The sequence below is a fragment of the Parasteatoda tepidariorum genome, chromosome 9 (genome assembly GCF_982258835.1).
Source record: "Parasteatoda tepidariorum strain Cologne lab strain chromosome 9, Ptep-v5.0, whole genome shotgun sequence".
Lineage (NCBI taxonomy): Eukaryota > Metazoa > Arthropoda > Arachnida > Araneae > Theridiidae > Parasteatoda > Parasteatoda tepidariorum.
This window is the reverse complement of record NC_141763.1, coordinates 86,815,120-86,876,067: the sequence shown is the minus strand read 5'-3', so window position 1 is coordinate 86,876,067 and position 60,948 is coordinate 86,815,120. Positions and strand designations below refer to the sequence as shown.

General features: G+C 30.4%; 4 protein-coding genes across 4 annotated transcripts; 1 reads left to right on the top strand and 3 right to left on the bottom strand.

The window, feature by feature from the left end:
• Positions 1 to 707: 707 nt before the first annotated feature.
• On the bottom strand, positions 708 to 2,671 carry LOC122272617 (uncharacterized). Its single transcript, XM_087151507.1, has 2 exons — positions 2,668 to 2,671; positions 708 to 1,096 (listed from the first exon to the last, which is right to left on the bottom strand). Exons 1-2 carry the CDS (start codon positions 2,669 to 2,671, stop codon positions 708 to 710), a joined length of 393 nt encoding a protein of 130 aa, XP_087007633.1.
• A 3,934-nt stretch (positions 2,672 to 6,605) lies between these two features.
• Positions 6,606 to 13,745, bottom strand: LOC147804301 (uncharacterized). The gene is made up of 2 exons (XM_087152291.1): positions 12,198 to 13,745; positions 6,606 to 6,952 (listed from the first exon to the last, which is right to left on the bottom strand). The coding sequence occupies exons 1-2, from the start codon at positions 12,431 to 12,433 to the stop codon at positions 6,880 to 6,882; spliced, it is 309 nt and encodes a 102-aa protein (XP_087008417.1). The 5' UTR covers positions 12,434 to 13,745; the 3' UTR covers positions 6,606 to 6,879.
• Positions 13,746 to 13,886: 141 nt separating this feature from the next.
• Positions 13,887 to 28,396, bottom strand: LOC147804300 (uncharacterized). The gene is made up of 4 exons (XM_087152288.1): positions 28,247 to 28,396; positions 16,457 to 16,580; positions 14,970 to 15,076; positions 13,887 to 14,116 (listed from the first exon to the last, which is right to left on the bottom strand). The coding sequence occupies exons 1-4, from the start codon at positions 28,292 to 28,294 to the stop codon at positions 14,078 to 14,080; spliced, it is 318 nt and encodes a 105-aa protein (XP_087008414.1). The 5' UTR covers positions 28,295 to 28,396; the 3' UTR covers positions 13,887 to 14,077.
• A 7,128-nt stretch (positions 28,397 to 35,524) lies between these two features.
• Positions 35,525 to 36,307, top strand: LOC147804299 (uncharacterized). The gene has a single exon (XM_087151506.1). It carries the CDS (start codon positions 35,525 to 35,527, stop codon positions 36,305 to 36,307), a length of 783 nt encoding a protein of 260 aa, XP_087007632.1.
• Positions 36,308 to 60,948: the final 24,641 nt, after the last annotated feature.

Genomic DNA, 60,948 nt, shown 5'->3' with positions numbered 1-60,948 from the left:
GCAATCAGTGTCTTTTAAAACAATGATATTGCTCTAGCTCAACTCTTGATGGTTAAAACTTGTCACAATTAAGCGATTTTCTCTGGTTCTCATCCCTGTTGAACACCAGTAACCTTCCACATTATCTATTGGTTTATATCGACTGTAATAACCTACTAGACCCAAAAATGCTCTAATCTCAGTTTTGATCTTAGGTACAGAGAATTCGGCAACTGCTCGTATATCAGACGGTTTTCTATAACCTTGTCCGACAATACGTCTTAGATAAAGAACATGATCTTGAGCAAAACGGCATTTTGAAGGTTTATTCGAAAGTTCTGCTACTTTAATACGCTGCAGTGCGCAATTCAGATGTTCTAATGATGATTCCAGGTTGTGGGAAATACTAACATGAATTAAACTAATATGAGTCATCGAATAATGAAATAAAACTAAATTGCCAAAATAAACTATTTATTAAAATCTATAAAATGAAAAAAGACCTAGCACATGCTGGAACTTCCAAAATAGCCGGGAAAAGAAACTATGCACTCTGAAACTCGCATAAAAGCTAAAGTAAGCATCCGATAAGAAATCGTTAATCCAACTGAAAGCAGGCAAAATGTTCTAGTTATCAAGAGTTTCAGAACGCATGCGTTAAAAATCAATCAATAACAAATACGAAAAGCTTTCTCATAACAAGATATTGTTAGATTTATATTGTTAGATTATTTTAATAAATTCCATCTAGATAGACTGTTGTCAGGAAGAGGTGTATAATCCCTCACTGGCACTGATGTTAAGGATTGTTCTGTTAGAAAATGCCCAGGAGTTAAAGGAGCTAAATCGTTGGACTCACTTGAAATTGGTGTAATGGTTCTTGAGTTCAAGCACGCTTCAATTCGCACTAGAAGCGTGTAAAACTCTTCATAAGAAAGTATGGTATGTCCCAGAATGCGGTGTAAATGGTATTTCATGGATTTGACACCTGCTTCCCAGATGGCACCCATGTGAGGCTTTGGCGGAGTGTTGAAATGCCAACTTATGTCATTGGTTAGATGAGGGGATATTTTATATGTAGTCCAGTTGCAGTCCTCTTTCAGTATTTTAGATGCACCTACAAAATTAGAACCACAGTCACTATATAGATCAGTACACTACCCTCGTCTACTGATGAATCGCTTTAGAGCAGCTATGAATGCCTCTAAAGTCATATCACCCACTAGCTCCAGGTGAATAGATCTTGCTACAAAGCACACGAATCTTAAGAAATCTAAGAAGTATGTCAGCAAGAGACGCAGAGTTTGAAAGTTTTCGACAATTGACGGTTTTATCTCGTTTTAACCGTCATGTGACAATACGCCGAAATAGGTTGGAGTTGAATTAATTGTGAAAACGTTGAATAGAATAGTGTGAACTGCGTCTTTTTGCATAATTCGAAAGGAAAATCAACATAGAAGGGAAAATCTATTTGAAAGAGGGAAAATTAAGCACTTCTTAAAAACATCTAATGAAAAAAACACCTTTAAGGACTTTTAAAAAACGAAAATTGAAAATAAGTACCTTTAAGAACTTTTTGAAAACGCTACTCAACCTGTCTATGAACGATACAATGAATAAAGTAAATATTCAATTAAGATAAAAGTTTCAGATAATACAATGCACTTATGTATTTATTCTTCCATCTTAGAAATCGTGATCTAATGTTTGTATGATAAAATTATATTTCTGAGTTGGTAACGACAGGAAACAAATCTCATTTTTTGCTTCCTTAGTCAAAACTAATTATTGATAAAATTGCATATAGATCAGATAGAAGAAAATAATTTTAATATTTTATTTCATAAAAATTCATTATACAAATTCATGAAGATATCAAACAGTCAAACTTGATTGTAACCTTCTGCAGACAAGGTAGCTTATGGTAATATGCTGTAATACGTCAACTCAACAGATTTAAAAGACGCTGGGAAAATTCTATACACATAAGAGTAAGTAAAGTTATTTTTACGATATTATATAAGGAATGTCTTATTTTGGAAGTATATACACTAATTCTTAATTTGCAAAATCGAATACGAACTAGCGGATAGAAATGATTTATTATAAAATTACTTGAAGCAATTTAGAAAGATTAAAAAATGAAAATCTGAATTAAATTATTATTTAATTAAATAGCCGTAGTACACAACGAAGAACTTACTTATATATTACTTACAAAAACTTACTTACATATTTTAATGGCGGAATTTTTTTTCTGTAGATGAATACTAGCGTGTTAGACAACAGCAAATTTACGCCAACTTATACTACAATCGTAAAGAATTTCCCCACGACATCCAAAGATAGCCTACATTGGCGTTTTCAGCAGCGAAAAGAATTCCCGTATGGTGCGAATGCTTATAAGGATGGAGAAACTTTTTCTATTATAAGTATTAAGATTTGTTTACACCCTAAAAATGTATATGAAAGCTCGATTTAGGGTTACTTTTAAAAAAAATCCGTCATACAATTTTCTGAGTTTCTCAACATCGGATTTAAAGAGATATTACATCAGTTCTTACAATGCAGTGTTTTAAAAAAATAAAATTACACAAATAAACCTGCCAGGGCAGTCTAGTCGGCAATATTTACTGACTTGTTTCGAGAAAAATTACAAATAATTAATACATTTCCTATAAAAACTACCCATTCTGCCAAAAGCTAAACTCATTATTACTTTAAAACTTTTGCCATTCAACCCTCAACGCAACAAAAATTAAAATTATTAAAAATTTGAATAGGTTTTCCTTTATTTTTTTAAACAATATATTTTCTTTCCGTCATAAGAAGTATGATGAAGTATTATACATGCTAAATAAAGTATTAATAGTACTTTCCCACACAAGCAATAAATTTGATATGAGAATGAAAGTAAGACATTTCATTTTATATGTTATCTAATTGAAGTTTTTCATGGTACCAAATGTATTTTATTCAAAGGCTTCTTTTTTTATATAATTTTTTAATATTAAATATGTAATCTGTGTAATTAATTCTTTAGTACCACTATGGATGATACAATAAACAAAGTGAACACTTAATTACCTGAGTTGGTAATGGCTGGAAATAAGTTTCCTTTTTTGGCATCCTTGGTTGAAAATAAATATTTATAAAGTTGCATATATACAGTTACAAAAAAAATAATTAGACTATTTTTTCATCTATGCATTTTATAAATTTATTAAGACATTACAAATTGCCAAATTTGACAGTAAGCTTTTGTATACAGGGTTGCTCATAATAAAATATGCTGTAATATTTCATTTCTAATGATTCAGAGGACGCTAGAAAGATAGCATTTCTAGATATTAAATATGATCGCTTCCTAGCAATTTCCAGATTGTAACCGTCTGTATATTAGGCTTGCTAATTTTAGTCTGCTACAATACTTCAACTCTAATGATACAAAGAGTGCTAGGAGGATAACTTTCCAAGAGATTTAACCTAATCACTTTCTAGCAATTTCCTGATTATAATCTTCTTCATACCGATTGGCTCAATGTAATCTGCTACTCCGAAGATTCAAAGGATGCTAGGAAAATAACCTTCCTAGACATTTAATCTGATCACTTCCGAGCAATTTCCTTTTTTGTTATATTATGTATGGGTCTGGCTCATTTAATGGACAATCACTTCATTTACAGACCACTTTATTGACACTACTTCATCAACAAACCATTTAATCGACTGGGTCATTTCCTCGACAGGCCTGCTTCGTCGACTGGCCATTTCTTAGTTTAAATTGTAACGCAGACAGGGCTCATTTCGTCAACAAGATCGTTTCATCGTCAAGGTCATTTCATTGACAGGGTCGTTTCGTCAACTGGGTTGTTTCGTCGACATTTTTATTTCGTCGGAAGGGTAATTTGGTGAACAGGTTTGATTCGTCGATAAGGTCATTTCTACAACAGAGTCTTTTCGCTGACAGTGTCGTTTCGTGGACAAGGTTGTTTTATCGGGGATTGAGTATCCAGGTAGAATATTTCTGTTATTTGATAATCAAAAATTCTCTACAAATTTTTTCAAGAGGAAAAAAACTGTATCACATTTACATTTGTAGTTGCAAGTCAAAATACTAAACTTTTAAGTAGAAAGGGGTTCTTGTTATGGAAGTGCCACTTCTTAATTTTTACTTTAGTTGCAATTTTATACTTATTAATCATCTTTAACAATGGAAGATATTATATTATGAATGGAAATGCTTATTACATATTTCAATATTAACATTTAAACTACTGTTTTTCTATTAACATATAATGAGAAAATAAGAACTAACTACTACATTAGGCTAAAATGTACGATAGGTGTAGGGAAACTGTGGAAACGTCTAGCAGGAATTTATTTTTATTACAATACTATTTTAACGTTTAGAGAGGTCTGGTAGGACACTATTCTCATACAAATATATTTTATTTACAAAATAGCATAAAATGGTGGTCACAATTTATTAAATAAACGAACTTTGTCTATTAAGACTGTTAGAGTTTTCTATGAACTATAAGTAACACAAATATATGGAACACTGTGCATCGTAGTTTGATTTTTTATTAAAAGCATGTTAATGAATAGTTTCAATATTTCGCTGATGCAATAATTCACTGTTTTTTTGCTGTTATTTTCTCCCTTCATTCACTTGCAAAAATTATTCACAGTTGCTACTGCAAATGATTTTGTGATGCTAATCTATAATAATGCGCTTTAAAAATTTAGCCACTAATTTTCGAAAAAAATACGTGTTAAATGTAACTAAAACATCAATCGTAAAAAAAAATTCGTTTCTGCTACGCGATGTGAAGTAAAAGAAATAGATAATTTTCAATTTTTAAAAAAAAACATCTTTAATGGCAACTACAACAAAATATAAGAATTTTGCTTCAGGCTTAATTTAAAAATTTCAAAACAAATACACTAAATTACAAAAACAAAAGTAGCAAAACGCCTGATCAAATGACATCTATGCTAACAAATCTATTGAAGAATTATTTTCTATTGTTTTGAAAAGTCTTTTTTAAAACAATAAGAAGAAATTAGGCCTTGTTAGTTAAAATATGTACTTATACCATTTCTTAAGTGATAAATTCTCAAACTATTTTTTTTCGGTCATAAGCAGCGATTTTAAAACGAAAATATCACATGATTTTATATGTACACGTAAAAATTTGACGTTACACTCAAAAATTTGACGTAAGTGAACAAAAACATTTACTCCATAAGAGAAAGCACGAAATTTGAGATATAAATATATAATCAGGACATAATAATTGAAATGGGGCATAAATAAATAAATGCTGATCAAATAATACGTGAATCTAGTAAGCTTTAAAAAAGAACAATGGTATATAGTAGTGTTTAAAATTAAAAAAATAAAATATTGTTAAAGTTTTATCAGAAGTAAATATTTTTAAAGATTCCATTGGAAATTTAATGTCAAGAACTGATGCAGTGTGGAATAAAGCAAGTGAATTACTAAACATAAATGCAAAGACACTGAACGTATACGTTAGACTCAATCGTTATGATATTTTGAAAGATCTGAAACGAAAGTGTGGAATCGAAGAAGTAAAGGAAATTAGCGATGTTTCGATTTCGACTTCGGATGATTCTGACTTCTTAGTTAGTGAGCCAATAAGACAGAATGCATTACCTCCTATGAATTTTCAAACAGATTTGGAAGAAGAAGAATGGGAAAAAATTGCCCCGACGAATGTATTGAGAAGAGAAAAAACTAGAATTCGAAATTATAGGGAATTACAACCAGGTTGGACAGACATAATTGCCCATAAAATCAATGAAATAGCCAAGCTGCCATGTGCGTTTAGTTTCAAACATGCTAAAATTTCCAACATTGAAAATTAAGGTTTGGTTGAAAATTGAAGGTGTCTGTAACGAGTACGGTTGCCAGCTTAAGGGTCATTGTTTGAATGAACCCAAACAAGATCGTGGAATTTCTATTCAAGTTTCAACGTCTAACACTAGAGGAATATTGCACATCCAGAAAAGACACTTAAGAGGTAACAGGCACTCAGAAGTTGGCGAAAGTCTCCTTCATAAAAATGCATCCACCTGGCGAATGGATGCTTCAAGAGGTATGCATTTTGGGGAACCTGTACCAAAGAACTTATACGCTTCGCGTAAAGAAGGGAAACTTCCTATTCTATCAATGCTAAATCGTAACGATCTTTCCCCCAACTTGGGTGCTGAAGGTGTACTGCAGGAAAGCTACCATCAAGAGTGATTGAAGAACGGGCTCAGATCAATTGACTTTAACCCTATGCACTCATATTTCCTCCGTTAACTATAATCGGATTCGATTTTGCTTTTAAATTTTTTTCAGTTCTCAAATTTAGCAGGATTATAATTTATTTTAAAGTAGTTTATATTTAACAAAAGTAATTTTTATTAAAAAATGAAAATTCATTAAAACTTTAAAAATTTGTGTAAAATTGATTTCCACTTGAAAAAAAAAACTTTTTCGATTTGTTAATTTTTCCATAGGTGTATATATATAAGAAATGTGCTATATATATAAAACATTTTAATTATACATACTTAGAGTTTTAAAAAAATAAACAAGACACTTGTTGCTGAATTTGTTTTATTTTTATTAAACTTATCTAAAAAAATTTCTTTTTGGCTATATATTTTAAGAATACACTTTGCAATAAAATAAAAATCACACAAATAAAATTGCATACATTTTATACAATAAATAAATATTTGAGCAAGTTTATGAAATAAAATAACATAAAATTAAAAAGATGCAATATTGGTTAATTGGAACTGCACTAGGAGCAAGTCTGCATTTTTTTTTATACATAATCTTCAATTTTAGAATGCCTTGAGCACAATCTACATCTGTTATGTAGTCAGTCTGTCAGTATCAACATTCTGTAACGATACAATTTTGCTTGCCTCTAACCATTTCTTGCACCTAATGTTATAAGAAAAAAATGCACTAAAATCACACAGTAAGATTAAAGTGCTAATATGACATAAGAATGCTGTCTAAAGGTCTGGTTTCTTAGGACAAGCGCCTTATCTGGGCGTCAGCGGGACGTCAACGTCCCGCTAACGCCAACAAAATACTGGTTTGTTAGCTCAAGGCCTGGTTTCTTAGAACTAGCGCCTTATCTGGGCGTCAGCGGAAAGTTGACGTAGAGCGGACGCCAAAAAAATACTTTTTTGTTAGCTCAGCATGAGCAGTCGGCCCAACGCAGACATTATCTCTAATTGCGCATGCGTTAATAACGTTAACAAATATTTATTTTGAATTTGTATTGATTTTGTTATTGTCGACCAGTGTTTTAGAGAACAAATAATGACTTTGTCCAAGAAAAAGCACATTATAGATGAGCTAAATGAAGAGTGCTATGTTTAATGAAGAAGCTATGTTTAATGTCAAAATCAAAATCTTGTCTGATTTCAATGTGCTGTTGGATGTTGTCCGCCATTGCTTCTGTGGCTAACGTCACGTTGTAATCCAACTGCAGTTGAGTTGGACGGCAGTGGTAGTTCAAGATGAGCGTTCGATGACGTATACTATCAAACTCACAAATGGACCAATCAGAGGTTAGCGCTGATTTCCAGCTGACGGCGTCCTGTCCTAAGAAACCAGGCCTTAATTCGACAACGGGACATAAAATGAATGGCATTAAAAAATTATATTTATTATTTTTCTTAAGTATTAATATTTTATTAAATAGTTTTAAAAAAGCAGGCAGTGTTTAAAGAAAATATTTAGAAAGGAAATTTAATAACAAAACACTTCATTGGGTGATTAAATAACAAAATCAATTAAATTTATGTTTTACTGGAAGTATCATCTTCATAGCATGCAGGGGCCCAGGGCACAAAAATATTTTAGACCTATAATGTGTCGTAATGTTTAAAAACAAACTAAAAAACTTGACACACAAAAAATAAATCATTTTTAAGATACAGTCCTTGGCCAAATTATTAGAAGCTCTATAAGATTCGATGTAAAATTATAATTATCAAGTGAGACTATAAAGCTTTATTGTTTTTACGTAGCTGAAACCGGTTTGCACTTGTTTACGTTAGCGTATCAATTAGTTAACATTGTAATGAAATTAAAAATAAATACAAATAAGAGGTATATGAGAAATCTCTTTAATAAAAACCCATTTGGACGTCTAATTTTATAACATTTCGTCGAATTTGTCAGCCTAATTTAACCAATTGATACACAATCGTAAATAAGTACAAACCGGTTTCAGTAGCGTAAATACAATAAAACTGTGTAGTATCACCTGAGTAATTAAGATTTTGCATAGAATCTTACAGTGCGTCTAATAATTTGCCAGGGACTCTGTAATGCAATAATTTTAACTTATTTTGGTTACCACAAAAGCTCAAATAAAGTACTTTTATACTATGAAAACTTAAAAAAAAATTGATACTCTAACCAGTTGTAATCCTCATATAATAAAATAAGAAAAATAGTTTTCGGTTGACTTTTTAAGTTTTCTTGGTGATAAACTACTCCAATTATTGGTGTTTGATAAGCAATCACCATTTGTAGAAAAAAAAATGCATACTCTATAAAAAAAAATATTAAAAATATACAAGGTACTGTTTTTAGTCTTAAATTCTTTTTAATGCAATTTTTCAAAACAGTACGATTCTCTAGGACCCCCTGAGAAAATGGGGTCCTCGGGCTTTGCCCTGTGTGCCTATTGTTTACGGGACATTTAGAGCTAACAGGTAAAAAAATATATATATAACCACTATTAACCACTCTATAAATATTATATGAATGAAAAGTAACACTTTTTACAATTAACACTAGTAGAGGCTGTTGGTTGCGTCAGCTCAGATTGCATGGAAAACTGGGGTAGAGGGATCGAGGATTGGAACGAAGATCGAAGGTAGGAGGACGAACCGAAATAGTTCCTGCGCGGATGAATACCGGCGGAGGAGCATCAACCGGCGGCCAAGTCAGGGAGTGAAAAGGCTGAAGTCCAGTATTTAAGCAGATGACAGTATGAAATACTTTAAAAGAACAGCCAACCCAAGCTACAAAACTGAAGCAAATAAATTAAAAAGAACCATCTCTGAAGAGTGCAAAAATTACAGAAATTCTTTATGGAATGATAAAGTCTCATCACTTAACAAGGACGATAATTCTATATGGAGAATGGCTAGAGCTCTAAAGAAAACCCCTCAAACTAACCTTCCCCTGAAAGATACAAACAACTTAGTCTACACTGACTCAGACAAGGCAGAGGTCTTTGCCAACACAATGTAAGAACAATTTAATTTAAATGACGAACCCTCTTGCCCAATGAATGATAATTATGTGGAGAACTCTTATAATAATATTATAACAAACTACCCTGATAATAATAATCCCCATTTTACGAATGATAACGAGATCATTAATATTATTAAAAAGTTAAAAAACCGAAAGGCCCCAGGGCCTGACAATATCACCAATGAGATGTTGAAAAACTCACCCCCTAGCATCATTCCAATCTTAACAAATATCTTCAATACATGTATCAAAAATTGCTACTTCCCAAATAATTGGAAGAAATCAGACATAATTCTCTTCCCCAAACCAGGGAAAGATGCCTCAAACCCCAATAACCACAGACCTATCAGCTTACTTTCAACCATTTCCAAAGTTTTTGAGAACGTTATTAAGATCAGACTTAACAGTTACCTAACCAATTTGCCTGATGAACAATATGGCTTCAGGGCCAATCTCTCTACCACTAAACAAGTTATTACTCTTATGGAATTTATAAGTAACGGAAAATTTAAAAGAGAAACAATGGCCCTTATCCTACTCGACGTCGCCAAGGCGTTTGATCGGGTATGGCATAAGGGTCTCATTGTAAAACTAAATGAGATGAAACTCGAACGTAATCTACTGCTTCTCCTGAACTCATATCTTAACAATAGATATTTCAGAATCAAGATTAATAACAACTACTCAGTGCACAAGTTAATCAGAGCAGGCGTACCCCAGGGGTCAATTTTAGGCCCCATCTTATATATTCTGTATACTGCCGATTTTCCCATTAATAAGGACAACAGAAATAATGAACTAGTGGCCCTTTATGCAGACGATACGGCAATCGTTACTAAATCACTAAATACAAATAGGGCAGTTGATTTACTTCAAGATAAACTCCACACAGTTGAAAACTGGTGTGCCAAATGGAGAACCAAATTACATCCCGACAAGAGTCAATTCATGATCATAAACTCCAAAATTAAAGCCCACAAAATCTCCAACTTAAGGCTATTCAATGTCATTATCACCCCAACAACACAAGTTAAATACTTAGGTATTATAATATCACAAAACCTTAGTTGGAGTAAGCATATCGACGACATAATAAAAAGAGGCAGAGGAGCATTTTTTGCTCTCTATGCAATACTGAACAAAAACTCTACACTAAGCTTGAACAATAAAAGAACAATTTACCTACAAATTATTAGGCCAATTTTAACATACGCATGCCCAGCCCTTACGACCATGACTGAAAACTTAAAAAAGAAACTCTCAAATTTTGAGGGCAAACTTCTAAGGATCATGCTTGGGGCCCCAAGGGCAATAAGTAATAAATTGTTGAAAAAAGACATGAAAATAGAAGATATTGCTAACTATATGGCCACTCTTAATACGAAATTCTATAACAAAGCCAAGGACTGCACTGATGCAAACTTCAATAAGATATTCGACACAGATATTATCGGTGAAAATTCAAATTACAGCCCACTCGCGGCATTTCTCTCATCAGATTGCATTCTATCTAAGTATTATAACATCCCATGATTCCCAATACACACTACACACGCAAACAACACATCTACACCTGAACTCTGGTAAACCTGGTGAAGGAGCAACCTTGTTCGCAGGGTCCGATCCGGGGGAGCCAGAGATCTGTAAGCCTAAGAATAGTGAGCAACCCGGCACGAGCGGTGACTTGCCGGGACGGCCGGGTCACTATATTAACAATAACACCAATGGTTTTTTTGCCACCTAGTTTACCCCATGTATTATTATGTAAATAATTTCGTATCTATTCAAGTAATTTGTAAATAATTTTGTATATAGTTTATCTTGACTTTAATATTTTTATTGCTTATTAATATTATTCATCCTGTAAATAATTAAATGTGCTAGTGCTTGTATATAGATTTATCTCTTAAATGGAGTCTCTCCAATCCCTTTTTCACTCAATCATATCATTGTACCTTATTCAATTTATGACTACCTAATCTATGCCTATTAAATTTAGATGAATCAGTTAGCGGCGCATCGCGCCGAATACTGAGCTACTATACATTTCCAACGTTCCAACGTTCCAGCCTTCGAGAGAGGTTGTAGTGCAGCGTCCGAGACTTCGTCCCGATATCCCAATTTCTTCCCGGTGACGCCCACCTGCAGAATGCGATATTTACAATCAAAAGTTTAAGTTTTTAATTGTTCTTTTAATAACAACTTTTAATGTTTTTAAAGAATAACTTGTTAATTGGAGTTTGTGAAGTTTCGTAGATGGTTTGTTATCTTTCAATATTAAAGAGGATGTTTCTTTGCCATATTGTTTCATTTTTTGAAAGTCTTACATCTCCATCACCGAAGCATATACAACACTATTTAAATAATTTCATATATGTAATGAACTTTCAAAAATTTAAAATGTCAGATTTATAGATCTTTTTCACATTTCTTGAAAAACATTTAAATTTTTACTTAGTTATATACATAAATTTCATTTGTAAATATTTAATTCCGACCAAAAAAGATAAACGCACTTATGGAATTATACAGAATTTAAAAACCAAATAAAATTAAATTAAAGTCAGACACTATAAATTAGTTACATATTTAGTTGCAATTCTAAGTCACTCTAATCTAATAGGTTCATATAATCAATCATTGAAAAATAATTCACCGAAATCTTCGAAAATGCTTAACTATTTACTTACATTTCGATATTTTGAGGACAGCGAAACAATTTCAAATTTGGATAACCCGCTCTATTTACATTGCAGTAAGCACATCTATCATAATTCTTTGCTTTGCTCACAGAAGAATCACAGAAAAATATTGAAAGAAGAAAAGAGGATTACAATCTTTATCAAAACTGAAAACAAGGAAAAAAAATCAACAGAAGATAGGTTATACAAAGCGCACTTACTTGTTAGGGATAATTGTCAAATTAATGCCCGCCATTGATTGATTTCTCATGTGCTTCTCTTTCCAAACTCTCCTTCCAAAACTAAGGATGATATTGCGCATGCGCTGCGCTCCTGGAAACAAACTTCTCCGCCGTACACGAATCGCTGGCATTGTGCCAGATTTTCTTACGACTTTCGCGAGTTTCCCATCTTCTCCCTTATACAATCTTCGCCCTGGCTGACCCACAGCCCACATCAGACATTATTGAAACGACAAATCTGCTCTGGAGACAAAATATAAAATTAAACTGGGTTAAGGCGCATGTGGGCATCCAGGGCAACGAAGAAGAATGACGAAGCAGCCTAGATGGCCATTGGGTTAGACACGGTGGAACTCCAAGGGCTGAGGACCCCAAAACAAGTTAAGAGTAAACTGAGGGATAATATCCTTATTAAATGGGCAGAGGAGTGGAGGAACTGTCCAAAAGGGAGGCAAACCTATGATCTCATTAAAACACCATCAACTAAAAGGTTACTTACAAACTTTTACCTAAATCAATTCATTACTGGCCACGGAGTGTTCGGAGTGTATCAAAAAAGGTTTTTCAACAAAAGTGGTATCTGTCAATATTGCACGGAAGAACAAACCATTCACCACCTTCTTTTTGATTGTGCACACTTCCGGTCACTCCGAGGGGATTTACTAATAAAACTGAGCATCAGATCTTCTCAAGTAATGACTGCAAAAATATCGTCAAGGAAATCATCAGGGTCACACTAGAAGATCTACTAAAAATTAATCAGGTCTAGTCTCACCGGCCCCCCTCTCCAGATCTTCATTCGTTACCCCAGTAGAGCCATCGGCCGGCATCCGGGCACGCTTGCTTTTACTTTGTGCTCCTCTTGAGTTTTAACTTCTTGCTAGTCTTGACTTGTATACCTCTCCGGCCCTGACTTGTTGCTGGTTTTAACTTTTAAATTTTAAATCTTTTTTAACGCATGTAACTTTTTTGTATTACCACTGGTTGGTTTTATTTTCATGAATCCCTATTGATTCATGGTTTTAACTATCTTGATCACTTTGTACCCCTTTTGGCTTGTTATTGCTCTTTTAACTTGTCGTTGTTATATATTTTTAACTTTCCCCTTTTGGCTGTGTATCGCCAGCGTTTTATTTCTTGTGAATGTTTTGAGTGCTTCTTATAGCAGCGAGGCACGGCCATAATAAGGGTCTGTAGACCTAATATAAGGATCTTTTGATTCGGCTGTCTCTTGCTCAAAACACAACCAGTTTTTACTTACTTTATCGCTATGCATTGTTCTTTATCTTTCTTGTGTATTGTAAATTTTGTATCTGATGGCCTGTTGCCATCCATCCACTTGATGTAAATTTTGTATTTTGTGTTTTTAATGCCTCTCTCGTTTGCCCATAGATGGGCGGGTCGGGGACATACAATAAATACACTTTTATCATGCAAAAATTTACCATACGCGTATGGCAAAATTTTACTATAGACAATATCACATAGGAATATTCTATGGTATTTTTATGAGAACCTAGCAAATTTTTCTAAGGGTAGTGACTAAGATGGTCTTCTTTTTTTTTGAGAAATGTGAGTCCCTCTTGTCAGATTAAATTTGTAAATTGAACTCAGCTAATCAAATATCAAATAGCTTATCAAATATCAAATAGCTTATCAGATATCAGCTTATCAAATATCAATCATCTTTATTAATTGATCAAGAATATTTTTTGGTCGATAATTTGGCAAGCAATTCCAATCGTTTTGTCAGATTGATGTTACAATCTTCTACAATAAAATGTTATAAAATGCATTATTTTTGTGTGATTACAAACGCTTGCTTTATACCTCTTATTTTAAATTCACTGAGGCAGGTATTACTTTTCCTCTGATGGCTGGCAAATTCCTGTCCTATCCTGTAAGAAACGTACGATGTAAATCAAAATTGTATAATAATATACTTACAAAATATTAACTTTAGTTTAAACCACAAGGAAATATTTTGTTTCCGTTCTAATGTTAGAGCATAAAAGCGGGCATCACGTGTTTTTTCAATGCATGGTAAAATGGTAACACTCGACCAAGAGGTTCTAATAAGACGCGCAAATCTTAACCATTAGATGCATTAATTTTTTTTATCGTTTTCTTTTGATATTTTAATTGAATTAATGTAGTCCACGGTAATCTTTTTATTATTTGATTAATTTTAATTGAATAAAATGTTTAGAATTTTATTCTTTAAGGATGCCGCGTGATTGAAAACATGAAGTGATCGAAAAAAAAGCTCTCTTTAATTTTGTACAGTAACATAGTATTTACATTAAACATTTAAAAATCCAATTGTATACCTTTTTTCTTTACCTTTTTTTTTAAATCTTGATTAAAATGCAAATTTATAAGGAAAACATACACTTTTAATGCTTTTCCACAAAAAAAAGAATACGAAAATGCGTTATAAGTATAAAAAAAAAATGTCGTTGGCATTAAAATATACATAATAAGGAGCGATCAATTTATAATATCATGCACGCTTTTGTTTGTTTTTTACAATTTATTATTAAGTAATATTCAAAATCTATAACTTAATAGCAACAGAGAATAATTAAACAAAGGGAGGAGAGTTCAGTATCACTCTAAAATACTGATGAAATAGTATATATAAATAATTTACAAGTAAATGTTAGTATAACTTTATCTCCTGCTGTTGCAATGGCTCCTGCTGTGATATATATATATATATATATATAAACATAGAAATTATGTACTTACGAGGAAAAAGTTAAAGGGAGAGGGTTCACATTTTAATCCCTCACGGCAGTAACAATGTCTATTTGTAGAGTAATGGCCCGGTATGAATTCAGTTGTACAAATGTCACCTATAATTAAGAACTGTTTTACAAAAAAAGGAGCGATTGTGCAGAAATATTTTAAGAAAATCATTTTCTATCCAGTCACATTCTTTAATTATCTTTAAAAAACACCAATTGAATGTCTTTATTCATCCATATATTTTTCATCCAATAAAAAATGAGGGGAAAAAAAGTTTCTTTAATAAAAATTTCGATCAGCGTCAGCAGCAGCTCTTTACACGCACGTGCCTTTTCTCATTTTTCTAATTCGTTTTCTGTAAGAGACAAAAAGGCCCCCCTCGGTTTTTTTTGCCTTGTTTTTCCGAAACTGAAAAAATGTTGATTATTTGTTATTTTCATGACTTTGTCCAATTTAAGTGCTTATTTAGTCATTCTAGTGTTTTCCTGATAAAAACGTATGCATTAAACCCTATACCCAGTGTGATAGGAGTTGTCAGAGTGGCTCCTTAGGTATATTGGTAAGTGTATCATGGTCACAGGTAGTGTTGGGTATAAGGCATGTTTTGATATATATATAAGATAACCGAGTTTCATTAAAAAACAATACCATCTAAAATAAGTATTTATAGAGAAAAGGAAACTCAGTTATCGAAGAAACTAATGTATACGTTTAATTAAATATCAGCTTTACGTAAGTGAAAAAAAAAATTGCATAAATCCATAAGTTAAAAACAATAACGAAATGGAATATAATTTCAGTTCCGGTTACAAAATCAAAGCCAACATTTACAATGGACATAAATCATCTCTTTAAAGCAAGAAACCTTTCTCTAGTCCAGAAATGTCCATTAATAGTTGCAGCTTTGAAATATTGTTATTAGAATAAATTTAATATTTATTTTAACTTCTGACAGTTATGAATTTGGCTGAGCCGAAAAAATATAAATATTTTTACTATAGAATTATTGTTATGAAAGTATAATCGTGATTTATTTATATCAAGAAAGTATTACTTTGAAATTTCACTTTAAATTTGTGTTCTAAATTTTGCAAAATAAAGTTATTATGTTAAAATATATTCACAATATCTCTCTACTGTTTAAAAACAATTTTTTATATCTTCTGGTAAGAATCTAAATAATAATATACATTCTTTTTTCACATTCTTTTTAATATACATTCTTTTTTTACATCAAAATTTGTAATCTACTACTTCTATAACAGAGGATCCTGAAGATCCATTATAGATGATTGTTTTATTTTGTTGTCAAATTTAACATGATATTTCACAACGTTAGCATTTATAATTTTTCATTTTTCGAAAAATCCTTAATTTTCCTTTACTTAAGTTTGATATTTTTTCACAGACGCATGCACATTTCACCAGAACTGATTCTGAAAATTTCGTGTATGAGCAATAACTATTTGAGAGAGAATCGTGTTTACCTGCTGCTGCAAGTTCCTTGCAAGTCCTGATTGTATGGAATTCCCTTATTTCAATTGCAGTTCTGCAGCATTCATCTTTATGACAATCTTTGTTCTCAGAACATATATCAGCATTTATTAGCATCTTGAATAAAAAAAAATATTAATTAATAAACGCAGTGTACTGCTTTATCGGTTATCTTGAATAAAATTTATCATAGCTGCGTAGTCAAGTATCCTACATAATTATTCTTGTTTTATGACTTTACTTTTTAAAGTTCTACTTTAAAATGTATTTTCTAACACTTTAGAACATAATTAGCTCTGAATTTCTTAGGAGGAACTGGAAGGGAACAGGAGAGCTCCGGACTTTAATGCCATGTAGATTATGTATATACTCATATTTTACTTTTTGCTCATAATTAATCCAGAGATGACGAAATAAATGCTTATACCTGAAATAATCCTTTGTCATCCTTATTGAAGATTTCATTAAAACGAACCGAAAGAGAAATGTCTCACAAATTGTCGCAGCGCGACAGGATCCTCGCCAGGATGGAAGGAGGACCGCCATGCGAGTGAAAAGAATCATCGCCGATGCCCACGATGAGAAATGCCCAGTACAGAATGTTGCCTCATGGAGTTAGTCTAGATGGAAGGATGCCTACTATGAGAAATGCCCAGTACAGAATGTTGCCTCATGGAGTTAGTCTAGATGGAAGGATGCCTACTATGAGAAATACCCAGTACAGAATGTTGCCTGATGGAGTTAGTCTAGATGGAAGGATGCCCACTATGAGAAATGCCCAGTACAGAATGTTGCCTGATGGAGTTAGTCTAGATGGAAGGATGCCTACTATCATGGGAAATGCTTAGAGTGTGGCCTGAAGGAATATGTTGAACTACCATATCGACGGGTGCAGAACTGAAGAGACGGTACTGGAAAGGGACTATTATCGCCGGAGGCGATAGGAAGCCAGCTCTACCCCCCGTGACCTGTGACCATAGAGAATAGAGCGTGGTTTCGACATCGACTCTCTGCCAAAGAGGACATAGGACAATTGAAAAGATAAAGGGAGGTAAGCTTTATCCCATGCATGAAAAGATAAATTACACGCTCACATTTTTGGGTAGAAGTTTAACAAAAAGGATAGTTAATTAAGGGGATAAGTTACTTTTTTTTGGTTTAAAGTGAACCTGATGTTTTATTTTACCTGAGCTTAAGGGATTGGGAAGTTAGCTATAGTATTGTTTGTGTGATTAATGAGTATGATTATTATTGAAAAGTATAATAAGTAATGATTTGATGTTTTTTTTTAAGTAACTTAGTGTGTTGGTTTGTTAAGAGTGTAATTTTTTTATAGCTTTATTAAGAGTATATACAGGAAAGAAAAAGAGTTTTGATTCAATAACTTGTAAAAAAGTGTAGGATTATTTAAAGATTGTGTTTTTACATGTCGATAGCGAGCTGAGTAAACAAGGTTCTTGGTTTATTATTATCTAGTAGTGATTATTATTTATAATGCATTCTGTTAAAATAATTTTGGACCGGAAAAAAAGGTCAAGGAAGGTGTTTGCTTTTGTTTAAATTATGAAATAATTAATTATTATGTCTCTAAATCTAGGGAATTTAAGAGTTTTAATTTTGGGGAAAGTAAAGGTATATATTCTAGGCGTACCAAAAGGGTACGATATTTTTATTATTTTACAATGAATATTGAAAAGAGTAATTGATATTTATGTGTATTAAGGAGTAATGTTTGAATATTGCATGTTTTGTGTATTGCATGATCCAAATTGTGTTGTATATGTTTTGATTACATGTGAGGTGTTAAATTTCATAATAGAAGGCAGGAGTATGAGTATAGGAGATCTGAATGTATGAGTAGGGGATCGGAATAGAATGGGTCACTAAGTATTCGTTTTGTTTAAATTTCATTTTTAAATAGCAGCAGTTATTTTTGTGGTTAAGAAATTTAATTAATACTGTCAGTATGAGTTTTCTTCTAAAAACAAGAAGGGAAGACCTGCTAGTTCTAGTTAAGGAGCGGTTTGGGATAACTATTCCCGAGAACGCCACGGGTGCTAAGATAAGGGCATTGATCACCGGGAGTTCAAATTACGACGAGCAACGCACTAAAGAGGTTTTGAGTGGGTATAAAGAGGAGCGGGAACGGGAACGAGAGGAGCGGGAACGGAAACAGGAACGGGAAGGAGAGGAGCGGGAACGGCAGCAAGAGGTTAGAATGAAGGAATTACAAAAATTAGTAGATGATAGGAAACGGGGAACAAGAAAATTAACGGAAGATAGGGAAAGTGAGAAACAAAAATTAAAAGAAGATGGGAAACGTAAGCAACAAAAATTAAAAGAAGATAGGGAACGCGAGGATAAAATGAAGAGGACAAAAGAGCAGGAACGAGAATTAAGAGAAGGTAGGAAACGGGAGTTGCATAGAAGGATACGTGAACTGGAATGGTTAAAACGAGAACGGGAATATGATCATGAGTGGATAAGATGTACTATACTATGGATTGAGCGGTTAACAGAAATTTTAATGAGGGACCAGGATGAGGAAAGTAAAACCCAGGATTTTAAACCCTTTGTCAATTTAAATGAATCGGTGGGATGTTTAGGCGCCGTGGAATCAGCGGAGAGGCCGGAGTCCCGAAAATTTGATTCTGGATTTGAAGGAAAGGAGGTGAATGTGAAGGGTGTGGTTAGACGATTTCCTGAATGGAGTGGTCCAAATGTTAATAGAAAGAGTAAGTTACCGCGTGAATCGCTAAGAAAAAATAGTACTAGCTCAGGAGAATGATCTCCGAAATGTTATAACTGTGGAGAGGTAGGACACTTAAAGAGGGGGTGTCCGAAAATTAATAGATTTAGGTTAGATCAGAAGAAAGATTAGGCTAAGCAAGATTCCGTGGAACGCGTTAGTCACGAAAAGAGGGTGAAGAAAGACGAATCGAATTTGCATAGAATCGAGGTGGTTGAGGAGAAGTCTTGTTTCTCAAAAATAATATACAGTGTTCCTAAATTAAGCGTATCAAGACCATCTGTAGATCCTGAAGAAAATTTTGAGATGGCGAGATGGATCTTTTTAAGTTCAGAGATAGGCCCTGCTGTAGAGGAAAAGTTCAGTAATGTTCCTAGTAACTGTGGGATAGGGGAAGGAATTGTAAACCCTAGTGGAAAAATCCCGGTAATGGTCAAAAGTGAAAACGAGGCGACAGTGATAAGGTCAAGGGATTTTAAAATATTAGAGGAGCAGGCTTTTGAAAATGCAGGGGATTAACGGAGGGGAAAAGAGCGGGAGAAAAAGATGATCGGTGTTGAGGGAAAAAGGAACAAGAAGGGAACAAGGGGATTGAGGCTAACGACACTGACCTTGATTGCGAGAATTCGGACAGGAGAGAAGTGCGAATCTCTCCGGGGGGTCTCGAGGTGTTGGAGAGAAAGTCAAGTGGGGGTGAGGACAAAGATCCACCATGTATTTTAATGAATCCCGAGAGTGGAGAGAAAGTAGGGGGTCAAGATAAGAAATCACCCTTTTCTCAAGACCAAAGACTTAAAAAGGAGCAGGTGCAAGGTTCGGAATTTGAAGGAATGTTAGAGGAAGTGAGGGAGGATTTTAAAGGCAGAGAAGTTTGTGGTCAGCGAGGGTTTAAAGTGAAGGTTAAAAGTCCAATTAACGCGTTGAAGAGGGTGGATTTATCCTGTGAGAAAAGAAAGGGAGATAGAGAAGGCGCGATTGAACCTAAACTTCCGGGGGTTGCGAGGGGTGTAAAATTGTTTAGGTATCATAAGAAGGATTCATACACGGCTGCGAAGTCGAATACTCCCGATATCAGAAATAAAACCCGTAAGGTGCATAGGAAAATAAGAATTCGTTTTCTGAGAGGGGGTTCTGAAAGGAAAAATAGAACAAAGGAGTTAGCTAGCCACTTAAGAAATCATGGAGGGAGTACTAGGGAAAGTGATTTGTTCGAGGGGATTAGGTCGATGCGCTTGAAAGAGTTGACGTTTGGGCAGTTTGGACGTTTAATTTTGTGCGCTAATTACTATTATTTTTTTTGGAAGGGATGTTGGAGATGACTTTAAGGATTTTATTTTTATGGAATGTGATAAAGAGATTTTGGCATGGATATTTTACTTTTGGCCTGATAAAAGTGATTTTAATGTTTTGATTGTAAAAATGTTAGATGCTTTTATGCTATGTTTTGATTTTGTATTTATCAGTTTGTTAAGTGTCCTAAGTGCAATTTTATGTTTAATAAGGTATAATGCGCCCAATCTCTTTTGCGCACGGAAATATGTGCGTGTTATTGTTTTTTGGTGCAGGGATGGGCTTGCATTGTTTTTAGGTTTCACTTGTACGACCAGGGAAGAAGGTCGAACTAGATGAAACCGGGGGGGGGGAGGATCCTGATTCCTCTCCCATGCATTTGATTGACCCCTGACCTGAGGGTCAGAGGGTAAGGGACACGGGAAATGTCGTCCCCCTACATTGGGGGTGGTGCGAAGGACTTTTTCTTGTGAGAAAGAGGATTTTTAGATCAGTATTAGTTTGAACGTAGAAGAGTTGAGTATTAGCTAGACTAGGAGAGCGAAGGTATGAACTGAAAGGGAGCAGGAGAGCTCCGGACTTTAATGCCATGTAGATTATGTATATACTCATAATTTACTTTTTACTCATAATTAATCCAGAGATGACGAAATAAATGCTTATACGTGAAATAATCCTTTGTCATCCTTATTGAGGATTTCATTAAAACGAACCAAAAGAGAAATGTCTCACACAGTTCTGTTTAATAAAAGCACACTTTTTTGACAGCCACACATAAACTAAACAAAACTAAAATCTCCGTAACGGGTGAGTAATATCCTTGCGAAAAAAATGGAAAAACCCGCAATGGGTTTAAACCATAATTTCAAAAACAAAAATTATTCTCAGCAAAAATCAACAACTCTCTGATGTTCCATAAAATGTCTCGTGCTTTTATTGATAATTTATCTTACTAAAAAAAATTTTATTAATGCTTATCTTAACCAGAATTTTCTCAGATATTTTTAAACTTTGTAACTCCTCTATCCCTAGAACTTATCTAGAAAAAAACATAGGAAAAGTTATTTATGAACTCATTTGCGTACATACTTCTTTAAAACTCTAGGTTGAAACTAATGCATTGTGTTGCAATCAAAACTTTCTACCTTTAAAACTAAATTTTCTAATTGTCAAATTAAATGCATATTTTAACATACAATTTTTGCATTAGTAGTGATGAGCAATATTTAACTTTAAAGCATGAAGTTACTAAATTATTTTTAGACAATTGCAGTAGACATTAGTAAACAATTCACTCATGACTCAATTTAAATATCAAACTAAAATATTCGAAATAAAATTAGAACGTAAACAAATACTATAATTTAACTTCACATAAAATAAATACAAAGAAATATAACTATTTACATGGATACAACAATATCTAAGGACTGAAGGTTATTCGAATTTTTTTTATTAAAATGCTTAGTTTTGTTTGCCATTTTTAAACCAAGCAAAATACATAACACTTTTCAACTTCACGTAATTAAGTCCAAACTTAATCTTATTAATATTTGTATAATTAACTTACAAAAAAATAATATAATTTACGAACACTAGTACTTTTCAATCGAACTATCACCGCTGTTTCAATTTAATCATAATAGTTTTAAACCCTTCTTCAAATTAAATTTTGGTTGCTCAAACTTTTGTTATAAACTAATCTCTTTACGAGTTCCTCACGATATATTTTTCAAAGTAAATCATACAATGAATAAGAAAATAAGACTAAACTGTGCTACCATCAGTAAAAAAAAAAACAATATTTGCATGAAACTTCTCATCAAGTAACTTTTCTCTAATTCAAATTCCAGATTTTGTTAATACCACATCCACATCACTTATTAATACCACACAAATCTTGAGTTAATACCACATCCACACCATTTTCCGAACCGTCTGAGTGTAAGATAAATTCTTTATCATAGTTGGGAGGGAAGAGTATAGGTTAGCTTGATAATGCTTGTTTTTGTGTCTTAAAGGCTTCTTCGCAATTGTTAGTCTGGGCAATTTCTCCCTTTTTTGTTATACCCTTGAAAATGTCTGTTTACGGTGTATCTAAAACAGAGAACATTGGTTCATATCGACTGTAATAGCCTGATAGTCCCAAAAATGCCCTAATCTCAGTTTTGATCTTAGGTACAGGTAATTCGGCTACTGCCCTTATATCAGAGGGTTTTCTATGACCTTGTCCGAAGATATATCCTAGATAAAGAACATGATCTTGATCAAAACGGCATTTTGAAGGTTAATTTGAAAGTTCTGCTACTTTAATAAGCTGCAATACACAATTCAGATGCTCTAAATTAGGGGTCGCCAAACTTTTTTGATCATCGACCCCTATATATATTTTCGAAATCTCCATCGACCCCCACAAAAGTAATTTTCTATTAATTAAAATAAAACTCTATTAGATACTGCGTACATTTATTTTATGATTTTAAACATTTATTAAAGTAATAGTACATTGTGTAACAATAGTTTTATGAAAAATATATTAATGTTGAAATTTAAATACCTTATTATTAAATAATAAGTAATCATGCATAAGTAGATATAATAAGTAAAGTAACTAAGGTGCTTCTTGATCAATGAGATGGGTGTGCCCGGTGTTTTTTTGTTTTTTTTTGCAAGGTTCGCTATATTGGGTTCAAAATTGGTCAATTTTAATTTTCGTCAAAATTGGTCAATTTTGTAATTTTCTTAAAAAAAATACAAAGTGTGCTATAGTTTTGTCACGGGCTGTACTAATCCATATTATTAATGCTTACCTTCTTTTTTGTGCATTGATAATTAAAATTGATATCTAAACCAAACGAATGGTTTAATCGAAACAATAACTAATTATCCAAAACTATAAAAGTTTTCATAATGACACTGCAAATATTTAACACAGTTTTCAAAGATGGCTGAAACTGCTTATGATATTTGCATTTGTAACGTCAATGCTCGTCACACGTGACATTTGGACAAGTGCACATATGCATATGACTTATAAACTGCCCTGAGTTCGTGCCACTGCGCGGTGGTACATAAATACTTGTTTCACCCCAATAAATATACGTTTATTAATATAAGTTTGATAAAGAAACTGATATTGAGTCAATTATAAAAAAAATTCACAAATTTTGCATACTTAATTAGGTATGTGTGATTTGCGTATTGAGAACTGCTTTTTTTTCTCGATCCACAATCGACCCTTCCGATTCGGATCGACCCCCATTCGCCCCCCTGTATCAGATCGACCCCCGCTTTTGTTAAATAGACCCCTGGGGGTCTATATAGACCACTTTGGCGACCTCTGCTCTAAATGAAGATTCCAGGTGTCCAAGAAAATTGCTATATCATTAAGGTGCATAATTTCATTGAAAATTTGAATGTGCTATTTCCTTCGTTTTTTATAGCAATACATTTTCATTATCGTTAGTAAAAGTATGATGAAGCAAAATACATGCTAAATAAAGCAGTAATTTTACTTACCCAAACAAATGATAAACTTGATATGAGAATAAAAATATGAAATTTCACTTTGTATGTTATCTAGTTGAAGCTTTTCAGGGTAGCTAATGTTTTTACTCTGAGGCCTCTCTTTTATATAATTTTGTAAGATTGAATATGAAATCTCTGTAATCCTTTAGTACCTCTATGAACATGCTGATCAAATAAGATATAAATCTAGTAATTTTTATATTAAATGGTTGTTGCCAGATTAATTACTCTTCAACTTCAATAAAAAAGATGATTGTATAATATTTATCATATTCAATCAAATTAAAATCTAAAAGAATCAATACTTCCCTACTTAGTTTTCAAGATTCCGCAGAAATGAAATTATATTTTGTCTCGTAGACATAAAGTAAAACGTGATTATTCCGCTTATTTATTTAAATTAGTGTGATATAACCTTCTCAACCTACGTTCTATGAAATCTTTGATTGGAAATGAAATTACTCGTAATGTTAGAGTCCTGAAATTTTAAAATAAATAAGCATGTCAAACAAAGTTCTATCGTTATTAAAACTGCCAAAGAGGTAATCTTATTTTATAAAATTAATTTGTTGGTCTTTTTTTCATTTAATCAAATGTTATTTTAATAAATTTATATTTCATGAGGGTAAAAAATACAATTAATAGAAACAGTAAGAAATAGTATAATTGTACATATTTCGTGACAACTTAAATATTATTAAATCTTTGAAACGAAGTTATCATTACAATACTGAGTAATTCCAGATTTCTTTGATTCGTAATATAAAATACTGATATTTAAATATTTTCATCATTTTCAACATTTTTTTCAACATTACTTCGAAGTGTTTTTCAGTTTTAATTTATAGATGGTTTATTTTCCTTTACCCCCTTTGAAATCGCATACAAACTTTATATTAACTACAGTATACTCTCGATAAAATAAAGTTTAAAGGACGCTAAGAAAATTCGAGCTAAATTTGTTCTAAAAAATAGAAGAATGCATTTTAAAATAGTACTCTAAAAAATAAAGCCTAAAAACATTAGAACAACTTCTCATAATTATGTATGCAATGATTGTTGACTATAAGTCTAAATACAGCAAATGATAATTTTATTTTTAAAAGTAAGACAAAAATAAATAAGCATTGAACAGAAAATAATTGACTTACAATATGCTTCAAAAAGTATTCGGCATAACATGGTTTTGAAAAAAAAAACTTCGACGTGGGAATTAAAAATAACATTAGGTGGATATGTAATGCCATACAAAGATTTAAAACTAATAGGCATATAACTAATAGGCATATGCCAACAAAATAAATAAAACTAGGACAATTCCAATTACTTTATCTTTATTATTTTTTTTTTTTTGCCGATGGCATTACAATATCAGATTAGGTGAAAATTTTTTTAGTAGTTCCTTCCATCAAAATAAAGACTAACTGAACTCAGTAAACTTTTGAAATAATGATATTGCTCATGACCAACTCATGATGGTTAAAACTTACCAAAATTAACCGATTTTCTTTGATTCTTATCGCTGTTGAAAAACAATAATACACATCTTTCTACATTATCTGTATTAAAACTGCTCAGTATTAATGCAGTTTTAATTGATACCAATTATATTAATTTTGACTACATTAGTATATTTGGTATTGGTAAAAATTGCACCAAATGCCATGCAAATTAAAGTGCCAATAACCAAATTAATTTATGAAGCATTTTTATGATCTATATTTGTATCGCGATTTAAGCAATCAATAATAGTATGGTGATTTTTCATATTCCTCCTGAAAGAATTAGTATCTTTTATCCATAAGTTTATCTTTTCGGAAGATAGTTTATATTTAATTTCAATTAAGACCTATTATCAAGATTAATTAAGCATTTTCGGAGTCTGTACAGCATGACAATTTTTTACACTTCTAGAAAACGAATGAAAACCATTACACTATTAATTTTGAACTATTGCTATTGAGTTAATTGATTTGCACTATTAATTGAACTATTAAGTTTTAGCACATAGCTCATACTTTTACTTCAATTAGTATTTTTTACCGAAATTAAATAATCATTGGCATCAATTAGAGTATGGAGATTTTTAACTTTTTCCCCTAAATTAATTATAACCGTTTATCCATTAATTTAGCTATATAGTACATGCTTCAGTTTTTATTTCAGTTATAGAACTTATTAATTGATATATTTATTATTGCTATTAATTGGTATATTTCACCACTTTTTCCATTTAGATATTTGAGATAGATACAAGGCTTCCCACTTTCTATACCTTTATGGAAAATAAAATTCCAGTGGTAGCTAGCTTTATGTTTTAAAGCATGATTCTTTGTTTCAAACTATGTAGAGTAAACCACTCAAAAATGAGTATGATACATTACTTTGTTCTATTTTTATCGTGGTGAGGCTTTTAAATTTTTGGTAACATTATCAATCATTCTAAAACCTTCAGAATTATTTTTCCTTACAAGTTTGTAAAACATTTTGGTGTTAACTAATTAATTATGGCAGATGATACTTTAAGTTATAACCAGACATGAAAGCGTACGTTCTAAACGTAAAATAGACCTTCTTTCAACGAATTCCACATATAATCTCCAAAATATATGGGAAATATGGTCCCAATAGTTTAGTAAAGTGAGCAGTGCTAAGTTTAGACCTCTTAATGCTAATTTCACTTTTTACGTATTTCACCATATCTTGAGAATATTTTAAGCGATTTCAAACAATTTTTGAAATATAACACAGAATTATAAAGTTCATTTATTCAAGGATAATTCAATCGAAACTAACTTTATCATATTTACTTACCTTTTCATATTTTTCTTTTTAGTAAGAGACAAAAAATTCTAAACCGCAAGGTATACACTATTTTTCATTATTTTAGACCATTTAAGAGAATGTAATTTCAAATAGTTTATTAAATTAACAGAAATATCCCGTAAACTATATTTCTTAATAATAAATATAATGCACAATTCTTTATCACCATACCACTTTCTTAAAAAAAAGCTTATTTTTGAAAAACTTTGTTGATGTTTTCGATTTTCAAAATTAACAGAAATATCACGTAAATTTAGAAGTTTCCATCAGCATTAGTCTTTAGGTAGAAATTGTTTTTATACAATTAATATTAACATCTTTAAATAATCTTAAAAATATTAATATGTTAATATAAAAAAGATAATTTTTAATTTTGGAAACATGAAGTAAATGTAATTAATATTTATTGATATAAAACCAAATAATGCGCCTCCCTTTCTAAAACGTAAGAAAACTCATCTTAAGACACTCCTTAAATGAAATGAAACAGTTGAATTTATGAATGTTCTAATTTTAGAATGTTCTCTTACACTACTTGGTGCAATATATTCAATATATGATATTCGGTAACACTAAAAGTTCCACAATATTTGATGTTCGGTAACACTAAAATTTCTAAGTATAGTACAATTCGATGCACATAAGAGTAAGTAAAGTTATTTTTACGATATTATATAAAGAATCAATTATCTTGGACGCTTATACATCAATTCTTAAAATAAAATCAATTTCTAAAATCGAATATGAACTAAACTTAACGGAACAGAAACGGATAGAAATGATATCGAATAAAATTTAAGACAACAGCAAACATACGCCAACTCATATTTCAATTGTCAAAAATTTCTTGATGCATCGAAAGTGCCCCTTAATTAGCGTTTCCAGAATCAAAAAATCTATGACGTATGGTGCGAATGCGCATAAATTTGATAATAAACATTTTCTATTACGAATGTTTAATTAAATTTCACCCGAAAAAATGTATATGATAGCTCGATTTAGGGTAAATTTTAAGTAATTTGTTCCTTTATACATTTTTTTTAGCTTTCCAATGTCAGATTTAAAGAGATATTAGACTAGTTCATACAACGCAGTATTTAAAAAAAAATTCGCAAATAATCTTGCAAGGGCTGTTTAGTTGGTGATATGTACAGACTTGTTTCGAGAAAAATTACAAAAAATTAGTAAATTTTCCCCCAAAAGTACACTTTCTGCTTCAAATTGAACCCATTATTAATTGTAAACTTTTTCCATTTAACACTGAACGCCACTGTTCATAATTTAATTAAAAAATTAAATGTGTTTTTTCTTTCGTTTTTTAACGTTCTCGTTATAAAAAGCATGACGGAGCAAAATACTAAAGTATTAATGGAGTATTAATAGTACTTACCCGAGCAAATAATAAACTTGATATGAGTATAAAAATAAGAAACTTCATTTTGTCTGGTATCTAGTTGAACCTTTTCACGGTAGCTAATTCTTTTTAGTCAGAGGCCACCTGTTTATATATACACATTAATTTCGTGACGTAATATGTTATTCTGTTATTTTGTAAGACTTAATGTGCAATCTCTGCAATTCTTTAGTACCTCTACAACGAGAGAAGTAAATATTCAGTTAAGATAAAGATTTCAGATGATACAATCCACTCACGTATTTAAATTTTCCATCTTAGAAATCGTGATCTATCGTGAATAACATAAAATTAATTTCCCGCGTTGGTAACGACTGGAAGCAAATCTCCTTTTTTGCATTCTTAGTTAAAACTAATCGTTGATAAAACTGCATATAGATGAGTTAAAAGAAAATAATTAGAATATTTTTTGTTACAAAAAATTACTATACGAATTCATTAAAACAGTCAAATTTGATTGTGACCTTCTGCGAAAAAGGTTGCTCAAGGTATTATGCTGTAATACGTCAACTCTAATGATTTGAAAGACGCTGGAAAGATAACATTTCTAACTATTTCATTTGATTTCTTCCTAGCAATTTCTAGATTGTAACCTTCTGTACACAGTCTTGCTAATTGCAATCTGCTACAATACTTCAATTCTAATGAATCAGAGGGTGCTTGGAGGACAAATTTTCCAGAGATTTAACCTTATCTCTTTCAAGCGATTTCCTTATGTTAACCTCCTGCGTGCAAACTTGATCATTGTAATCTGCTGTAATACAACTCCAATGATTCAAATGAGACTATGGGAGATAAACTTCCTGCCAATTTAATCTGATCACTTCCGAGTCACTTAATTTTTGTTTCTTTAATTTGTTCCTTAGCCATTTAATTTTGTTTCTTTCTATATGGGTCTAGTTCATTTCATCGACAATCATTACATCGTTAGACAGCTTTATCGACACTACTTCATCGACAAGGTTATTTCTTAGAGAGGGTCTTTTCGTCGACAGGCCTTTTCTTCGACTGAGTTGTTACATCGGCAGGTATCATTTTGTCCTCAGGATCTCTTTATTGAAATGACCTTTTCGTCAACTTGGCTGTGTCATCGACAGGGTTATATCGACAAAAGGGTCGTTTCGGAATCAGTGTTGATTCGTCGACAAGGTCATTTCGTCGTCAAGATCTTTTCGTTGACAGGGTGGTTTAAACGGGGTTTGCTTAAACAAATGAAATACTTCGTATATTTACCTGACAAAAGTTTTCTGCAAATTTTGGCAAAGGAAAAAAAAGTAACAGTAAGATTTTAAGGGGTCGCAGTACCCAAAAAATGACCAAATATTGAAATTTTTTATTACTTTTGATAGAACTTCAAACTATTTAAGATGCACTGAAAAAAAATCATCTCTCTATCTACATTTTTAAACAAGTTATGAATGATTTTGGATTGTTCTAATATCGAAACTTGTTCAGCAGACAGACTTTAAAGTGCTTTTTCTCATAGATGATAATTTTGTGTTATAATCTTAATTAAATCCTTAAGGAATTTTTTTCTATCAGAGATAAAGCTTTGAAGTGAAATTTTTTATCTTAAGTATAATACAATTATTTAAACTGTTCATTGAATAAGCATTTTATGAGGTATAACAATTTTTACAGCATGTTATATGTACCTAACAGGATTTTTTAACCTTTTTTTCAACTTTTTTACAAAATGATCTGTGAAAAATATTCTAATTGATATATCAACAAATGAATGCACAAAATTGATAAGATGAATATTGTAAGCACAAAGAAAAATTTTTTTTGAAAATATGTTAAAATAAAAAATCTTTAGGGATTTAAAAATTTTGAATTTTTTCAATTTTTTTTTTAAAATTTTGAAAGAAATTAAACAGTCCAATTATTTTTTAAAGATAAATTGTTGATTATAAGTTGAATTAGCATGTAAAACATCCACAAAATGATTGATTAAACCTTTTTTTAAAAAAAAATGTTGCAAAGGTACTGTGACCCCTTAAGTAGAAAAAAATGAAACAATGATCTTGCTCTTGGAAAGCAACCTCTTAATTTTTACTTTAATTACAATTTTATATTTCTTATTCATCACTTTAACAATTATAGATATTATGAAAGAAAAATGCTTTTTACATATTTTACTAGTGACATTTAGATTATTCTCTTTCAATTAACATATAATGAATAAATAAGAAATAAAAATTACCCTAGGCTAGTTAGTACACATAGTTATTGTGCTACTGCTGAAACGTCTGGCAGGAAATTCGGAGGAACGGTTAGAGAGGGGTGGAGGTCACTATTCTTACACAAATATACTTTATTTACAAAATAACAAAAAGTAATGTCACTAATTTATTAAATAATCGAACTTTTTTCGAATTTGTACTATCCATAAATGAATTAACTGGCGGTGGAAAAATATAATACATTTTAAAAACTTTGAACCACTGCGTTTTATGAACCGGGAGAGCCTGGTCGGTAGAGCGCCAGAGTTCGTGAGTTCGAACCCCGCCGGGCGAAGGCTCTCCGTGTAGTAAATGTTGACTAATGCACGTTAAATCTGTCGAGTCGCAAAGTAGTCCATGTTCCCATATCAAATCAAGACCTCTGGGGGTACTGGATTTGAGATCAATCATTCTCTTATTCAGGTAAAAATTACGATCTGTGGTTGAATGAATGGGTCCGCCCTATAAACGGGTGTGGCGTATGCGTGTGGCAGAAGTCGAATTCTTGACCATAAATGGCGCCACTTTAAAACAAGAGCAGTCGCTTTCCTATGTGTAAACTGGTTTACGTCAACCACAACTACGTTTTATATTTCTAAACAAATGTATTTAGTCATGAAAGTTCAGTCTTTTAATTTTAATGGAAAGCTAATAAACAAATTCCCACTACTTGTTAAGAATATAGCAACCAATTTTTAAATTATTTAACTAACACACGAGTTTATGCGATAAATATTTTAATACATTTTCAAATTATTATTATTTCTTTTCGGTCATAACCAGCAGTATATATATATATATATATATATATATATATATATATATATATATATATATATATATATATATATATATATATATATATATATATATATATATATATATATATATATATATATATATATATATATATATACTTGAGTTTGAAGAGAAATCGAGCGAACCTGAAGTTATGCATATCCCTGATTGCATCCTCTTACTTTTTTTAAATATGCAGTTTCAAAAGTGTTTAGTTTAAAACATATTTTCCATTTTCCCTAAAGGAAATACAGCTACACAGGGTTAAAAAATATGATTTCCGTTTATATTAATTGAAATTAAAGAAAATAACTGATTTTTTAAAGCAGTTTTAACAGTATATGCACTTATGAGTGTCTCAAATAACATGTATAGGAAAAACCAACCAGTGAAGGAACACTACATAGTGAAGTAACATTTCATATATATTGATTAAAAATAAGAATTTGAAAGTTTTTCTTTAGATTGATTGGTAGCAATAGCTTACAGCCAAACAATAGGAAGTCATGTAGCAATGTTTTGGATTAACTGGTCAATTAGACTTCTTTGGAAAAAATTTTGAATTTGTTATTATCTCTGCAACTCCTTCTTTCTTTGAAAAAACTATAAGGTGAGTGCTTGAATTCATATGTTTGAAGTAGAATTAATTGCATGTAATAGTTTTACTTTTCTCTCTGTGAAAAAGAGAATTCAAAATATAGTTATTGAAGTTCCTTTTTTTTTTAAGCATCATAGCATAATAAAGTACTGAGATAAGGGGGTATTTATTCACTGGATCACCAAACGATGAAAAACCAGTGAAGGAACAAATGTTTCTTTACTGGAATTTTTTCTAAGTTAATGAAAATAAAAGATAAACTTTAATTTTCTTGCGCCTTTAGTGATGTTCCGCATCAAAAGTATGTTAAAAATACAAGAAACAACTTCTAACCAGTTAGGGAACATGCATGTTCCCTTACTGGGCATAGATTTCCCAGTGAATGAACAGTATGTGTTAATATGCTGACACTTTAATTTTCAATTTATGATTAAAAATAAAAGTTAAAATTGTCCAAGTATTTGTATGTTATAATTTCCGGAATAGGCTTGTTTTTAAATATTTGCATGGCTTATAAATACATAAAGAGCATTAAAAAATAACCAAAATTAAGTGTTCCTTTACTGGGTGTTCATTCACTGGTAAGAGCTGTTCCTTCACTTGGTCTTCTTACTACTTGTTATTTGAACCTCCAAAACTTTAAAACAATAGTACATGTCCAAAACTTTAAGCAATTAGTAACAAATATGTTGATACTGTCATTTGAAATTAATAAAATGTTTTAAAAGGCAAACAAAGCTTAAGTGTTCCTTCACTGGTTAGCTTACCCTAATTTCAAAAAAAAAGGAAAATTATTAATCCAAAAAATTATACTATAAAACATAACAAAGATATGCATTTTCTATAACATTTCAAGTTATTCAGAGAAACACTGACACGCTATTTATTGTTATATAATGAGGTTTTATTATATTTTAAAAATCATATAATTGAAATTAATTGCAAATTATATAAATTTAACTATACACCTTTCCATTTTTGATGAATTGGTAAATTAGAACTATATTTAACGATAAAAATGATTTAAAAAGACTTGAATGTTCCTTTTTCAGACTATGACAAAAATATAAGCAAGGCTGCCACAATTTTGAATTTGAAATTATAGTTCAAATTATTTCACAATTTTATAAAAAGGGATGGTATAATAATATTGTAAGCTAAAGCAACCAATCTAAGAAGAGAGAAGGCCTTCTCAAGAGTTACAGTAAAAGAAAACCCCTAACGTTATTAGTCCGAACGCTGTGACATCTTTTTTTAAATCTCCACTGCGCAGTTTATTAGCGCCAAGGTTGTGACATCTTTTTTTAAATCTTCACTGCGCAGTTTATTAGCGCCAAGGTTGTGACATCTTTTTTTAAATCTCCACTGCGCAGTTTATTAGCGCCAAGGTTGTGACATCTTTTTTTAAATCTCCACTGCGCAGTTTATTAGCGCCAAGGTTGTGACATCTTTTTTTAAATCTCCACTGCGCAGTTTATTAGCGCCAAGGTTGTGACATCTTTTTTTAAATCTCCACTGCACAGTTTATTAGTGCCAAGGTTGTGACATCTTTCTTATTTAAATCCCACTGAGCAGTTTAAATTTTTCCTTCAAAATACTTAAGGGATCTGTGAGAAAGCTTTCTCTCTTCTATGAGTTGTTGGTTAAAGTGGGTGGTAATTTCAATGCAATAGTTGATATTGTACACAGCTAATTGAAACATGCTTTTGCATTATGAACTGGCGGTCCAGTACTTTTAATTTAACTTAATTTAACTAACCAGTACTTTTAATTTAATTTAATTTAACTAACCAGTAATTTTAATTCAACTTAACACTTTTATGATAGCTTAATGTTTCATAATAGATTGTGTCGAAATTTGGCCATATTCAGTTGTTTTATGGTAATTAATTGATGTGACGACTAACTTGCAACGATCTCCAATTTCAACGCCAAATCAGTAAATTACGATGAAACAACTAATTATATTCCTATTTGAATGCCATGATGGATAATATTAATGGAAAAAATACAATTATTTTGATAGATAACTTAGGTACGCTAATTTAGGTCGATAAAATGTATCGGTTCAAATGCAAACAATCAGGTATTCTATAACAGAAAGGCTTCAAAGTGTTGTACGGTATTATTTTTGTCCACACGGTGCCATGCATGGTTTTGACCACACGGAATTAGAGTAAGATGTCTCCTACCTTCCCATCAAGTTTCTATCCATGGTATGAAACCGCCTGTATAATCAAATTATGGAGAAATCATATTATATTACTATTAACATACTTCTTTTTACGCAAAATAATTTTTCTGTTGAAATAAAAGTTATAAATATAATAGTTTTTACCTTTTTTTGTATCTAAACGAAATTATAAATGAACATATACTAACAAAATTATAACAGAATGAACCATACCGGACATTCAACATTTTCATATATATATAGTTCGATATAAAAAGCGTGTTCGTTTTTTTTAAATATTTCTTTTTTAATTTTTTTTCACACTTCGCATCATGAATTTCATTATAAAGTGCAAAACTTTTTTTTACAAGCTGAATTAAATTAAAAGTTCATTGGAAAATAATCTATAAGCAATGAAACATGAAACTTTAAGTATTAACCTTCCTATCTAAACTTTAACTTAATGGGATCATAAGTTTACATTTTCTAAAAAAAGGATCAAATAAACTTCTTACTCTAAGAAGAAAGTATGGTCAAAATTACGAGACTATGATTAAATGCATGGTTAACTTGCGGCAGGAAACGCTAAGAGGTTTGGTAATTTTACCGAAATGCCTTGGTAATGTTTCTGTTTACATTTAACAATAAAATATAGTTTTGTGATATGCGGTAAAATTTGGTAAATGAAAGAAAACTTGGTAATTTTATCATACCTTAAACATGGCATAAAAACTTTTTATTCCATTAAATTTACTTTTCAGTTTTTCATTTCTTACTATACGTTTTAATAAGAACTATAATTTTGAAAACCAGAATTTTTAGTGAACCATTAAAGCAGGTATGGAAAAATTACCAAATAAATAGTTTATAAATAACATATATTTTGGTTTTATAATAAGAATTATGGTTCTTTAACAAAAATATCATTACCATACAAAACGGTGATTTTATCGAAATTTTTTCTCCGTGGTGTTATTCTTCATTATTCCTTAATCTAATATGGTTGCGCATTTATTTCTTCCTATTTAGAAAAAGGTTCTAGGATATATATTGCTGCGACTGAACTTAACTTAATCGTAACCGCGACAGTTATGATCAGTAACTGTCTCTGTCATTCCGCACCAAGAAAAAGCATAACCGCCATTGTAGACACACTGCTCTTATTTTATATTTCTCCTTTTGTACTTTATAATTAAATATTAAAATAACTACTAATTAAAATGTAAGCTCCGTCTATTCATCTCCTGGACACAACCAACTACCACAGTGGTGACAGCCGGACGTTCATATATTAAGGAGATTATGTTTCAAATGGAATAACTAATTTCGCTTTCGATATCGGAAGTTTCACAAAAACGGTACTGTGGCTTTTCAATTTTTGTTTCTTAATTTCTGTCGGAATGCATACTGTATATTAATTTAATTTCATTACATATATATATATATTATTACATTTTAATATGCAGCCAAATAACGCTGAAAATACTCACGTAGATAAGATTGCACTTAAATTACCCCCCTTTTGGCGTACAAATATTAAACTTTGGTTTTTACAAGTTGAAAGTGCATTTACTTTGTCTAACATAACCAAAGATGAAACTAAATACGCAAGTCTTATTGCACATATTGATGCAGAAACGCTATCTCATGTATCAGACTTGTTATTTTCACCCCCTGCTACTAATAAATATGATACCTTAAAAGAACGTCTCATCACCGAATTTTCGGATTCTGAAAATAAACGCATTCGAAAACTACTTTCAGAACTTCAATTACGTGACCAAAAACCCTCTCTTCTCCTACGACAAATGCGAGAAGTTGCTACCGATTCAGTAACTGAGGATTTTCTTAAAACAATATGGCTACAACGTTTACCCCCCAATGTGCAATCTATTTTATCAATTTTAACTGATCAAACGTTGGTCAAATTGGCTTTACTAGCTGATAAAATACTTGAAACTTCCCCCACCCAGCAAATAAATTCCATTAAACAAAATGAAACTGAAACCGATCTAAAAAGTAATTCATTTGTTGCTCTTCAAAATCAAATATCAGAGCTCAGCTTACAAGTAGCGAAAATGTCTATGCAGCAATACCGGCGCCGATCAAATTCTCGTGACCGTTCAAACTCAAAAACAAGAAATAAATCAGAGGAACGTTCTCTTTGTTTTTATCATTTTCGTTTTGGAAAAAATGCGGTAAAATGTAAACAACCTTGTTCTTTTAATTCGGGAAACGAATAAGTGCCACGTCATCTATTTTGCCTGCAGATTCCGTGGCTAATAAATTAGGCAACAGATTATTCATTTATGATAAAAATACAAACTTAAATTTTCTTATTGATTCGGGAAGCGCATGTTGCGTTCTGCCTATTTATAACAGTAAAAATAAATATACGCCAAGCAGCATAATGCTATATGCCGCGAATAATTCACCCATTAAAACTTACGGAACAAAACATTTAAAATTATCATTTAACCTCCGTCGTTCATTTGGCTGGGATTTCATTCTCGCGGATGTCACCTCGCCAATAATTGGCGCTGATTTTTTAACGCATTATGCATTACTTGTTGATCTGAAGAATAAACGTCTCATTGATTCAAACACTTCTTTAAAGTCGAGCGGCTATTTTGCTAATTCTTCTCAGTGCTCAGTTAAAACTATATCTAATAATATGCCTTTTCAAAATTTATTACAAGAATTCTCGGATATTACTAACCCCTCGCAAGAAAGAAAATCTATTAAACATTCTACCGTTCATCACATTGAAACAACAGGTTCGCCTGTACATTGTAAGCCACGTCGCTTACATCCGCAAGTTTTCGAAGCAGTTAAGCGCGAATTTTCAACAATGTGTGAAAAAGGTATATGTCGTCCTTCAAAAAGTCCCTGGTCTTCTCCGTTACACGTTGTTATTAAAAATTCGAATATAAGACCAGTAGGAGATTATCGACTCTTAAATTCAAAAACCGTCCTGGATAGATATGGCATTCCATATTTACATGATTTCGCACATGCTCTCCATGGAAAATCAATATTTTCTAAATTAGATATCGTCAGAGCATACTATCATATCCCAGTTAATGAGGCTGATATTCCCAAAACCGCGATAGCCACCCCTTTCGGCTTATTCGAGTTTCCTTTTCTAAATTTCGGACTCTGTAATGCTGCCCAGACATTTCAACGTTTTATGGATGAAATATTTCGAGATCTACCTTTCTGCTATTGGTACTTAGATGATATTTTAGTCTTTAGCAATTCAGAACAAGAGCATATTCAACATCTTACTGAAGTTTTTAAAAGACTCCGAAATTACGGTCTGACATTAAATGTATCAAAATGCATACTTGGGGTACCTGAAATGTCTTTTCTAGGGCATTCAGTAAACGATAAAGGTATCACTCCTCTTACTGAACGCATCGAAGTAATCGACCGGTTTCTAAAGCCAAATACGATCAAAGAGCTTAAGCGATTTTTAGGCTTATTAAATTTTTATCGTAGGCATCTACATAACGCGGCAGCAATTCAAAAACTTTTACATGATCTGTTAAAAGGTAGCCCAGCTCGAAACAAAATCATCGATTGGACCTCAACCGCTACCGAAGCTTTCGATAACTGTAAGGCGTTACTTCGAAATTCAATGCTTCTTGCCCACCCTTCCCCAGATGCTAACCTCGTCTTGCACGTCGATGCTTCAGATTTCGCCGTTGGTGGGGCATTACACCAACTGATAGGTAACGATTTGCAACCTCTCGGATTTTTCTCCAAAAAACTTACTCCTAGGGAAACGCGTTACAGCGCTTATGATCGGGAATTGCTCGCGGTATATTTGTCAATTAAACATTTTAGACATATGCTTGAAGCACGTTTATTCACAATATACACTGATCATAAACCTTTAACGTATGCCTTCCGACAGAAATGGGACAAATATTCGCCACGTCAACACCGTCACCTTGATTTCATCAGTCAGTTCAGCACCGACATACGTTATATTAAGGGCGCAGATAACATATCTGCTGATATGTTATCTCGAGTTGAAACAATTCGTACACCTACTGCAGTGGACTATGACGAAATAGCCGATTCGCAACGTGATGATCCTGAACTGAAATTAATTTTGAGTACAAACTCGTCACTTGAATTACAAGAAGTTGTAATTCCTGGCTCCTCCAAGACACTTTTTTGTGACACAAAATCTCAAATCACTCGTCCATATATTCCACAATCGCATCGTCGTACAATTTTCAATACTTTTCACAAATTGTCACACTCTGGAACTCGAGCTACATCAAAACTGATCCGTTCCAAATTTGTGTGGCCTTCCATTAACAAAGACTGTGTGAAGTGGACTCGAGAATGTCTTGCCTGTCAGCGATCTAAAATCAACAAACATACTCGAAGTCGGGTTGAATCAATACCCATACCTTCAAAAAGATTTGATCATGTACACTTGGATCTCATCGGACCGCTTCCACAATCTAGAGGATTCCAATATTGTCTCACGTGCATAGACCGTTATACACGTTGGCCAGAAGTTATCCCAGTCACTGACATGTCAGCAACGACTATAGCATCAGCGTTTTTCAATGGCTGGATTGCCCGTTTTGGCATACCAGCCTTCATAACGACTGATAGAGGAACAAATTTTGAATCCTCATTGTTCCACAGCCTGACGAAATTGCTTGGAATTGAGCGTTGCCGAACAACAAGTTTTCACCCGCAAAGCAATGGCCTGATAGAAAATTTTCATCGGCCACTCAAAGCCGCTTTGAAGTGCCATGCAACAACAGATTGGACAGATGTTCTACCAGTGGTTCTCCTCGGTTTGCGATCCACAGTTAAGGAAAGCATCCAAGCAACCCCAGATGAACTAGTTTATGGTGAGACATTACGCTTACCAGGTGATTTCTTGATTCCCACTACAAATGATGATCCTCCACAAGAATTTGTCTGTAAATTAAGACGTCTATTTCAAGACTTAAGACCTCGACCGACGTCACACCATGAAAATCGTCGAATTTTCATACATCCCGAACTTAGAAATTGTTCACACGTATTCGTACGTAGGGACTCTGTTCGAAAACCTCTACAACCTCCGTATGACCGACCATTTAAAGTCATACGAAAAAGTGAAAAACATTTCACCATCATGATACGTGAAAAAGAACAGACAATTTCTATTGACCGTCTCCAACCAGCATTTGGACTATTTCAATCCGAACCAAACACAATCCAAACTTTCCCCTCAAAAGAACCGAGTCTACCAAAAGATTCTCCGGACAAACCTGCACAACGGACTAGATCAGGCCGCAGAGTTACCTTCCCCGATCGTTACGTATCAGTACCCTGATACTGGCGGGGGAGTGTGCGGCGACTGAACTTAACTTAATCGTAACCGCGACAGTTATGATCAGTAACTGTCTCTGTCATTCCGCACCAAGAAAAAGCCTAACCGCCATTGTAGACGCACTGCTCTTATTTTATATTTCTCCTTTTGTACTTTATAATTAAATATTAAAATAACTACTAATTAAAATGTAAGCTCCGTCTATTCATCTCCTGGACACAACCAACTACCACAATATATATATATATATATATATATATATATATATATTAAAGTACAGTAGAAATATCTACAAACACTGATACTTTAAGTATAAACTATTCTATCCAAATTATTAACTTTATAGATTTTTTAAATAAAATTTCTAATGATCTGGATGGTAGAATGTTGCTTTAGAATAAAAGAAAATGAAAAAAAACTAGTATGAAATATTTAGATAAAACTCCGGGATTAAGAAGAAAAAAGGCCCTCAGTATTAAAACATTTTAAAAATAAATACATGAAATAGTGCCGAAAAATAAAAGTGCAAATATGATAAAGTGACGATAAAATTGAGGACTCGTTATCACTAGACACTAGAGACCAACATCACTGGTGTTATCTCAATACGTTATACAGTATATTATATTTAGTATGAGAAATAAAACTAGAAACAAAATTTTTGATATTTTATCGATAAAGATAGCTATGTTCTCAATTTATTCGCACAATAAACATTGTTTTCAATAGTCTTGCTCTTTGTTTCATTGGTATAAGTTTTCACAATACTTCTTCCTTACAGAGAAAAGTAAAGGATTTTTTTTTAAATAATTGACTTACTATAAAATACTTACTTTTAAAAATGACCCATTCTCTGTGTAAATACAAACAAATTATATTAGACAATGGTCAATAAGGCTGCAATAAATATGGTATACAACGACTTTTAAAATAATTTATTTTCCATATAAAACAAACATTTAAAATGGCCCATTCCTTGTGTAAACACAAAATTTATTGAAAATAATGATCTATAAACGCTGCAATAAAAATCCCAATAATTGTAGCGTATAAATACTTTTAAAATAGTTCACTTACTATATAATGCAAACAATGAAAAATGACTCATTTTTTGCGTAGGCGAGAACAAATTATTAGAAACAATGATCAAAGAGGGCTGCAATAAAGATCCCTATAATTATGGTATATAAGAACTTTAAAAGGATAAAATATGTCCATACAAGGACTTCCTAAGAAGTGAAAACTGTACTCTTAATGAGGGAAATAAGAAGCACAAATGAGGAATTCTGAATAAAAGAAATAGATTTTTTTCTGAATTGAAATAAGAGTATCATATAACTAAAACAAGACGCCAAAGAAACTCAGAAAGATGGCCCTAAATACATTATAAAAGAAAAACAGAACGATTTAACTAAGGAACTTTCAGGCTTTATACGAAGTTAAGGACGAAATATGAACTTTGGTGACGACTCTTTAATCCTCCAAGGAAAGAATAAATGCTTATATGAATTTAAATTAGTTTAGGTATTAAAAAAAATAACGACTCAGCATGTACTGGTATACGGACTGAAATGACTGAGATAAAAACTGAAATAGACTCATATAATTTCTTCAAAATTGATTATACAGACCTTTAAAAACTAGAATAAGACTTCAGAAAAACTATAATATAAACTTCTTGGGACTGACTTTTATAAACCTACTTTGGTTAAGCCACTCGTTTTGGTGTAACAACGACGCTTCTTGAATTTCTCTCAACCTTATTATCCTCAATACCCCCTTCACGAATCATGAATATGTCTATTGCTCTATCATGTGACAATGATTTCTTGGATTGTGTATGTAGTGATGTGGCAATGATTTCTGTAATAGTGTGTGCAGTGACGTCGCAATGATTCCTTCTATGATTGTGTCGCAGTGACTTGGCAATCATTTCTGTGATTGTGTATGTAGTGATGCGTCAATGATTTCTGTGATAGTGTAGGCAGTGGCGTGGCAATGATTTCTGTGATTGTGTAGGCAGTGGCGTGGCAATGATTTCTGTGATTGTGTATGTAGTGATGCGTCAATGATTTCTGTGGTAGTGTAGGCAGTGGCGTGGCAATGATTTCTGTGATTGTGTATGTAGTGATGTGGCAATGATTTCAGTTATTGTGTATGTAGTGATGTGGCAATAATTTTTGTGATTGTGTAGGCAGTGGCGTGGCAATGATTTCTGTTATTGTGTATGTAGTGATGCGTCAATGATTTCTGTGATAGTGTAGGCAGTGGCATGGCAATGATTTCTGTTATTGTGTATGCAGTGACTTGTCAATCATTTCTGTGATTGTGTATGTAGTGATGCGTCAGTGATTTCTGTGATAATGTAGGCAATGGCATGGTAATGATTTCTGTGATTGTGTATGTAGTGATGTGGCAATGATTTCTATTATTGTGTATGTAGTGATGGGGCAATGATTTCTGTTATTGTGTATGTACTGATGCGTCAATGATTTCTGTGATAGTGTAGACAGTGACGTGGCAATGATTTCTGTGATTGTGTATGTAGTGATGCGTCAATGATTTCTGTGATAGTGTAGTCAGTGACGTGGCAATGATTTCTGTTATTGTGTATGTAGTGATGTGGCAATCATTTCTGTGATTGTGTATGTAGTGATGTGTCAATGATTTCTGTGATAGTGTAGGCAGTGACGTAGGCAGGGAGTTTCTGTGATTGTGATGTAGTGCTGACAGTGAGAGCAATGATGTTACACAGAGCAACTCGAACTGGGACAGCTTCAGACCTGATTCAAAATGAAACGTTAGTGTGAGAAGAATGTTAGTGTGAAACACTTAGTCGTCGTTTAATGTTACTCACCATGTTAGTTTAGAGAGTATGGGAATAATATATTTACTACTTCCAAGAATTTTATACATATGTGACATACCTTTGTGTTCACTTTTAGTAAGAACTGTATAATTATAATAACTTATAATATAATAACTACACAACTATTAATGGCTATTGATATAATATAATAATTATTGACAGTGATTCAAAATATAACAGTTATTTCGAGTTATTCCAGAACTATAATTGGTTTCTTTCCAAATATAAATATTTTTTGCGACAATGCCAATAGTATAAATTCAATTGCTAGAAATTAAAACGGAGACAAAATGTAGAAAATATATAATTTATGTTATGACCAAACTTTATCAATCAAAATAAATATTCTTCTGAGACAAAAAATTTAAATATTCTTTTAAGACAATACTAATAGTATAAAATCAATTACTAGAATTGGAAGCGAAGGCAAAACTGTACAAAATATATAATTTATGCCTTAACTAAATTTTATCAATCAAATTAAAATTTGATTTTCAAAAAAACTTCACTAACATAATCAAAGGACATCTAAATTAATTAAGAAAAAGTAAAATCACCAAAAAGGAAATGAGTTAATTAAAAAGTAATGTCTCCAAGAAACATTTGAGATAATTAAGAAGGAATTAATATCCTCTAGAAATAAATTAGTAAATTAAAAAAAAATGTAAGGTTACCTGTAAGTGAATGAATAAATTAAGAAAAATAATGTCAGAAAAACACAAATGACTTAATAAAAAAATGTCATCTAGACGCAAATGAGTCATTTAAAGTACAAGTTGATTAATTAAAAAGCAAAAAATTTATTTTAGAAACAAATACTGACATCGAGAAACAAATAAATTCAGTAAAGTACAAATAATGTAAACAAGAATCGAACAAGTTAATTATGAATGAAAAAAGCATGTCAAAAAACAAATAAGCTAATTAAAAATATGTAAATTCATTCGAATACTTATGAGGAAATCAAGAAACTAATAAATTATTTAATAAATAAAGTAATCAAGAAACAGGTACCTTAGTTGAGAAAAATAGGATCATAAAAACAAAGAATGTTGTTTAGAAATTTAAGAATCAAATACTATCCTCAAGAGACACATGAATGAAATAAGAAACAAATAATGTAATCAGTAAACAAATGATGTAAACAAGAATCGAACAAGTTAATTATGAATGAAAAAAGCATGTCAAAAAACAAATAAGCTAATTAAAAATATGTAAATTCATTCGAATACTTATGAGGAAATCAAGAAGCTAATAAATTATTTAATAAATAAAGTAATCAAGAAACAGATACCTTAGTTGAGAAAAATAGGATCATAAAAACAAAGAATATTGTCTCGAAATTTAAGAAACAAATACTATCCTCAAGAGACACATGAATGAAATAAGAAACAAATAATGTAATTAGTAAACAAATGATTTAATTAAAAAGTGAATAAGTATGCAAGAAAAAATATATAAATTTCGAGATAAATAATGTTAACCAGAAAAGGCTAAGTTGATCACAACACACATAAGTCCATTATGATACCAATAAGCTAATTAAAAAACAAGTAATTTAATTAGAAATAGATATGTTAATTATGATACCCTTAGAGTTAAATCGCATTTAATAAAAATGCCTAATCCAGAATAGATATCATTGTGAAATCTTGAAAGCAGTAAAGCGATATCAACTACGTACCCAAGTTCGTTATGAAATGAATAAAAATGTTACTCAAATGTTAAAATTTAATTTTCTTTTAAATCAAAGAACAGCTTAACAAGGCTCTTGGTTTCATTTTTTTCTTTTTGAGACATTTTTTACATCCATAGCAATAAATAACGTTGATAGATAAAGATATTCCTCAATATCTCAATTGAAAAAAACATTAAAATTCAATTCAAAGAAATTAGAAAGGCACTTGTATAGATTATTCATTTTGAAAATTGATTGACAAAAAGCATAGTTTCTGTGATAAAAGAGTATCAAAATTCGGTGTATAGAAATTTGCCAGAAGCAATTCTGGTACAGGAAAATCAATATTTCTCTTCAATCTTGAAATTAATTTACAAAAAGTATCATTTTATTGACTATAATTCAATACAGTATAGCTTTATTGAATTATAAAGTTAAATTTCGTAAATGTAAATTAGCATAATAAAAAAATTTCTAGCCGGAAAGCTGTAAGTTTACTTGAAAAAATCCTGTTACTGACTTAAGCGCTCCTTCTAAAAAATACCTTTTAAGTTAAACAGATTGTATCATTATTAGCAATTTAACTTTTGTCGGATAATTCTTAAAGGAATAATATTGATGTTACCTTAGAAAATTCAAGAAACAAATTCTCTCCCCTAAAAATGTTTAAATTTTTTTTAAATACGAAATTTAAGTTATTTTGTTTATATTAGTAAATTAGTAAATAAATTAGCAAAAAAACAACCTTGCGTCAAAGGAATGCATATAATCTATAATACGCAATATTATTAATCAATATCCTAAATATAACTCAATTTTGTCGCTAATTAGTAAATTTCACGAAACAAATCCATAAATTTGTAATCTTTCAGAACCATAAACTTTCAGGATCTTTTGAACATGCTGACGCACTTCACAGCAATATTATTTAACTTTTTAAAAAAATCTCAAATTCGGGGAGAATTTACCATTCCTCTAAAAAATCAGTAACTTTAATTAACATTTAATGAACAATTCTGATTTTTTGCAAATTTTTTACGTGTTTAGGCAAAGCAACATCGGTATTAATTTTTAAATATACATAAATAATATTTATTTTTACAAAGCTATAGCTTCCTCATATTGTCATTTTGAGTCACACGACTGGTATCTGCACAATTATATTTTTATAAAGAAATATTTAATTAAAATTTTAATTTTAGATTTGATAAGCGGGTATCCTAAAATTGCTATTTTGAAGTAAAGTTTAAAAAATTATAAATTTTTTTTCCAAATAAGGACAGCTTAAAAGCTAAAAACTTTTTATTACACGCTAACAACTAGCTCTACAATAATTTGCAATACATTAGTTTATTGTAATATTAATATTTTTAAAAAAATGTTTTTTATTATGAATTACTTATGTTTTGCATTGCGTATATGTTACGTATATTTGTTTTATGTATAATGTTTATGTTAGCGCAAAAATTTTTTCTCAAAATGCCAAAAAATTTTACCGTGTAAGAAAATCCTGAAAAAAAAATATAGTTTTAAACTTAATTTCTGAAAATAACTTTCATTTATTTAAAAAATATAATTCATTCAAGGGTTAAAATACTTGTTTATATATTATAATTCAATTAAGGGTTAAAATACTTAAATCATATGCTAAAAGAGTAAAATATTATAGGGATAAAATACTTATTTATATATTATTTATATGTATTACGTATTCTGGGTAATATCTGAAATAAATTAGAATGCGTATCTTAATAATTTGCATTGTTCGAAAGTAAAATAATCATGCAGCTGTTGAAATAATAAACTAAAATTTCAAATTTTGAAGATTGTACTCCGATACCGATTAAGGTAAAAATATTTCATGTGAAAACTTGCTAAATTATTATATTAAATTCGCAAAAGAATACTATACTACAAATGATTGAAACTATATAAATCAAATAAGCAGATATTTACTACCTTATTTTTAGATGTTAGTTTTTAAATAAGGAAAAATCGTAAACTATTCCATAATAATGTATAGTATTCATTAAAGTGCACTGTGAAAAAAATTTCCAAGATTCATTCATTCCATTTCAGGAATTCCAATACTCCAAAAACTTTCGAAAAAAAATATGTCCGCCAGCAATCAGCGTGACTTTCATATTTCTTTGCTTTATATTTTCAATCATCTCAAGGAAACCGTTTGAAAAATACTTTTTTTGTATGATTTGAACTCCCATAACTTTCATTCATAAAACGATGTTCTCTTTTTACGAACAAACAATGTTTCATTTGTTTTTGGAAATTTTCGCTAGTATAGTCTTTACTACGAGGCAAGGCAATTGATGTTTACATATCTAAGGTAAGAAATAAAGAAGACAGCAGTTTTCTTTATATTTTAAGTTATTATTAATATTGTGTTTTAGGTCATGTATTTTACTATTTTTTTGCTTTATTAATGTCTTACTTGTCTTCCCCTTTGTAATATATTTTTACTGGGAAAAGATTGCAAAAAATCACACATGCACTTTGCAAAAGCATATTCCCACATGGAAAGTCTCACGAAAATCTTATAATGTAAATTAAATGTTTCAAAAAATATTACAATTGTTTTCGAACATTTAGTTACCGCTATGACTACAGGAACTATGTTCAGAATCATTTTAGTTAACTCTTTAATGCTTGCCAAAATATTATAATAATTTGCATGAGCAAAAAACGTTACAATATGTTGCATGAACAAAAATGTAGTAATATGTCGCATAGGCAAAAACAATAAATATAGTGCATGAGCTAAAATATTATATTATGGAGCATGTGTAAAAACAATATAACTGCAGTATCTTCCAAACTCTAAATTAACCCTTATATTCTAACTGGGCTCTTTGTATGCTTGATTTAGAAACTGATTTAATTTTACGGCATAGACTACATATGCTTTCTAAATTAATGATTCTTCCTTTATATAGTTTCGTAAAAATTAACATTACTGATTCTTATCGATATCTTTCCTTACTGTAACATTAATTTTAGTGTTACTGAATAATAAAAATCGAGGGAACTGCTTTGCACCGCGTTGTGTAAAAGAACTTTTTTGATTAGTTAAAATTAATAATTCTTGCTTTAAATTCTTGCTTGTATCGTAAAAATTAACTATACTGATTCTTAAGTGTATCTTTCCTTACTGTAACATTAATTTTAGTGTTACTAAATAATAAAAATCGAGGAAGCTGCTTTGAACCACGTAGTGTAAAAGAACTTTTTTGTTTAATTAAAATTAATAATTCTTGCTTTATATAGTATCGTAAAATGATTCTTAAGCGTATCTTTCCTTACTGTAACATTAATTTTAGTGTTACTGAATAATAAAAATCGGGGGAGCTGCTTTGCACCACGTAGTGTGAAAGAACTTTTTTGTTTAATTAAAATTAATAATTCTTGCTTTATATAGTATCGTAAAATTTATCTATACTGATTCTTAAGCGTATCTTTCCTTACAGTAACATTAATTTTAGTGATACTGAATAATAAAAATCGGGGGAGCTGCTTTGCACCACGTAGTGTGAAAGAACTTTTTTGTTTAATTAAAATTAATAATTCTTGCTTTATATAGTATCGTAAAATGATTCTTAAGCGTATCTTTCCTTACTGTAACATTAATTTTAGTGTTACTGAATAATAAAAATCGGGGGAGCTGCTTTGCACCACGTAGTGTGAAAGAACTTTTTTGTTTAATTAAAATTAATAATTCTTGCTTTATATAGTATCGTAAAATGATTCTTAAGCGTATCTTTCCTTACTGTAACATTAATTTTAGTGTTACTGAATAATAAAAATCGGGGGAGCTGCTTTGCACCACGTAGTGTGAAAGAACTTTTTTGTTTAATTAAAATTAATAATTCTTGCTTTATATAGTATCGTAAAATTTATCTATACTGATTCTTAAGCGTATCTTTCCTTACAGTAACATTAATTTTAGTGATACTAAATAATAAAAATCGAGGAAGCTGCTTTGCACCACGTAGTGTGAAAGAACTTTTTTGATTAATTAAAATTAATAATTCTTGCTTTATATAGTATCGTAAAAATTATCTATATTGATCCTTAAGCGTATCTTTCCTTACTGTAACTATAAATTTTAGTGTTACTAAATAATAAAAATCGAGGAAGCTGCTTTGCAGCACGTAGTGTGAAAGAACTTTTTTGATTAATTAAAATTAATAATTCTTGCTTTATTTAGTATCGTAAAAATTATCTATATTGATTCTTAAGCGTATCTTTCCTTACTGTAACTATTAATTTTAGTGTTACTGAATAACAAAAATGGTGGGGCCTGCTTGTAGTTTAAAATAAATTTTTGGTGCAGTGAAAATCCTAGATCCAAACACTACCCAAGGTGTTTCACAACACTTTGAAGTCTAGTAGTTGCCGCTACATTTGGTGTTACACTAAAATGTTTCACAGCGTTTTAGCTTTCCGCAATTATGAAAGAAATACGTAAAAAGAGAAAGTTGTAGATCAATTCAAAGAAAGAAAAAGTCGTTATTCAAGAAAGACAATAGATGCCACATAAGTAGGGTAAGTTAACCAGTGAAGGAACACTTAAGCTTCGCTTGCCTCTTAAAAAATCATATTAATTTCAAAATTCTTAATTTTAGTTAAATGGCAGTGTCAACATATTTGTTACTAATTGCAAATTATGTAAAAAATTTTTAGAGAACTTACATAATATTGTTTTAAAGTTTTGGAGGTTCAAATAACAATTAGTAGTAAGAAGACCCAGTGAAGGAACAGCTCTTACCAGTGAAGGAACACAAAATTGCCCAGTAAAGGAACACTCAATTTTGGTTATATTTTAATGCATGAATTCATGATGCATGAATTCATGAATTCTGTATGAATTCATTAGCCATACAAATATATAAAAACAAGACTATTTATGAAATTATAACATACAAGTACTTGTAAAATGCTAACTTTATTCGGTAATCATGAACTAGAAATTAAAGTGATGTTAAATATAAAATAAATTTTAAAAAATCAATCTTTCTTATAATTTGACAGTCAAATCTGAATCATTGTGTCATCCGATGCTGTTTATTATCATTATTATTTTATCACCTTTTAGTTTACTCTTTTTCCTCTTATTTCTTGAAGCTTTTTTTCTTTTTTAAGTATTTCTACTTTCTTTTTCTTCTCCATATTCTCTTGTTTTAACTTTTTTTTAGATCTTTCAGCCTCTTGAAATTTTTGCCATTTCTCTGAAGTTAGTGCAAAAGGTAATTTATTCATTTTTCTTCTTATTTGATCTTTCTTTTTATCATCAATATTTGGCCAATGTAAATGGTTCTTCCAAACTTCTTCTGATTTTTCAGCAACATTTCTAGAATGTCTTTCTCGAAAATAGACGGGGGAAAGGTGTCTTGAAGTTTGAGGAAAATCCATCTCTTGTTGACTTGTATCTAGAGGATCTTTAGAAGTACTGATTTTACTTATGGAATCATTTCTTTTTTCAACTAAGAGAGGACCAGCATGAGGACTAATTTCAAATTCGATATCTAAGATGCATTCATTATCAATACTAGCTTCAGTTCCTAAGTTTGACTAAACCAAGTGGTCTTCTTTTAATGCGTACTTCTTCCATATTGAAAAATATACAGGCTCTTAGACATTTTCGATATTAGACTCTTCAGTTAATGCTGCGTTAAAAATTTCCAACATATCTTGAGGGATTTCCCTCTCAAGCTTCTGAAGAAATTGATTATCGTTTCTTTTTCACTCTGTTTTTTGTTGAGGAGCTTTCTTCTAAAATCTAACATAGTAAAGTAGTTTTTATAAATTCTATAATCACGTTGCTATCCTATAATGATAACTTATTATCAGTTCTTGGTGCAAAAACCAGCGAAAAAATGCTCTATTCAAATTTTTATGGTTATATTTAATTAGTTTTCGATTTCTAAACATAGTTTATTAAGTTGCCTAACATTTGATGTAACTACACACCCCATTAATAAATATAAATTATAATTTTTTCATAAATTAAGCGATGTAATTAACATTTTAAACTGAAATTATTTCAGGAATTATTCATACAATTTTTAACAAAATTTTGGTTGCCCTCTATATAGAAGTAGTTATCCTAGAGTCATGTAAAATCATATTTCACACATTACTGTTCATTCACTGGAAGTATTCCCAGTGAAGGAACATGCCTGTTTCTTTACTGGTTAGAAGTTGTTTTTTGTTTTTGAAACAGAATTTTTATGTATAATATGACTAAAAGTACAAGAAAATTAAAAAATTTCTTTTATTTTCATTAACTGGGAAAAGAACCTAGTAAAGAAACACTTGTTCCTTCACTGGTTTTTCATCGTTTGGTGATCCAGTGAAGGAACATGCCTGTTCCTTCACTGGCTAGAAGTTGTTTTTTGTCTTTTAAACAGAATTTTGATGTATAAGTGACTAAAAGTACAAGAAAATTCAAAAATTTATTTTATTTTCATTAACTGGGAAAAAAACCCAGTAAAGGAACACTTGTTCCTTCACTGGTTTCACTGGTTTTTCATCGTTTGGTGATCCAATGAATAAACAGTCCCTTATCTCAGTACTTGATTATGCTATGGTGCTTTAAAAGAAATAAAACGTAACTTCAATAACTATATTTAAATTCTCTTTTTCACAGTGAGAAAAATAAGACTATTACATGCAATTAATTCCACTTCAAACATATAAATACAAACACTCACCTTATAATTTTTTCAACGAAACAAGGTGTTGCAGAGATAATAACAAATTCAAAATTTTTTCCAGAGAAGTATATTTGACCAGGTAATCCAAAACATTGCTAGATGACTTCCTATTGTTTGGCAGTAAGCTATTGTTACCAATTAATCTAAAGAAAAACTTTCAAATTCTTATTTTTAATCAATATATATGAAATGTTCCTTCACTGGGTAGTGTTCCTTCACTGGTTGGTTAACCCTATTCAATAATAGTTTGTAGGACAATTGATACAAAATTATGTATTGAAAGATGTGTATTATAGTTTAGATTTAGCTATGCAAGATCCCTAAATTATGATGAACTATCATCAAAATAATAAAAAATACTGTTGCTTACACTACACTGTTTAAAATTTCTCGGAAAAACAGTTAAATAACAATTTATTTAATTTTTATTTTACCATATGCAAGCAAAACAGTAAAATAACAGCAAATGATATTCAAGCTATTGAATGTGAGAAAACGGTTTATTAACTGCTTTCACTTTATACGGGTAAAAAAAAAAGAATTTTTTTGCTCACCTATTATATCCGAAAGAGCTTTTTGACAACAGAATGGGGGTTTGAAGCTAAGCATTAAGAGTTTAATATTTCCTCATTCCATTCACCACAGAAAGAGTTTTCAGTGTCCTGCACTTCTCGATTTGTGATCCTGGACTATTATAATACGATACTCGCATGTAAGCCTAGATGGCAATATCGTAAAGCTGCTTAACGCAAAAAAGTCTAGTTTTTTCTTGCTAGTAGTAAATTTTTATAAACTGTATAGTTTTGTAATAATGCTTTTTTTTTTTTTTTTTAACAAGGTGTTGCAGTTCGGTTAGAACAAGACTAAAAAGATTCAAAACTGTAAAGATAGAAAATGTTCTTTGCCGTACACTTTACGGTTAATCTGATGGACAAACTGCTGAAGGTTATTTTACCGTGATTTTATATTTGAAATTTTAACAAAGTGCGAGAAGAACCTTGAAGCTATATTTAAAGACGGTGTGAATTAGCACACGTTATTGAAATTTAATATTATTGTTAAATGAAGCTACAATTTTCAAAGTTGCCGGGATAGCCGGGTTGGAAGGGCACTGGGCCCATGTCCAAGAGTTCGTGGGTTCGATCCCCGCCGGCCGAAGACTCCCCGTGTAGTAAATGGTGACGGATGCACGTTAAATCTGTTGAGTCGCAAAGTCCTCCATGTTCCCATAACAAATCAATACCTCTGGGGGTACAATCCAGGAGTTTCCTTGTCTTCTGGATTGGTTCAAAATTTCATGGTTACGGAGTTGAACATTAGTAGTCGTAAACCCAAAAGTTGGGTCGGCTGTTCAACGACGGTTATAAAATAAAATAAAATTTTCAAAGTTACTTTATTTTTTCTTCAAATATCCTAAAAAATGATTTAGCAAATCATAAATCGTGTCTGATTTTAAACTACAGTTTGAATTTTAACCATTTGTTAGAAACTGTAGTTAGAAATGAAAAAAAAGCACATAAAAATTTCTATTTCTTCGTGCATTTTTTTCCCTTGACAACTTTAGTTTGTTATAAATACTATTTTAGTAAAGTTGGAAACACTTTTTTTGTATGTTCTATTAAAGACTTAAGGCGACATTAAATTCACCAAACTTTAATCGAAATACCGTGTATTAAACACTTGATTTTCGTTTTTAATATATCTGTATCATTCATCTTTTAAATCTATGTTTCTATGTTTACAATGATAGTTGTTTAAAAACTGATCAAATGTTTTCCCAGTGCGATTTCTTTTTCATAATGGAAATATTTCCTTCTAAATAGGAAAAAAAAGAAAGTGCAGGAATGGCGAATTAATTGGTGTGGAAATATTTCACGTGATTACACTTTAAAAGTTATAAGTTTTGTGTTTCTTTTAAAAGTTTTTCACAAATATAAAATTTTTAGATTGCTTACAAATAAAATAAAAATAAAAAAAGTCAATTATTTCTGAAGTTTTATGAGTTCTTGGAATAGTTTTTTATTTCTCATTTTTATATACAGACCCTGGCAAAATTATTGGACACACTATAAGATATTATGCAAAGTCTTAATTATCTTATTGTTTTTACGCGGATGAAACCGGTTTACACTTATTTATGTTTGTGTATCAATTGTTTACATTGTAATGCAATACGTTAAAAATAAATACAAATCGGAAGTATATAAAAAATCTCTTGAATTAAAGCCCATTACATGTATATTTAAATAGTATTGCATATAAACTCGTGTAAAATATATAATTATTAAAACACTATTAAACTAAACTAAACTGAACTGATATAATACCAGATGTAATAAATATTCTATATTTGTATAATATATCGTCTCATTTATCCAATCGTCGAAGTTATATTATATATCGTCTAATTTAACCAATTAATAAGCAAACGTAAACAAGTGTAAACCGGTTTCAGTCGCGTAAAAAGTATTGCATATAAACTCGTGTAAAATATATAATTATTAAAACACTATTAAACTAAACTAAACTGAACTGATATAATACCAGATGTAATAAATATTCTATATTTGTATAATATATCGTCTCATTTATCCAATCGTCGAAGTTATATTATATATCGTCTAATTTAACCAATTAATAAGCAAACGTAAACAAGTGTAAACCGGTTTCAGTCGCGTAAAAAGTATTGCATATAAACTCGTGTAAAATATATAATTATTAAAACACTATTAAACTAAACTAAACTGAACTGATATAATACCAGATGTAATAAATATTCTATATTTGTATAATATATCGTCTCATTTATCCAATCGTCGAAGTTATATTATATATCGTCTAATTTAACCAATTAATATGCAAACGTAAACAAGTGTAAACCGGTTTCAGTCGCGTGAAAAGTATTGCATATAAACTCGTGTAAAATATATAATTATTAAAACACTACTAAACTAAACTAAACTAAACTGATATAATACCAGATGTAATAAATATTCTATATTTGTATAATATATCGTCTCATTTATCCAATCGTCGAAGTTATATTATATATCGTCTAATTTAACCAATTAATATGCAAACGTAAACAAGTGTAAACCGGTTTCAGTCGCGTAAAAAGTATTGCATATAAACTCGTGTAAAATATATAATTATTAAAACACTACTAAACTAAACTAAACTAAACTGATATAATACCAGATGTAATAAATATTCTATATTTGTATAATATATCGTCTCATTTATCCAATCGTCGAAGTTATATTATATATCGTCTAATTTAACCAATTAATATGCAAACGTAAACAAGTGTAAACCGGTTTCAGTCGCGTAAAAAGTATTGCATATAAACTCGTGTAAAATATATAATTATTAAAACACTACTAAACTAAACTAAACTAAACTGATATAATACCAGATGTAATAAATATTCTATATTTGTATAATATATCGTCTCATTTATCCAATCGTCGAAGTTATATTATATATCGTCTAATTTAACCAATTAATATGCAAACGTAAACAAGTGTAAACCGGTTTCAGTCGCGTAAAAAGTATTGCATATAAACTCGTGTAAAATATATAATTATTAAAACACTACTAAACTAAACTAAACTAAACTGATATAATACCAGATGTAATAAATATTCTATATTTGTATAATATATCGTCTCATTTATCCAATCGTCGAAGTTATATTATATATCGTCTAATTTAACCAATTAATATGCAAACGTAAACAAGTGTAAACCGGTTTCAGTCGCGTGAAAAGTATTGCATATAAACTCGTGTAAAATATATAATTATTAAAACACTACTAAACTAAACTAAACTAAACTGATATAATACCAGATGTAATAAATATTCTATATTTGTATAATATATCGTCTCATTTATCCAATCGTCGAAGTTATATTATATATCGTCTAATTTAACCAATTAATATGCAAACGTAAACAAGTGTAAACCGGTTTCAGTCGCGTGAAAAGTATTGCATATAAACTCGTGTAAAATATATAATTATTAAAACACTACTAAACTAAACTAAACTAAACTGATATAATACCAGATGTAATAAATATTCTATATTTGTATAATATATCGTCTCATTTATCCAATCGTCGAAGTTATATTATATATCGTCTAATTTAACCAATTAATATGCAAACGTAAACAAGTGTAAACCGGTTTCAGTCGCGTGAAAAGTATTGCATATAAACTCGTGTAAAATATATAATTATTAAAACACTACTAAACTAAACTAAACTAAACTGATATAATACCAGATGTAATAAATATTCTATATTTGTATAATATATCGTCTCATTTATCCAATCGTCGAAGTTATATTATATATCGTCTAATTTAACCAATTAATATGCAAACGTAAACAAGTGTAAACCGGTTTCAGTCGCGTGAAAAGTATTGCATATAAACTCGTGTAAAATATATAATTATTAAAACACTACTAAACTAAACTAAACTAAACTGATATAATACCAGATGTAATAAATATTCTATATTTGTATAATATATCGTCTCATTTATCCAATCGTCGAAGTTATATTATATATCGTCTAATTTAACCAATTAATATGCAAACGTAAACAAGTGTAAACCGGTTTCAGTCGCGTGAAAAGTATTGCATATAAACTCGTGTAAAATATATAATTATTAAAACACTACTAAACTAAACTAAACTAAACTGATATAATACCAGATGTAATAAATATTCTATATTTGTATAATATATCGTCTCATTTATCCAATCGTCGAAGTTATATTATATATCGTCTAATTTAACCAATTAATATGCAAACGTAAACAAGTGTAAACCGGTTTCAGTCGCGTAAAAAGTATTGCATATAAACTCGTGTAAAATATATAATTATTAAAACACTACTAAACTAAACTAAACTAAACTGATATAATACCAGATGTAATAAATATTCTATATTTGTATAATATATCGTCTCATTTATCCAATCGTCGAAGTTATATTATATATCGTCTAATTTAACCAATTAATATGCAAACGTAAACAAGTGTAAACCGGTTTCAGTCGCGTAAAAAGTATTGCATATAAACTCGTGTAAAATATATAATTATTAAAACACTACTAAACTAAACTAAACTAAACTGATATAATACCAGATGTAATAAATATTCTATATTTGTATAATATATCGTCTCATTTATCCAATCGTCGAAGTTATATTATATATCGTCTAATTTAACCAATTAATATGCAAACGTAAACAAGTGTAAACCGGTTTCAGTCGCGTAAAAAGTATTGCATATAAACTCGTGTAAAATATATAATTATTAAAACACTACTAAACTAAACTAAACTAAACTGATATAATACCAGATGTAATAAATATTCTATATTTGTATAATATATCGTCTCATTTATCCAATCGTCGAAGTTATATTATATATCGTCTAATTTAACCAATTAATATGCAAACGTAAACAAGTGTAAACCGGTTTCAGTCGCGTGAAAAGTATTGCATATAAACTCGTGTAAAATATATAATTATTAAAACACTACTAAACTAAATTAAACTAAACTGATATAATACCAGATGTCATAAATATTCTATATTTGTATAATATATCGTCTCATTTATCCAATCGTCGAAGTTATATTATATATCGTCTAATTTAACCAATTAATATGCAAACGTAAACAAGTGTAAACCGGTTTCAGTCGCGTGAAAAGTATTGCATATAAACTCGTGTAAAATATATAATTATTAAAACACTACTAAACTAAACTAAACTAAACTGATATAATACCAGATGTAATAAATATTCTATATTTGTATAATATATCGTCTCATTTATCCAATCGTCGAAGTTATATTATATATCGTCTAATTTAACCAATTAATATGCAAACGTAAACAAGTGTAAACCGGTTTCAGTCGCGTGAAAAGTATTGCATATAAACTCGTGTAAAATATATAATTATTAAAACACTACTAAACTAAACTAAACTAAACTGATATAATACCAGATGTAATAAATATTCTATATTTGTATAATATATCGTCTCATTTATCCAATCGTCGAAGTTATATTATATATCGTCTAATTTAACCAATTAATATGCAAACGTAAACAAGTGTAAACCGGTTTCAGTCGCGTGAAAAGTATTGCATATAAACTCGTGTAAAATATATAATTATTAAAACACTACTAAACTAAACTAAACTAAACTGATATAATACCAGATGTAATAAATATTCTATATTTGTATAATATATCGTCTCATTTATCCAATCGTCGAAGTTATATTATATATCGTCTAATTTAACCAATTAATATGCAAACGTAAACAAGTGTAAACCGGTTTCAGTCGCGTGAAAAGTATTGCATATAAACTCGTGTAAAATATATAATTATTAAAACACTACTAAACTAAACTAAACTAAACTGATATAATACCAGATGTAATAAATATTCTATATTTGTATAATATATCGTCTCATTTATCCAATCGTCGAAGTTATATTATATATCGTCTAATTTAACCAATTAATATGCAAACGTAAACAAGTGTACACCGGTTTCAGTCGCGTGAAAAGTATTGCATATAAACTCGTGTAAAATATATAATTATTAAAACACTACTAAACTAAACTAAACTAAACTGATATAATACCAGATGTAATAAATATTCTATATTTGTATAATATATCGTCTCATTTATCCAATCGTCGAAGTTATATTATATATCGTCTAATTTAACCAATTAATATGCAAACGTAAACAAGTGTAAACCGGTTTCAGTCGCGTGAAAAGTATTGCATATAAACTCGTGTAAAATATATAATTATTAAAACACTACTAAACTAAACTAAACTAAACTGATATAATACCAGATGTAATAAATATTCTATATTTGTATAATATATCGTCTCATTTATCCAATCGTCGAAGTTATATTATATATCGTCTAATTTAACCAATTAATATGCAAACGTAAACAAGTGTAAACCGGTTTCAGTCGCGTGAAAAGTATTGCATATAAACTCGTGTAAAATATATAATTATTAAAACACTACTAAACTAAACTAAACTAAACTGATATAATACCAGATGTAATAAATATTCTATAATTGTATAATATATCATCTCATTTATCCAATCGTCGAAGTTATATTATATATCGTCTAATTTAACCAATTAATATGCAAACGTAAACAAGTGTAAACCGGTTTCAGTCGCGTAAAAAGTATTGCATATAAACTCGTGTAAAATATATAATTATTAAAACACTATTAAACTAAACTAAACTGAACTGATATAATACCAGATATAATAAATATTCTATATTTGTATAATATATCGTCTCATTTATCCAATCGTCGAAGTTATATTATATATCGTCTAATTTAACCAATTAATATGCAAACGTAAACAAGTGTAAACCGGTTTCAGTCGCGTAAAAAGTATTGCATATAAACTCGTGTAAAATATATAATTATTAAAACACTATTAAACTAAACTAAACTGAACTGATATAATACCAGATATAATAAATATTCTATATTTGTATAATATATCATCTCATTTATCCAATCGTCGAAGTTATATTATATATCGTCTAATTTAACCAATTAATATGCAAACGTAAACAAGTGTAAACCGGTTTCAGTCGCGTAAAAAGTATTGCATATAAACTCGTGTAAAATATATAATTATTAAAACACTATTAAACTAAACTAAACTGAACTGATATAATACCAGATATAATAAATATTCTATATTTGTATAATATATCATCTCATTTATCCAATCGTCGAAGTTATATTATATATCGTCTAATTTAACCAATTAATATGCAAACGTAAACAAGTGTAAACCGGTTTCAGTCGCGTAAAAAGTATTGCATATAAACTCGTGTAAAATATATAATTATTAAAACACTATTAAACTAAACTAAACTGAACTGATATAATACCAGATATAATAAATATTCTATATTTGTATAATATATCGTCTCATTTATCCAATCGTCGAAGTTATATTATATATCGTCTAATTTAACCAATTAATATGCAAACGTAAACAAGTGTAAACCGGTTTCAGTCGCGTGAAAAGTATTGCATATAAACTCGTGTAAAATATATAATTATTAAAACACTACTAAACTAAACTAAACTAAACTGATATAATACCAGATGTAATAAATATTCTATATTTGTATAATATATCGTCTCATTTATCCAATCGTCGAAGTTATATTATATATCGTCTAATTTAACCAATTAATATGCAAACGTAAACAAGTGTAAACCGGTTTCAGTCGCGTGAAAAGTATTGCATATAAACTCGTGTAAAATATATAATTATTAAAACACTACTAAACTAAACTAAACTAAACTGATATAATACCAGATGTAATAAATATTCTATAATTGTATAATATATCATCTCATTTATCCAATCGTCGAAGTTATATTATATATCGTCTAATTTAACCAATTAATATGCAAACGTAAACAAGTGTAAACCGGTTTCAGTCGCGTAAAAAGTATTGCATATAAACTCGTGTAAAATATATAATTATTAAAACACTATTAAACTAAACTAAACTGAACTGATATAATACCAGATATAATAAATATTCTATATTTGTATAATATATCGTCTCATTTATCCAATCGTCGAAGTTATATTATATATCGTCTAATTTAACCAATTAATATGCAAACGTAAACAAGTGTAAACCGGTTTCAGTCGCGTAAAAAGTATTGCATATAAACTCGTGTAAAATATATAATTATTAAAACACTATTAAACTAAACTAAACTGAACTGATATAATACCAGATATAATAAATATTCTATATTTGTATAATATATCGTCTCATTTATCCAATCATCGAAGTTATATTATATATCGTCTAATTTAACCAATTAATATGCAAACGTAAACAAGAGCAAACCGGTTTCAGTTGCGTAAAAACACTAAAGCTGTCTGGTATCATATCTGATAATTATGATTTTACATAGAATTTTAAATTTTGTCTAATAATTTGGCCAGGAACTGTATTTCTTGTTTCTTGAAAGTTTTATTTATTTATTTATTAATTATAAATTTAAGTTGTTGTTTTTTTTTAAAAAAAGGTATTGGCATATGTTTTGTCTGCTATTAATATCTTTATACACACAAGCAAATCCAAAATCGTTTAACACAATTTATCGATTTAATAAACCTAATAACTTGACATTCTTAATGGCAGTATTTAAGGGTTTCAACTTATAACTCGTTTTTTTTTCTTACCCATATAATATATCGTGTACAGTAGTTTTGATTCTATATAATTTTTCAATTAATACAGAAACAATTTTTCCCATTAACTCAACTAGTTTGTAAGAATTAAAAAAGTTTCAACCTTTTTCACACTACGTAAGTAAGTTTAAGCTCACTTAAAAACGGCATTAATGTCATGCAGTTTCTAAATTTATTGATTTACTGTAATTAAGAATAAATTATCCAATAATATTCTGGGGCTTAATATATAAAATTTATATGCTTTAAGTTATTTTAGTTTTTATGCTTAATATTTTTGCGGAATTTATGTTTTAAATTATTTACTAAAAAATATCTTTCACTTCATGTATAATTAATTTCGGTGATTAATTACACTTAAGGTTAAATTAATCTATCCTATTTTGAAACTTATTACATGTGATGTATTATTTTTTGGGAGGGGGATTCGGTATTTGAGTCTATTATGCGAAATTTCCTCCTTTTGAAGCAGTTAATAGTGAAAACAAATTTACCTTTACAAAGTTTTCAAGTTCAATAAATTAGCATATAAGAAATAGAATAAAATAAAGAAATTATTGGTAAATTTTTCCGGGAAATAAAAAATAATAACTGCTTATTTTATGTAAAATTTATTTTCATGTAAACTTTATTATAAAATTAAATAAAACAGAAAAACTATTGAATCCTGTTGCACTGATGAAGGCTACCCTTTGAGCATCCGAAACAGCTGTCTGCATTTAATAATATTTTTGTGCTCTTTAACGTTGTTTACCTTAGTTTGTATTGAAAGCAGTTTGGAAATATTTTATTTGAAGAAAAGTAAGCGTTAGTTTTATAATTAAAAACATGCTTATTTTTATTTTAATTATGCATATTAAATTACGCAAAATGCATAATAATTTTAGGCTAATTTAGTCTTAATAATGCTGAACAGTACATTTTTAATGGAACTGCATTTTAAGGGGTCTAGA

What these genes read in the sequence shown, in the direction of transcription:
- LOC147804301 (XM_087152291.1), bottom strand. Translation starts at nt 12,433, where the DNA reads ATGTGGGCTGTGGGTCAGCCAGGGCGAAGATTGTATAAGGGAGAAGAT. An exon ending in TTGACAATTATCCCTAACAA is followed by an intron (nt 6,953 to 12,197) that starts GTAAGTGCGCTT and finishes TTATAACATTAG; the next exon opens with GTGCAAGAAATGGTTAGAGG.
- LOC147804300 (XM_087152288.1), bottom strand. Translation starts at nt 28,294, where the DNA reads ATGAAGTTTCTTATTTTTATACTCATATCAAGTTTATTATTTGCTCGG. An exon ending in CAAGGAACTTGCAGCAGCAG is followed by an intron (nt 15,077 to 16,456) that starts GTAAACACGATT and finishes TCTTAATTATAG; the next exon opens with GTGACATTTGTACAACTGAA. An exon ending in CTCCCTTTAACTTTTTCCTC is followed by an intron (nt 14,117 to 14,969) that starts GTAAGTACATAA and finishes CGTTTCTTACAG; the next exon opens with GATAGGACAGGAATTTGCCA.
- LOC147804299 (XM_087151506.1), top strand. Translation starts at nt 35,525, where the DNA reads ATGCAGCCAAATAACGCTGAAAATACTCACGTAGATAAGATTGCACTT.